Genomic DNA, 52,854 nt, shown 5'->3' on the forward strand with positions numbered 1-52,854 from the left:
ATGATTTGGAAGATGTATTTATCAATAGTGATGCAGCTGGAATAGATGTTAATATGTTTAAAGTATTTTTATTGTTGTATGCAGACGATATATTTATATTTGCAAATTCTGCTGAAGAATTACAAAATAATATTAATCTGCTACATAATTATTGCATGCTTTGGAAACTTAAGGTGAATGTTACAAAAACAAAAGTAATGATTTTTAAAAAAGGAGGTAGTATTCCAAGAAACATAGAATTTCTATATGATGGTTTTAGGATTGAAATTGTCAATAAATTTTGTTACTTAGGTATAGTATTTACTTGTGGAGGGTCACTGAGTTCAGCCCAAAATACTTTAGCAGGCCAAGCACAAAAAGCAATATTCAAATTAAATAAATATTTGTATAAATAAACATAAATTGGAATTATTTGATAAGCTTGTGTCACCTATTTTAAACTATTGCAGCGAAGTTTGGGGTTTTGTAAATGATTTATCCGTCGAGAGGGTGCACATGCAATTTTGCAAGAAACTTTTAGGAGTTAAAAAGGTAACTCAGAATGACTTCATATATGGCGAATTGGGTCGAGTATCTTACAGAACAATTCACATGTATAATATAGTAAAATATTGGTTAAAAATATTACAACTTGGTCATAATAAATATGTTTTTATTACATACACATTGTTGAAAAACGACTTTGAAAATCATGGTAGACGTAACTGGTGCTCTTTTCTTAAAGATTTACTTTGTTCGCTGGGTTTTGTAGATGCTTGGATATATCAAGGTGTAGGTAATGTCGATATGTTTTTATATATGGTTAAACAAAGATTAAATGATCAATTTATACAAAATTGGAATTCAAGAATAAATAATTCTTCTAGAGCTTTATTGTATAAGAGAATTTCAATTTTTAGATTTCAGCCGTATCTTGAATATTTTAATGTAAATAAATTTTGTATATCTATTACACGTTTAAGGGTATCTTCTCATAAATTACAAGTAGAAGCTGGAAGGTGGGTAAGACCAGTTAGCACTCCATTAGATGAAAGGAAATGTATTATTTGTCAAAAATTAGACGATGAATACCATTTTATAATAGAATGTGATTTGTACAATGATTTAAGAAAACAATATATACCAAGAAAATACTGGATTAGACCAAATATGTTTAAATTTATAGAACTTTTGAACTCCGAAAATAAGAAAATAATACAAAATTTAGGAATATTTATATTTAATGCATTTAAACTTAGACAGTCTACTCTGTAATACTCTATATTATTATGTTTTATATTATGCTTGAGTTAAATGTGTGTGTTTTTTCAGGTCTTGTATTTCGTTTCGACAAGGCTGTGATTGAACTGATTGTTCTATATATGTTGTATTTAAATGTATTGTTAAACGGCCCATATATATAGTGTCTATTTGGTTAATTGCTTCTGTTTTGAAACTACTTATCTAAGCATTAATTATGCTTCTGTTTGTTGATTTAAATAGATCTATGTCAAGTTGTACAACTCTTGTAAACTTGTCAAAGATGGCCTTCTCCGCTTTTGTTTTGTTTGTGTGTTTTATGGTTGTGACTTTTTCTTTTCTGTCGTTCGTGTACATGTCATATAACTCTTTATAATAACTTTTATATCGTGATGTACACCACTGTTTGCTGTATGTCTTGTATTATGTAACATTTATGTCATGATGGGCTTTTAAGCCTAAATGAGTTGCAATAAAATTGTCTTGTCTTGTCTTGTCTATGCTTGACTTTCACTATATTTAAAAAAAACTTAAGAAGTATCAGTGAGGGAATTTGTTCGTTTAAACAACGCGTAGCCAGAAATCTCCAAATTATACATATTTCTAAGTCATAAATCTATATAATTGCAAGCAGAAATCCGTGACCTGAAACATTACATGAATTCCATGACACTAAAGAGGCAAAGTAGTATTAGGTTTATTATGCTATTTACACAATCAGTTCAATGATCACTTTTTAGGCAAACTAACACTTCATCATCAAAATAAGTTAAAATATTTAAATTTTGAAAAGACACACCAATTCTGTGAACTGTCACCTTACTTTTGTTTCCGATGGCAATTCGTCCTGAAGTCCGTTACCAGGATTCGTCCAAAACTACTTCTTCGTTCGTCCGACTCCCTAGATGTGCTTATAGGCAAGAACAGTTTCTTGGTAGTTGCTACTGCTTGTTGTAGCTGTTTTTGAACATTAAATACAAATATATATTTAACATTTATATCGAACTGACTACGTAATTTTTGCACCCTACATATAAGTTTTGCATTTTTTTTTTCAAATAATCGAAAACAGACCTGAGTGACAACCTTATATGCAATCTAATTTGGCCAAAGCCAATCCAGCCGAATACAACACCAGAGGAAGTCACTTTCCATTCCTTGGCAACTCCATCCGAGCCGGATACAACACTATGGAAGATCAAAACGAAAACAAAATACGTTGCGGCTATTTGCTTTAATGTAGTAATATTCATTTCAAGAGGTTACGATAATTTAACAAACATTTTTTCTTACCTTACTTTAAACTGACAACAGAAATATATTGCATCTACTACCATAGAATAATTCAATAGATGACACTATGTCTTTTTTTTTCGGAAGTATACACTTTATAGACAGTATTTTCAAAGTTCACAGAGATTATTTCAGTGCTAAACTGGGAGCTTAAATTTTCTTTATCCTTGTATTTACAATTTCATAGCATTACAGAAATCGCATTACAAGCATGTTTTAATATCGGGCTGCTGTGACTTTAATGTTTGCCCCTCTCTACCATTGAAGATATATCTTTGAAATATATGGTGTGATCTACAATTTGAGGGGTTACACTGCCAATTCGGTTCACTGGTTAGGTTAGGGTGACGGTATCAATTTGGAGTAAATTCAAAGATTTACAGAGCTAATGTCACCATACGCTGCATATGAAAAAATATATATGATACTGGGTGTTTTATTTCTTTCAGCTTTCACAGATGAGGGCATGACTTTGGAGTAACAAATTACTATTTACAGAGCAAATGTTACTATAGTTTGCGTATGAAAGCTACAATACACTTGTTAACCTTTTGTCAGCTTTTCACAAAATGCGTCCGTATACGACTCAACGCAGCTAATACAGAAATCGCATTACAAGGATGTTTTAATATCGGACTGCTGTGACTTTAATGTTTGCCCCTCTCTACCATTGAAGATATATCTCTGAAATATATGGTGTGATCTACAATTTGAGGGGTTACACTGCCAATTCGGTTCACTGGTTAGGTCAGGGTGACGGTATCAATTTGGAGTAAAATCAAAGATTTACAGAGCTAATGTTACCATACACTGCATATGAAAAAAAATATATGATACTGGGTGTTTTATTTTTTTCAGCTTTCACAGATGAGGGCATGACTTTGGAGTAACAAATTACTATTTACAGAGTAAATGTTACTATAGTTTGCGTATGAAAGCTACAATACACTTGTTAACCTTTTGTCAGCTTTTCACAAAACGCGTTTGTATACGACTCAACGCAGCTAATACAGAAATCGCATTACAAGCATGTTTTAATATCGGACTGCTGTGACTTTAATGTTTGCCCCTCTCTACCATTGAAGATATATCTTTGAAATATATGGTGTGATCAACAATTTGAGGGGTTACACTGCCGATTCGGTTCACTGGTTAGGTCAGAGTGACTGTATCAATTTGGAGTAAAATCAAAGATTTACAGAGCTAATGTCACCATACGCTGCACACTGGCACCAGATCAGAAAGAAAATGCCACCGTACATGTTATACCCCACCCCTAGGTATTCTATTAGTACCATGGTCATGAACGGGAAAATATACTAACCCGTTTCAATCGTACATTTCTCAACTTAAACGCTCAGTTCGGTGAATGGGTACCTAGCATATTGAACAAGCGATAATTTATCTTCCATCGTGCACCAGTCACATTGTCTCAATATTCCATATTGCTGAGATTATCAACATATTTTATGCTTTCGTCAACGTTACAGAAAAAACTTGCTTGACCTTCCCTAATGAACATCCGATCTAGATGTCACGGCAGTGTGCACATGTTTGGCGAAACGTAAACAAACAAAAACAGAATTTAAAAAAATCACAATTTTACACTTAAACTCAAAATGATGAATGAAACTCATCTTGTATATGATCTTTAATTGGAAATCGTACATTGGTCTGCATCTGTTCTGTTTATTTTATTCATTTTGCACATTAATGCTGCATTTTTACATTATACCCGTGCAGAAATATTTTCCTGTTCTCAGGAAATCCCAGGATTATCCTGGGATATCCAGGGATTCTTTTAGCAAGGCTGCAAGAAAGTCCTGAAGACAGGTCTTTAATACTAAAAGACAGAACTTTTGATAGAAAAATTGTCCTGTTCACAGGAAAAAGACAGGACTTTTTCTAAAAGATACAGATTGAAAGATGGTAATTAATTTGAAACATGATCTTGTAAGTGTGTAATAATTAATTACATCCTGGTGTTGAAGACCCATGTTTTGGGAGAAACTGTATCATTAAGTATATACTTCTGATTGTGGTGTTGTCAGTGTAACAGGAATATATTCTATAAATTTGTGGTAAGTTAGCAAATTATTTCTCTATAAACTTTCAGAAATAATACTAAATGTACTCCTTCATTTAATGATTTTACAAAACAATAAGTTATATAGAAAAATAGTTTTCTTTAAAATCAGTCAGAGCATTAAAAAGTGAAATGCGTTACTACAGTTTTGGATATCTGTACATGTTTGATCAAAGACAGTTTCACTCTAGTGAACAGATCATAGAATGATAAGAGCTTTTTGCTCAGTATGAAGCTCATAATTTAATGATTCTAGACTAATAGTAGTACTTTCACCTAGTGTTTTTTTTGCCATGAGTGCACATATTTGAGCTGATTTAAGATGCGCCAAGAAATTAATATTTCTGCTATTACAGGTTGTATTGTTTCAATGTACATGATGTATGCCTTTTAACTACAAAATATATTTTAATATTAGGAAATAATAATCCTTATATTCTTACTGTAAATACTATTGAACTTTAACAGTCAATTTGTTAACTGTATTTATTTCAAATGATGTTTACAAGGTATTCAATTACATGTTCTGGGGTTTCCTAAAGACAGGACAATTGTCCTGAGATTTCCTGTCATCAGGAATTCCTGGGGTTTCCTGAAGACAGGACAATTGTCCTGTAAATTCCTGACATCAGGAATTCCTGGGATTTCCTGATGACAGGACAATTGTCCTGGGATATCCTGACTTCAAGAATCCCTGGGATTTCCTGAGAACAGGACAATATTATACTTTTATGTCCTGTCTTCAGGAAATCTCAGGACATTCCTGGGATTTTCAGGATAGCAGGATTGGAATTCTCAGACGTCCTGTTTTATTCCTTTTATAGGAAAATCCTGGGATTGTCCCATTCCCATTTAACGGCGTGAAAAGTCCCAGAACTATCCCAGGAATTCCTGAGATATTTTCAGGACATTATCCCAGGATAGTCCTGGGACTTCCTGGGATAATCCCAGGATTTCCTGTTCCATTTTCGCACGGGTCTAAGCGAACACGTGTAGTAAAATGACGATTGACATACATTTTCACAACAGCCAATCAGAATGGTTTTGCAAACTAGAACGGAACTTCACCAGGGAAGTTCAAGCAAGTTTTTTGTGTAACGTTGAAATTACTATAAACTACGCGTTCTTTTTCTAAGATAAGATGTACTGAAAAAACTGTGACCAGTACACAATGGAAGATAAATTACCACTTGTTTGATATCCATAGTACACTTTTACCCGCTGCGTGTTTTAGGCGCGATTGAAAGGGGTAAGTATATTTTCCCGTTCATGACCATGGTTCTTATAGAATACCTAGTGGTAGGGTATAACACGTACGGAGGCATTTTCTTTCTGATTTGGTGGCAGTGACGCTGCATATGAAAAAATATATATGATACTGGGTTTTTTATTTCTTTCAGCTTTCACAGATGAGGGCATGACTTTGGAGTAATAAATTACTATTTACAGAGCAAATGTTACTATAGGTTGCGTATGAAAGCTACAATACACTTGTTAACCTTTTGTCAGCTTTTCACAAAACGCGTCCGTATACGACTCAATGCAGCTAATACAGAAATCGCATTACAAGCATGTTTTAATATCGGGCTGCTGTGACTTTAATGTTTGCCCCTTTCTACCATTGAAGATATATCTTTGAAATATATGGTGTGATCTACAATTTGAGGGGTTACACTGCAGATTCAGTGCAATGGTTAGGTCAAAGTGACGGTATCAATTTGGAGTAAAATCAAAGATTTACAGAGCTAATGTTACCATACGCTGCATATGAAAAATTATATATGATACTGGGTGTTTTATTTCTTTCAGCTTTCACAGATGAGGGCATGACTTTGGAGTAACAAATTACTATTTACAGAGCAAATGTTACCATAAGTTGCGTACGAAAACTACAATACACTTGATAACCTTTTGTCAGCTTCTCACAAAACGCGTCCGTATATGACTCAACGCAGCTAATACAGAAATCGCATTACAAGCATGTTTTAATATCGGGCTGATGTGACTTTAATGTTTGCCCCTTTCTACCATTGAAGATATATCTTTGAAATATATGGTGTGATCTACAATTAGAGGGGTTACACTGCCGATTCGGTTCACTGGTTAGGTCAGGATGACGGTATCAATTTGGAGTAAAATCAAAGATTTACAGAGCTAATGTTACCAAACGCTGCATATGAAAAAATATATATGATACTGGGTGTTTTATTTCTTTCAGCTTTCACAGATGAGGGCATGACTTTGGAGTAACAAATTACTATTTACAGAGCAAATGTTACTATAGGTTGCGTATGAAAGCTACAATACACTTGTTAACCTTTTGTCAGCTTTTCACAAAACGCGTCCGTAAACGACTCAACGCAGCTAATACAGAAATCGCATTACAAGCATGTTTTAATATCGGGTTGCTGTGACTTTAATGTTTGCCCCTCTCTACCATTGAAGATATATCGTTGAAATATATAGTGTGATCTACAATTTGAGGGGTTACACTGCCGATTCGGTTCACTGGTTAGGTCAGGGTGACGGTATCAATTTGGAGAAAAATCAAAGATTTACAGAGCTAATGTTACCAGATGAGGGCATGACTTTGGAGTAACAAATTACTATTTACAGAGTAAATGTTACAATAGGTTGCGTATGAAAGCTACAATACACTTGTTAACCTTCTTTGCTTTGTAAATAGTAATTTGTTACAAATCCGGTTGACACACATGCATTTAGGTTTGAGAATTGCGTTATAACACAGATAAAGGTAAGCTTTTTTGTCAAACTTGTCAGCTGGCCGTTTATAATGCAACTGTTCAACATAATTGAGACTGAAAGATCTATCAAGTACACATGCTAGAACACTATCGGACATGTCCGCAAAGAAAACAAGGTATCGTCGCTGTTTTCAAACAAAAAAGCGTTTTAATACCTACCCGTGCGCTAACGAGTATTGCATAAACGGTCCTTGTAACATGAACTGATTACCTAAAATATCCATAAATATAAATGTACATGAAAATGCATTTGGAAGGATCTACGGACGGACATACGGACTGCGGTAAGTGAACCCAATTTAATGACTGCAAAGTGGTGTTATACTGGTAATGGGTCATAAAATTACTAAAATGTTATGACTTAATATAGGTAAGAAATTTATTGTTTCATATCATTTTTGTCTACAAATACAATATACAGATAAACTTGCAATTTTTGGAAATGGGATTAGTCCCTCAACAACTGATTTTTTTAAATAAAGCTTCAATATATGAGCCGTGCCATGAGAAAACCAACACAGTGGGTTTGCGATCAGCATGGATCCAGACCAGCCTGCGCATCCGCGCAGTCTGGTCAGGCTCCATGCTGTTCGCTTTTAAAGCCTATTGGAATTGGCGAAACTGATAGCGGACAGCATGGATCCTAACCAGACTGCGCGGATGCGCAGGCTGGTCTGGATCCATGCTGGCCGCAAAGCCACTATGTTGGTTTTTTCATGACACGGCTCATATAGAAGTATGACAGCTATAGAAATCATAAACTAGGCAAGAAATAATCAAGAATATCATACGCATATTTTCCTTAACAAACAAGTTTTGAGTATTTTAACAGACTAAAAATGTATGCCAAGTATGAAAATTATTAAATGAACATGATATGTAACAAGAAGTTAGTAAATTACCTTAGCATATATATCAACATATCAAATCTATATGTATACGTCATTACAACTGAAGTCAGTGCTGTATTCGAAAATGAAAGTCCATCTGAACAAGGAAATTCGTCACAAAATCTTTTCTTCAGTAAAATAATGTATGATTTATTTCCCTTGAACTATACTTATTCTATAAGCCATTGGTAGCAGCTTCTGTTTTATGAAAAAATAAACACGAAATAATTAAATTATACAGCCATGCTCTTCATATCGTTGCTTCGCAAACTGTAGATGTCTTCTTTGAAGTTGTAGATCAGCTAATGAGCTAGTAGTATCTAGCTGTATGTTTTTATAAGTTTATAACTATATATAAGGGTGCAAAGTCAGTCTTTGGTGAGTGTTTTAAATGCCGATAATATATTTAAATAACATTGAAATGATGAAAGCATCGAGCTTTTTGTCTACCAACACTACCTTGCATTTTTTAGTCAGTTAGCTCCATATTGTCCGAAATGTGTTCATTTTCCTAGATTGTTAAGCTTGAAACGTTTTTATGTTAAAGAGCAATGGACTTGGGTTTTTATAACACTTGAATATATTTAGGAGAGAAAATACATTTTATTTTGGTAAATATGATATTTTGCCACCATGATTGTTTTGTTTATGGCAGTTTGACTAATTTTGTTTCCCAAAAGAATATTTGTTTTAGACCATTCTGTTTCTATGACTTTATATTTATTTCTTATCCAATTAATTCTTGACACTTTGCAAAAATATTTGTTTTAAATCACAGTCCCAGAAAGGATTAACTAGAGTTTCAGGAAGTACATAAATCATTTTGATTGCCAATAAATAGTTTGTCCCAAGAATTCTATGGTTAATTCTTAATTGAAACTACTGGATTTATATAAGTAATTTATTATGCTGTATACAGTATTTAAATCATGAGATATGTGCTTATTCGTATAAAACAATATCATTTTTGCATGAGACTGAACAATGAGTATATTATTTAGTAAAAACATTCAAAAACATGTATAAAAGTAACTATAAGAAATAAAAGATAGAGGTTGAAAACACATTTTGTACATTTGCAAATTATGCCCATGAGTTAATAAAGTATAAAGGTAAAAGCCAAGGTCATCAGAAGTGTCACGACTGTAACTGCAGTATTCGCGGCTCCACATGTTTCCCTTTTGTTGTCACTCACATCAAGGATTGTATCTGACATAACGTTTAGCCAATATTTCGCTTGATTTCTAGCAACTGTTGCCCTAAAGAAAGAACAAAAGTGCTTATATAATTATATAAAAATTCATTTAAGATTATGTTCTGGTCCTGTGTTCACAAAATATTTTCAGTCTTAGCTGAGTTTGATAACGAAACTTTATTTGTCATTTATATATAAATGGCATGATTAAAACTAAATTTCAAGTTCATAACCATTTTCAAGCAACTATTTAGTAAGGATGGTCAGTCTCAGTTGGAATCAAACCTTGAAGTTTTAGTAAAATTGATATTAAAATTTCAAACTCAAACTCAGCTGAGACCGAAAAATGTTTTGGGAACACGGGGCCTGAAATTGTATGTAAAATAATGTTAATGAAACGTTTATATAGCGTGATGCCATTTTAAGTGCATGTATCTACATTTATACACATACACTGTTAAATACATGTTGGAGGATCTAGTTTATCCTCTTTCCAAGAAATGTGTAAGGATCTACTTTTGCCCTTTATCCATTACATGTATCTACGTTTACACTCTATTAAGGACTAGTGGAATGATCTCCTTTTTATACTCGATCCAAGACTTGAGCAAGGATCAACCAAGATCTTTGTATTTGCCCTCTATCTATTACTTCTTAAAGGACCTTGTTTTACCCTCAATTCAATACTGATGGTCTACATTTACCCTCTGTTTTATAATTGTTGAAGCATCTACACACAAATACTTGTGAAATGATCTTCTTTTACTCTCTTTCTTATACTTGATGAAGCATCTACATAACACTCAGGCGTAAAAAAAATGTTTCGGGTAACATGCTAAAAATATAGGGTAGGTAGGTCGGTAAATTTTTTTGTAGGGGAGGATTTACTTTTTACTAAGTGGGACTTTTCGGAAATTATTTTTGTGTCAAAAAATGAATACAAATAAGGTAGTTATGCCTTTAGAGCATCAGTCAGTTGATTTCTAACATCACTGACCATGTTTAAAGCATAAAAAGTGGAGTTTTGCAACTTTCTGTTAAAAAGTTTTTTAAAAAATCCTCCAAGACCATAAAAACATTTAGGGTCGGGCCAAAAATTTAGGGTAGGTCGGGATACCGGAAACAAACAACTTTTTTTACTCTAACCCTCTACCCAATTTTTGTTGTTGTTTTTTTTTGTGAAGTTTGTGAAAGGGATCAGCTTTTACCCTGTATTTATAACTTGTGAAAGAATATACTTTTATCCTCTTTCAAATACTTGTGACAGGCACTACTTTCAATCTCTACCCAAATCTTGCGAATGGATGGAATGATTTGCTTTACGCATTATTCATAAATAGTGAAGGATCTACATTTACTCTTTATCTAAGACTTGTGGAATGATCAGTTTTACGCATTATTCATGAATAGTGAATGATCTACTTTTACCCTCTATCTAAGACTTGTGGAATGATCAGTTTTACGCATTATTCATGAATAGTGAAGGATCTACTTTTACCCTCTATCTAAGACTTGTGGAATGATCAGTTTTAAGCATTATTCATGAATAGTGAAGGATCTACTTTTACCCTCTATCTAAGACTTGTGGAATGATCAGTTTTACGCATTATTCATGAATAGTGAATGATCTACTTTTACCCTCTATCTAAGACTTGTGGAATGATCAGTTTTACGCATTATTCATGAATAGTGAATGGTCTACATTTACCCTCTATCTAAGACTTGTGGAATGATCAGTTTTACGCATTATTCATGAATAGTGAAGGATCTACTTTTACCCTCTATCTAAGACTTGAGGAAAGATCAGTTTTACGCATTATTCATGAATAGTGAAGGATCTACATTTACCCTCTATCTAAGACTTGTGGAATGATCAGTTTTACGCATTATTCATGAATAGTGAAGGATCTACATTTACCCTCTATCTAAGACTTGTGGAATGATCAGTTTTACGCATTATTCATCAATAGTGCATGATTTACTTTTACCCTCTATCTAAGACTTGTGGAATGATCAGTTTTACGCATTATTCATCAAAAGTGAATGATCTACTTTTACCCTCTATCTAAGACTTGTGGAATGATCAGTTTTACGCATTATTCATCAATAGTGAATGATCTACTTTTACCCTGTATCTAAGACTTGTGGAATGATCAGTTTTACGCATTATTCATCAATAGTGAATGATCTCCTTTTACCCTGTATCTAAGACTTGTGGAATGATCAGTTTTACGCATTATTCATGAATAGTGAATGCTCTGCTTTTACCCTCTATCTAAGACTTGTGGAATGATCAGTTTTACGCATTATTCATGAATAGTGAATGCTCTGCTTTTACCCTGTATCTAAGACTTGTGGAATGATCCGTTTTACGCATTATTCATGAATAGTGAAGGATTTACTTTTACCCTGTATCCAGAATTAATGAAGGATCTACTTTTACACTCTATACAAGAATTGTGGAAGGACTTATCGGTGACTTGTGGAAGTATATTCAATTATATTCCTGATGATCTGAATTAGACTTTGTCCTAGAATGGTATAAGGACGTACTTTTACACCCTTGTCCTAGACTTGTGAAAGGGTCTACTTTTTGCATTATTGTCTTGGACTTGTGGACGGATCTACTTTTACACTTTGTCCTAGAATAGTATAAGGAGTTAGTTTTACACCCTTATTCTAGCCTACTTTAACACTGTCATAGACTTCTTATAAAATCTTCTTTTACACGCTATAAAATACTTGTGGATAGACAAACAAATTACTATTTGTATTTCCAGCAAACAAAAGGCTCGGCAAATGATGCAAATAAATTGCAAATTGAGTGATATGAGCCGTGTCATGAGAAAACCAACATAGTGGGTTTGCGACCAGCATGGATCCAGACCAGCCTGCGCATCCGCGCAGTCTGGTCAGGATCCATGCTGTTCGCTTTTAAAGCCTACTGCAATTAGAGAAACCGTTAGCCAACTGCATGGATCCTGACCAGACTGCGCGGATGCGCAGGCTGGTCTGGATCCATGCTGGTCGCAAAGTCACTATGTTGGTTTTCCCATGGCACGGCTCATATGTTGCATTTGCCGGGAAACAGGTAGTATTTTATGTGGTGCCTAATGAATACACGATAAGACAAATGAAACATCGGGATTCTCCGACAAACAACATACAATAAAAGCAAAATAAACATAATAAGACGGTTTGACTTTATTTTACAGATCATGCATTAGTGAAGTTATAAACATTGTTATTTCCTATAATGCATTAAGATACCAAATGAAGATACCAAATGAATGCTAATATAGTTTGGTGTAAATATGAGACCTAATGTATTTAGCTGTGAGGTGTGGATATCTGTTGATGTTGCATTCTCATTTAACTTTATTATTTTTTGATAAGACACAACTTTTTTAAAACTTAAAATGGAAGGAGTGCCTAACCAACATTGTAGACGTCATTTAGCCTAGAGTGTACTGACAGTAGGGAATCGGCTGATAGGTAGTGGTACCTTTTACAAACATATTATTTGAAATAAAAAAAAATATAATGTATTGGTGCATCTGCCGTACTAAGATTTAACACTAAGCGTATTACTTCTGCGATGTGACTAAAAATAAGATGACATTCATCTCACTTCTTCAATTTCGAACAATTACTAGTAATATTTATTCTTGCTTACTTCAGGTATACATCACCGACTGATTGGGATGGAGCGGTCCAGTAGAATGTCCTGTTGTAGATACGGTAATGAGAGTAGTGGCGGATAGCACTCTGTAATGAAAGATGTAGATGGCATTTACATACTGTCAGTTAAAACGCATGTACAATATGGATGAAAAATAGTATATATAGCTTCATATACGTGTACTGTGAATCAAAACTAGTATTCCTGAACTGGTATATTGCCTAAAATATTTTGTTCCCTGATCGGCCAAATGTTCTTATATGGAAATTATAAATCATAGTAGATTGGGTCAGATCCTATTGGCAAATGAGGACAGGTTGTTTCTACGGAACGTTATTGTGCCACCTTTTTAGCCAGTGCTATAGCAACTGGCTATAGCTCTAAATTAACTGCCAAGTTTCCTTCTATTTCTATGTGACCGCATCACACAAGTATTCTGGACGTGTAAAAAATAGTCCCATATTTATTTTTATAATCTTGGTACTGTGCGAGTGTGTGAGCAACTGAGGACTACTGTTTTAAACAACAAAAACAAGCAGCGACGGATTCTAGAATAATTATGAACTTTATATTCACATTCGAAATATTCGGAATCACTCCGCTCTAGAGTTAGGGTTAGGGTTTATGGTTAGGGTTTAAGGATTAGGGTTAGGGTTAGGGTTGAAATGGGCCCCACCCTGGGGCAAACTTAGTTTTACATAGAGTTGTATACTTTAAACATCTTCTTGTCTTAAACCACAACGCACAGAGCTTAGATATTTGGCATGTAGCAGTGTCTAGTGGACCTCTACCAATACTGTTCAAATCATGACCAGTCTATGCACAATGAAATGTTGATTCTTCAGGTGTATCGGTTGAAATATCACTCAATAAGCACTGGCTATCAGTGTTTTCAGGGCTTTGATTTAAATCCGGTATTACTGTACAAAGGACATACATGGGCACAGGTAGTATCCGCTTTAGTAGTCATAATTTGACATAGCGGCGTAAAAATGGGTTAGTTTAGGAGAGTAATTCGGGATAAGTTACCTCACAAAAAAGAATTTTTGAAAATACGATAAATTAATCAATAAAATGTGCCGCATCATGAGAAAATCAACATAGTGCATTTGCGACCAGCATGGATCCTGACCAGACTGCGCGGTCAGGATCCATGCTGTTCGCTAACGGTTTCTCTAATTGTAATAGGCTCTGAAAGCGAACAGCATGGATCCTGGTCTTGATAAATGCTGTCGCAAAACCACTACGTTGGTTTTCTCATGGTGCGGCTCATTTAATGTACACCATTCAGCAGTTTCAAAGCATACCTTGACTATGTATTCGTACTAAATTGTACATTTAAAGTTAGATTCGTCAGCTGCAAACGATTTTTTTTTTAAACTTCGGGATATTGGGTCTTATGAAGAACATTTTAGGAATAAGTTTAATTCGCTCTTCCTTTTTACTGAAGAAGGTGTACACGAGTAAGTAATGAAATTCATCCCCAACGACACCTAAAGGGCTAAGTACACATTTCTTTGTGTGGTATAAACTAGACTATCAGGACATCATGCAAGTTCTTCTTCACAAAAATGGATGCGTGTATATCAACCTTCACGACAGTAACCTCGACACATCTTCACCTGACGGAAACTAGAAAGTTCTCCATTCTTATAACAACGAAACTGAAGTTAAAACTTCATTTTAGGGCATACAACGATTCCACAATACACGACTCTTAAACTCTTTTAAATCCTCAGCGAATTAATAGGGACAAAATGATTATTTGTAAATGACTTACGGCTGATCTCCCAAAGCAATTAAACGGTTCCAAAAATATGTCGTCGGTTTGAACAGAAAATGTACCAACAGCAGGTACTTGGAGAGCACAGTCCGAGGCTCGAGCTTGTATCAACACTCCCTCCATAAACCACTCTCCAGACGAATTTAGAAACACTGAAACATTGCCATTTTTAATATAAACAAAGATCTATAATAATGTGTTTGTTAATTCCTTGGCTATATAGAAATACCTTATCTATCAATATTCGAAATATCTGATTATGAAAATTGAGCCGCACCATGAGAAAACCAACATAATGCGTTTACGACCAGCATGGATCCAGACCAGCCTGCGCATCCGCGCAGTCTGGTCAGGATCCATGCTGTTCGCTAACGGTTTCTATAATTGCAATAGGCTTTGAAAACGAACAGCATGGATCCTGACCAGACTGCGTGAATGCGCAGGCTGCTCTGGAGCCATGCTGGTCGCAAACGCACTATGTTGGTTTTTCCATGGTGTGGCTCAAATGTCCTTCAACGCATAATTATCCAACCTCATAATATACTTGCATACAAATGTATCCGAAAACCTTCAGAGTTCTAGATGATAAAATCGCTCCGTAGAACGAAGCTTTGGCGCAGAATGAATATTGTTCTTGGACTTTTATTGTGACTACCCTGTGTCTGTCGTCCGTCGTCGTTCGCAATTTCACTTCGCCAATTTTGGTCCAGTCTTATCAAACTTGGTCTCGAACGAGTTAGATACTGCACTTTTTGGGATTATAATTATGCAAGTTCAAATCGTAGGAGACATTTTCAACACTCCTGAGATTGTACTTCCTAACAGATCTGCATACAAACGGATCAGACTGGTAGTCATTATAGATTTAAAATTATCGGGGTCTTCCGAGGTCACAGAAACACCTTTTTATGATTTTCGTATGATCTAGATCTACATTGATCTAAAGTTTCGTCTTTATTTGATTTAGCAACTGATAGAATAAATTTAAATGAAATCAAAGCGTCTTACCTTCAATGACGTCACCCGGCTGGTATGAAGTTGCATTTAACGTAAATGTGAACGGTGATGTTATGTTCTGTGGGTCATATGGATGACCAGTGGGTCTCATATCACTGCAGGCGGAGAGTGGTGGCCCTAATCTGTACCCTTCGCAGCATGTCAGTAAGACAAGTAGAAGAAACACATATGGTGCATACATGATTGGATATGGTGACGTAACCTGAAAAATAAGACGTATTAAAATATGAGATGACGTGTCTTCTAAGACTTAATATGATAAACTGTTGTTGCTTAAGCGAGGGGTGGGTGCAAAGCTCATTATTAGAAAAGCTTTTGTAACAACACTTAAAAATTAAAATATAAAATAATCCATCCCATATAAACCTTATATAATATGTCAATTGAAATTCATCCGGTTCAGTGTTCGATGAAAGAATATTTATATTTGCCTGTCGTTTGAGCTTACGGGTGAAATGTTGTTTGATGGTAATTAGAAACGTTAGGAAAGTTTTTTCACTCAAAATTTGACTGAACCTCATTTAGGGTCCCTGAAGAGTTTCAGTTAATGCAAAGTCATTGAATTCTCATAATTAAACTGCTTTTCCACTAGAACTAAAAATCAGTTATAATTCTTTAAATTAAACGTAAGTAGAGCGTTGACGATGTAACTGAACTCAGTGTTTTTATATTTTCTGGTCCTTTGGAATCCTAGAGTCCATTTAATCTATAAATTTAATAGAAATCTGGTTAAACCAAAGAGCGTTGCAAATTTCATTACCTCTCGTGAACAGACACAGTCAAATTGACAAAGATCGTTGCAAATTTCATTATCTCTCATTAACAGACACAGTCAAATTGCCAAAGGGCGTTGCAAAAATTACCTCTCATGAACAGACACAGTCAAAGTGGCAAAGGGCGCTGCAAATTTCATTATCTCTCATGAACAGACACAGTCAAATTGCAAAAGGGCGCTGCAAATTTCATTATCTCTCATGAACAGACACAGTCAAAGTGGCAAAGGGCGCTGCAAATTTCATTATCTCTCATGAACAGACACAGTCAAATTGCCAAAAGGGCGCTGCAAATTCTATTATCTCTCATGAACAGACACAGTCAAAGTGGCAAAGGGCACTGCAAATTTCATTATCTCTCATGTACAGACACAGTCAAATTGCTAAAGGGCGCTGCAAATTTCATTATCTCTCATGAACATACACAGTCAAAGTGGCAAAGGGCGTTGCAAATTTCATTATCTCCCATGAAACACAGTCAAAGTGGCAAAGGGCGTTTCAAATTTCATTATCTCCCATAAACAGACACGGTCAAAGCGGAAAAGGGCGTTGCAAATTTCATTATCTCTCATGAACAGGCACAGTCAAATTTCTTGATTGTGTTATATACTTCCAAATAAGCTTCTTATAATTTCACCGTCTTTAAAATTTTGAACAGGTTTTATCCCATGTCATTCAGTTTATCGTGTGAAAAGCGTGCATAATTAAACGAGGGTTACTTGAGCAGGCTGTATAGATATACCCACTGATCATACAGATATAATACAGCTGTACTACAAAATGACAGTGGCATTATTTAAAGACACGCTCCAGTCCTACCTTTTGACTTTAAATTGTCACTGAAAAAGCATGAACATCCTGACTATAAACAGTGACGCCTGTCAAAATAGAGCCTATTTTATATAAAATTCTGTATAAAATACCTGTGGTTTTGCGTGCTAAAGTGTGGCGCGTGGCCGTAAACTGTTACCTATTGTAATCATTGGTTGCATACACACAACAGAATTTGAATAACCGCGGAGCAGGGCTTTGAGCCTTTTCTGAATTAATGTGTTTTCACAACTTTATCTGTAAACGTATTCAGTTAATCTCTTTTCAGTATAATTGATAGCTAGTCCGGTTTTGAGATCAGCAATGTTTTTATACTTTTAATAATGCCCCGGTCTTTTATCTAGGGGCTACTAGGGGTGTTGTTCGTACAATTTAATTTGACAGAGTTTATGTCAGATATAAATATTCAGTTTAGCGATGAAGTAAATATTCACAGTACGCAAGTAGGGTATGTGATAATTGCATTTTGTCGGCATGGGTTCGAAACCTGAAAGCGTCGCTATTCTTTTATAGCATGTTGTTTTTTAATCATCATCTTTGACATTCATATCTATGGGGGAAATAGATAAATTAAAATAACATAGAAGTCTATAGTGCACTGTAATATCTTTTTTCAAATAAAGTATGTATTACATATGATAATGGAATTGTATGCATGTTCAATTTAAATATGTTATAAATATAATGTGTAACGCTTGGCTCGGAAAACTCGTGCTTCACAGTGTTATAAAAGGAAAATGATCGCATTTTTTCCAGGAATCCACCGACACAGCCGGTGAAACAACAGATACAGCAGATAAAGCGTCATGAATTGTTGAAATAATATTAGTTTGTATTAAATATAATAAAGAGCAAATGAAAAAAGAGAAAAATGATATCAATGTTATGAAATGAAATTAATTACACGCAATACAAAGTATTTAAAAAAATGTTAACTAAAAACAGGCCCTGACAGTTCGAGTAACAGGCAATAGATTTACCACTACAGCATTCCTAGCTCGGTTATAATTTCAATAAAGTAAATAAAATCATGCTGATGCCCCAAATTGGCAGACGAGTCTATAAATTGAACTCTAATGTGTCAAAATCAAACTATATCTTACGCTGTAGAAAAGAAGTGTTGTCTAGACATATCTAAGTACATCAAGAAGTGCGCATATTGCTACATTACTTCAATATCATGTATAGTTACACTAAAGAAGACAGTTATTTTGTGTTGGGTCTTTAACCTGTCTGCAATTGCTTGGCTCTAAATTTTACCGTTTAGAAGAAGTAGTGGCTCAAAGAAAAATACCAAGTGTGATCCCTGGCCATATTCAAGCTGCTTCACATATGTACTAATTGAAACCTTTAACGCCCGCCTCGATATTTTTGCAGTATCTTATATACCACAAGTAATACATTTATGAAATTTCTCACATGTTTTAAGATAATCAGCATATATAGTTAATAACATATCAAATTTAAACAACACTAAATTATAAAAATGACAAAATTTGATTCATTTTACGACTTCTACAAATTCTTGAAAAAAATCACAAACTAGAAGATGCTTTTGTAGAAAAGCGCATGTCTCCCCCAATGCATAGTAGTAATAGGCAAGAAGTCAATAGGGGACAGGAGCAAAAGTCCGAGAGACACCGATGCTTGGCTGCAATAGGGATCATTTACTTGGCATGTCCAATCATCACAAGAAGTTTCAACATTCTGGGCCTAGTGGTTCTCAAGTTATGGATTGGAAACGGTTTTACATGTTCTGGCCCCTGTGACCTTGACCTTTAATCGGATGACCCAAAAGTCAGTAGAGGACATCTACTCTGCATTTCCAATCATCCTATGAAGTTTCAACATTCTGGGCCATGTGGTTCTCAAGTTATTGATCGGAAAGAGTCTTCCATGTTCAGGACCCTGTGACACTTGACCTTTGCTCAAGAGACCCCAAAATCAATAGGGGTCATCCACCCTGTAAGTCCTATCACTTTATGAAGTTTGAAGGTTCTGGGTCAAATGGTTCTCAGGTTATTGATCAGAAATGGTTTTCCAATTTCTGGCCCCTGTGACCTTGAACTTTGATCAAAATGACCCAAAAATCAATAGGAGTCATCTACTCTATATTTCCAATCATCCTATTAAGTTTCAACATTCTGGGTCATGTGTTTTCCATGTTCAGTAACCCCAAAAATAATAGGGGTCATTAACATTGTAAGCCCTATCACTCAATGAAGTTTGAAGATTATAGGTCAAATAGTTCTCCAGTTATTGATTGAAAATAAAGTGTGACAGGCAGATGGCCCCTGTGACCTTGACCTTTGATGAAGTGACCCCCAAAACAATAGGAGTCATATAGTCTGTAAGTCCTATAATCCTATTAAGTTTGAAGGTTCTGGGTCAAATGGTTCTTAAGTTATTGATCGGAAATGGATGTCCATGTTCTAATCACTGTGACCTTGACCTTTAATAAAGTGACCCCAAAATCAATAGGGGCCATTCACTCTGCAAGTAAAAATCATCCTATGAAGTTTCAATATTCTGGGTCAAGTGGTTCTCAAGTTATTGATCGGAAATGGTTTTCCATGTTCTGGCCTCTGTGACCTTGACCTTTAACAGAGTGACCCCAAAATCAATCGGAGCTATCTACTCTGCATGTCCAATCATCCTATGAAGTGTCAACACTCTGGGTCAAGCGGTTCTCAAGTTATTGATTGGAAATGGTTTTCCAATTTCAGGCCCTGTGACCTTGACCTTTGATGGAGTGATCCCAAAAACAACAGGGATTGTCTACTCTATGAGCCCTACCACCCTAAGAAGTTTGAAGGTTCTAGGTCAAATGGTTCTCCAGTTATTGATCGGAAATTAAGTGTGACGGACGGACGGACTGCCTGACGGACGGACAGGGCAAAAATGACGGACGGACAGGGCAAAAACAATATGTCTCCCCAAATATACCCGAATGTTTTACTTGTAATAAATATGTAAATATCATTTAAAAGGATGCAGAGAGATAGATATTGAACTATTTTATTTATATATTTATTTTTTTATTTTTTTTTTTTTTGGGGGGGGGGGGGGGTAACCCCGTTTTTCAACAGTATTTCAGCTATGTAACGGCGGACAGTTTAACTAACCAGTGTTCCTGGATTCTGTACCAGTACAAACCTGCGCAAGTAACTGCCAACTTCCCCACATGAATAAGAGGTGGAGGACGAATGATTTCAGACACAATGTCTTTAATCAAATCGCCAATTACCCCGCCCGAGGATCGAACTGATGACATCGCGATGAGTAGATCTGCGCTCTCCCTATTGAGCTAAGCGGGTGGGCTTGAACTATTTCTGAAAATATTATCAAATATCAAGCATGATTTATTTTTTACAAGATATTGCAAGATAAATACTATTTTTTTTTGCTTTTGTCCTGATTTTGCTGCGTTATAACGAAATTTTTTCGTTTGTAAATTTGATATATACGTTTATGTGTATACTTCTGTGATTTTCAAAACTGGGTTAAGGTTGTGAAAGGAATTGAAAGACATCATAGCCTTATTATGTAAACACACTATTTGTAATGTGAAACACATCATTAGAAGTTAACAGCAAATTGGTTTATTCAATCCAAATAAACGTTTGCACTGTCACGGCCTGTAAACACTGGCTCGTCCTCTTTGAGGAGATGAGTTGAAAAAAGAGCCAACGATACTTCCGAGGCGGCGCTAATGACCGGAACTTTAAGCAGAATGTAAACAAAGAAGAAGGGTGAGTTGATTGTTTCCTTTCTCAGTTAAATGTAAGGCCCTATTTCAAAAAACAGCCAATGTAGTTCCACTCAGAAATGATTATACTTTTTATATATGCAGGCCATTTTGCAAGGTAAATGCATTCCTTGACGTAAGAGCTTTTGAAAATTGGACAATGGGGCAAGTTCGAACCAAAAGTGGAGATTTACCAATATATTTCGCCCTAATTTACACAAATAAGAGTAGACATACATTGTACCAATTTTTCTCATAATGGTATGTTAAATCTGAATTATTTATGTGTTTTAACGGCAGTTTTTACCCCTCTATGCTCAGTTTTGGCTAAGAGGAGGAGCCAAAGCCTTGGAGGAGGCGCAAAAGGCCAGAGTGGGGGCCACTGACCAGTTCTTTCTCTGGGCGATTAACACTCGTATAAAGCGTTTTCGTTCTCGCATTGTAATATCTATTCCGTTTTAATGTTTGTACTTTGATGCTTGAAATTGTATTATACTACCCAAATGCACATACTCTACCTAAAATAACAAGAGCTGTCCGTAAGACAGCGCATTCGACTTTTCTCAGTGCTTGACTCTGAATTAGAGCTTTGCCAGTAAAACTTTATAAAACTTTAAACCAAAAAATCTGAGTTAGAAAGGGCCTAACTGTCAAATTTCAAATCAGAATTATGGGGTTAATTTCTCCTGGGGCAGACTTTGATAGTAAATAACTATTTTAAGTTTCAAGTCAATAGCTTTGATAGTAACAGAGCTATCTGACTTAATTAAAAACTTTTACCAAAAATTCTAAGTTAAAAAAGGGGCATAACTCTGTCAAAATTCAATCAGAGTTACAGGGATTGTTTCTCCAGGTGTAGACTTCGAAAGTAATAAACTATTTTAAGTTTCAAGTCAATAGCTTTGATAGTAACAAAGATGTTTAAAGCTATCAAAAGGGTTAACCAAAAATTCTAAGCTAAAAAGGGGCATAACTCCATTAAATTCAAATCAGTGTTATAGGGATTCATTCTCCTGGTGTAGACTTTGATAGTAAATAACTATTTTAAGTTTCAAGTCAATAGCTTTGATAGTAACAGAGATAATTGACTTTATAAAAAAAACCAACGCCGACGTCAACGCCGGTGCGAGCACAGGTGGCAGTAACGTACCTAGGATACAGTATGGGTCCATGAACCATATGCCCTTAAATTTACTACAAGTATAATGTTTTCTTAGGAAAAAATTATAAAAAGCCATTTTGAAAAAAAAATTGCTCCTGTGACAATGAGCCATGAGAAAGGTGATCAAGAACAGTTTGACATGTGCATTGCTTCCAGGTCCGTATTTTTTTTTCAAAACAATATTTCCTTATCAATGGTTGGCCGCCTTTTCGGCAAAAGATTAATCTTTCAAAAACAAAGTCTGACAGCAAATATTGCCTCAACAGATGCCACCCTATTTACAAACTCCCAGTACTAAATTATAACTCAATATGACTTTGACTGCAGAACGACTGACAAACGGACAAGGATAAGACAAAACCTATATAAAACGTGCGGTTCGACCAGGGAATAAATATCTAACGTTTTCAGTTTCATTGTTATCGTTAGAATATCTGGGAGAAGTATTTTGAGTGTTAGCATTTTCATAGATATGTAATCGAATTAAGCAATTTACAAGTAAACAAAAATATTTATTTAGCATTTGTAAGTACCCAGTGAAGCACATATTGCAATTGCATTTCAAGACTACTAAAAAGTTAACACTATTAAAAATTTCAAAATGCGTTGGACACGAAAACCGTTGTGCATTAGGAAATGTCCCTTTCATAAAAATATCACAATTACACAACTTAATACGCCATGATAGCCCATTATTAGACAAGTGAAAAAGAAAAAAAAAAGAAGTGCAAATATCTCACAATACATTCTAAGAAAATGAATATGATGTTGTTACAATATCATCCATCAGATGTTTGTCACAATCAAAGGAAACCATGATAAAGCTCTGGTATGTGAGAATTAACGATCTCAATTTCATAGTGCTTTGGCTCCCACTCCGGTTCTTAGCGCCTCCTCTGCGTCGATGGCTCCTCCACATGGTGATAAATGAACATGTACGGGATAAACACGCTAGTAAACCACATAAATCATGCAGTACCAATATATGCTTTTCAGCAAGATTGATGCAGTGACTATAAAACCTTAAATTTGTGTAAATTAGGGCGAAATATATAGGAAAATGTCTACTTTTGGTTTGGACATGCTCTATTTTCTAACTTTCAAAAGTTCTCACGTCAAGGAATGCATTTACCTTGCAAAATGGCCTGCATATATAAAAAGTATAATCATTTCTGAGTGGAACTACATTGGCTGTTTTTTTAAATAGGGCCTTACATTTATCTGAGAAAGGAAATAATCAACTCACCCTTCTTTTTTGTTTACATTCTGCATAAAGTTCCGGTCATTAGCGCCGCCTCGGAAGTATCATTGGCTCTTTTTTCAACTCATCTCCTCAAAGAGGACGAGCCAGTGTTTACAGGCCGTGACTGTATTTCTTGTATTTGAAAGGGCGTTGGCACGTAAGACTTGACTGTGACTACCTGTTCAATTATAACGACATTGTCGCTGAAACGACAAAAAGTAAGTTTGAGAGCTAGTCTATGTTGTATAAAGTAAATCAAATATGTAATGTTTGACTGGAAAAATATGCTAGTCATTGTAACTGCGGAACACGACTCAATGAATCCGCTCACAGCTGAAGAAACTACAAATACTGTTAATGAAGCATAATGAAGTGTATTTTATATTGAAATCAAGTTTTCTTGTATGTGACGATGATAATGAAATAAGATAGGATTACGAAGTAACACTAAACTCATTAAATGAATATAACAGCATCCTAAAAATGCTTTCACGCCCCCCCCCTCCCCACCCCTCATTTCACCAGACGCCCGTGTATCAAGCTACTGTGCAACTACTCTGCCATCCTGAGTACTTGTAACAGATGATGGCTGTATTGTAAATGAGACGTCAAATCTTTAGCAGCCTAAAATGGAACCGTCTGTTATTTAGGTAATATTTACATTCAATATATTTTTGTTTAGAAAGAAAAAAAGCGTTTCTTTTCACTACACTGGTGCAATAATATAAAGTATGGCCCTTTCCGCGAGACTAAAGGTGCAATCTGGTTTCTTTCACAAGAAATATGATAATTTTGAAATAAAATCGATCAAAACTGGGACCAATGTTAATGTTTCGATGCAACTCGTGCATAATTTTCTTAATGGCAGCACAAAAGATTACAGTTATTCTATGGCGGGTCTTTAAGCAGTGCATTATTTGTATTTTGTGGGTGTGAGTTCAATATCCGCCCCTCACTTTTATTTCTTTATTTATCTACCTATCTATTTATGTATTTGTTTATTATCTATTTTTTTTGTATTTTCTTCTATAAACATAGCGTTGTAAACATGTGCTAACAAAATAAATTATAAGTGTTAAATTGTTCACTATTTAATATGAGTGAACAAATTGTTAATCAACAAAATGTAACTATGTTAAGAGGTCATTTCAGATTTCACTTCACACACTAAGTCTAACGAGCAAGTTTGACTGTACTTAAAATTGACACTGAAGGCTGCCTTCTATTCCCCCTCCCTTTCGACAATAAAAGACTGTATGTCTAAGGGGAAATATCAAATTTCTACGTTTCAGTCGTTTAATATCGTGTGATCCGATCTAGCAAAATCCACTCGAGCCGAAAACAGCATCACGTATCAAGCTACTATATATCATCACAAATTAAATCACCATGACAAATGTTTTTTACGATAAATTGTTGCCAGGTTAATATATTCTGAATATCATTTGAGCCGAACCATGAGAAAACCAACATAGTGCATTTGCGACCAGCATCGATCCAGACCAGCCTGCGCATCCGCGCAGTCTGGTCAGGATCCTTGCTGTTCGCTTTCAAACCCTATTGCAATTAGAGAAACAGTTAGCGAACAGTATGGATCCTGACCGGACTGCGCGGATGCGCAGGCTGGTCTGGATCCATGCTGGTCGCAAATGCCCTATGTTGGTTTTCTCATGGTGTGGCTCATTTCAAGATATAGACACGTCCGTAAAGAAATTTAAATAATCTTCAAAACATATTTTTAGATATAATACTGATTCGCTTCGTGGTAAAAAATTTTTACTGAAATAACTAACACCTGTATCGTAAATTTAAACACTAAGGAAAAATGATGCGATGAAACTACGTTTAAAAATGTATATTTAACAAATATCAATTATATTACTTGATTTCTTTCTTTGTTTAACTAGAAGTCAAATCGAGTTATGTTAGAATTAACAAATAATCAAGGCCTTCGAGTTGTTTATCGTCTGATTTACCACGGGTCAGAGTTCAGATGCGTAGGAATTGAACCACGAGGGCGTTAGCCCGAGTGGTTAAATACTGAAGCATCTGAACGATGAACCGTGGTAAATTAGACGATAAATAACAAGAAGGCCTTGATTGTTTTCATTCTGACATGCTCATTGATATATTTTAATAGATATTATACTGGACTTCGTTTACCTGAGGAGTAATGTATCGAACGTCATGCGGCAATTTGACGTCATAATTGACGTCATAATGCTCTCTTACCGGTCCGCGCGTCAACCGTGTTTATCGCAGAATATACAGAGCTTGATTTCCTTCTTTGTTTAACTGGAAATCAAATCGAGCCATGTTAGAATGCGTAATAACGTCGCCAAAAATAAGTCTTTGTGCCTTTTTAGTTGGGATCTTATTACTTTGGGATGCTGTGTGCATCCGGGGAATCTACCCTAACCTTTAATTTTATCTTTTTTTGTAATATGTGCACAAGTTGCAGTGTCATTGAATTTGTAAAACAAAATGGGAATAAAAAGCACATGTTAACTGCGTTCAAAAAGTATAAACAGACAGTACCCTAGTAAATGCAATGAATAAATGCAAGTTAAGCTTTTTAGATAATTGCGAAATTCGAAAGATTGCAGAAAAACAACGTCTAATACAAATTTCGCTACTTTTATTCCGCGTAAAGTAACTAATTAAGTTTGCTGTCAAGATGCTTTTATGGTTATTATAGATTTAAACTACTCAAATCTAAACAAACAATGGCAAAACTCCTTCGGTCAGAGGTGTTCAACCCGATGGTGATTTTTGTTACACGTTTACGCTTACCATTGCTACCAGTGTGGGGAATCACGTGACCCAAAATGGTACGGAACACGGAAATCAATATGGCGGATTTTTGACTTTTTACTTTTTACCAATTTTCAAAGGTTAGTAAAAGCTACAGCATCTATTTCGCTCGTTTTATAGCGCAGTCTATGCGCATTTTAATGCTCTTTCCAGCGATGTATGTGTCTTGTCTACGTCCTCTCCAGTTTCTGAGTTACCTTCGAGGTTTTGATCGAAGCGAGGATAATTTCTTTTAAAAACACAATGGTACGATACACGTAATTACTCTTTGCACACAAAAAACCTATGCAATTTGCAGCTTTTCGAACTTGTTTAAATCTGTAACTGTTAGATCTTTATCATAGAGTAACTATGCATAGTGCTTGTTAATGAATTTTCGCAAATTCTTGCGAAAAATCGACAAACTATCGAAATGGTACGCGACACCTGCTATGATACGCAACACGTACTAACTGTTGGCAGTCTGATACGCAACACGGGCATGTGTCACCAACGGCGATTCAACTTCAAATTTGTGTCATAATTAATTTACTAACTATTTCAAACGTGATATCGTTCGGAAGCACTGCAATCTTTATTTATGTTTAAAGAGGTCAGCACGCTACGACTTTCATGTTTCAAAATTACATAAAATGTTTATTTTATTTCAGAATGGCGCAGTTTTTTAATCTTGTATGCATTTCTTTTACAGACATGGCCAAACCTAAGAAGAAATCGGGTCTGACACTTGAGAAAAAGAAGTGGATAAAGAAGCAAAACAAGAATGTCAATATTAAAGTAACTTTCCAATTGCAGCAATCCGTCAAGAAATCACCAGCGAGAAAACAAACAAAAAGATCACTTACGCCATCTAAATCCCCTCTGTACAACTCATCTCCAGCAAATAAAAAAAGTAAAGTGAATTTAGTCACCTGTCGTTTCCAAAAAACAGTTTTCAGCAACTCCCGATAAAGGTCTTCAAGATCACTTTTAGGAAAACAGTGATACCAAAGGCGATGTAGAACACTTCTTAAACACTGAATTACTATGTGAAGAAATCGAAGAAATGTGAAGAAATCACATGTTCGATACTGCGAGCAGAAAAAGACTTCCTGTGAAAAGAAAACAGGGAACTTTTAGTACATCAAGGAATCCATTTCAGAAAGGAGCTCTGTGTATAAGGTGGGAGAAGGCTAGGACGAATGAAATGAAATGCTACCGAAGAAGAGGATGGGACTGGACTGAGAAGTGCTTATTAACGAGAAAAGAAATAGTTACGATACCAGTACCAAAAATAAAAGGAAGATGATATAAATACAGTTGGAGAAAAGAAAAATTATTTGAGGACTTAATGTGAAAGGGAATATGATATAAATATACACTAAATGAGAACAAATACGGGAAGTGAAATAGATACTGAGTGAAGAAAGAACTGATGTTTTTAAGAGTAAATGGTAGGGAAAATTTGATATATTCAGTAAACAGTGTGATTAAAATCATGAGGGCTAAATTTTATGCAAAAGAACATTATGTCATATAAACTGACATACTAAATGGGAATAGAAAGACTCAATGACATTGAGAAAAATATATTTTAAGAAGTTTTGATTTATTGTTGGAAGCTTGCTGTATAGATTCTGTATAGATAATGAAAATGAGCTTTGATAGCTTTTTGTCAATTGAAAAAATGACATGTTCTTTTTTTTTGCACATGTTTTTGTGACAAAAGTTTGTTTAATTATGTTTTTAATTGCAATAAAGTAGTAACCGAACTGTTATTCAAGTTTCTAATCACTGTGAAATTGAAAAGATAGAGGGTTCATCAGGGCTGTTATATTTCGATCTCCTCAGATCGTTCAGCACGACTTTTATGTCGTGTTATTGGTACTGTTTAGTTTCTGAACATGAGCATTTCGGCCTGGGTGGTTCCAATACTCCCGCTTTTATAGCTTTGGGTATTGTATAATCACCCCTTGGATATGGCGCCTGCTTTTAAATTTTGTCTTTTGGCAGTTCCTGTGATATGCAGGCTCCATAATCTCAGATCCTCTTTCTAAATTCCAGTTTGTTTAGTTCTGCTCATTATTTTCTCGTTTAGGGCAAACCCTTTATTTTAACTTGGGACCATACGCCGCTTTTCATGGAATTACACACTAGTGTAGCATTGAAGGTTCCATGTGCACCGTCGTATGAACACGTCTGCGGATATCTCTAAATTGTTTTTTGTACTTTTTAACATGTGTAAATGTTGAGTTCTGTTCAACCCGGGGCTAGAGGGCGTGGGCGGTAGCATGCATTTCCACTACCGTCCATGAACAGGCTCAATCAAACCGAGCCTGCAACATTTTCGTTTTTGTTGTGTTGAACGACCTTTGGAGTTTCCACTTTTTCTATTTATGTTATAGCCCCACTATTATATACCAGCCTTTTTATATGAGAAAACTAGGTAGGATCTTGTGTTGGTTTTTCCGAAGCCTCTTTCCGCTGGTAAGTATCTGGAATACTGTTTCAATGGACGATATAGCCACCAAAAACAACGTCAGTTTAAATTATTATAATTATTTATTAATTGTTCATCTTTTGTACGTAAATATAAAATATTTATTTAACTTGAACTCCTAGTTAAATCACACTTTACTCACACATAAATAATACTTTAGCAAATTCAAGTATATATACAAAACTGAAACTAGAAACAGTGCCGAAATGGTGATACTGTCACATAAAAAACATAAAAATGCCAACTATAAACATAGTAACACAAAATCCTTAAAATCGCGAGAAGAGTATTATAAAACAATTGCAGATATACAAAGACGATTTATTCGCTCCAAAATATCACACAGAGACACGGGGTCTGAAAAACATACTCCCTTGGCCAGACTCCCATAGTAGCTACGCCCATATACAGAATTGTACATTCCGAGACATAAACAATCGTACGTAATATAAAAGCTTACCCAGTTCGTAATCATGGTGTGGCGAGTGAACTTTTTAAAACATGATCCGATGAAGACCATTTATTTTGTATGATTGTTTTATGTCTCCGGATGTACCATAACGTTAAAATATACTGTACAGTGGGTAGCAGATAATGTTGGCCTGGCCAAGGGGGATAGGTTTACCAGACCCCATATACAAATTGTAGTGTATTTTTTTCAATGATACTGCAAAAAAAAATAAATTGAAGAAACTATCGGAACTATCGGCTAAAAATGCGTCAGAAAGTTATATATATATAACATTTATTTAGAGTTTAATGATTAGTTCAAATTTTAGATGATGTTATTTGTTATTAAATATTATGAACACTAGCAAATCTGGTACGGCAAAGCTTAACAAAGATGTTTAGGGTGTTGCCAGCCCTGGATCAGATATTCCCAATACGTTCTCTACCCTATTTTGTATCCGATCATAAAACGAACAAACAGTCCTCCAAATATTCTCCAGCCAAGTATCCAAACATCTTAGTTTTGTTCGAGTATCTCATGTGTGTTGTATTAGTGCACCCAAACCAACAAACAACCTCCATCCACGAAAAAAATGCTATACTGTTCACTGGAATTTTTTATTTTTACCCAATTTTAGAAATTTTATTATTACATCATCAAGTCCATCTTCCTCTTATAAGACCGAGAAAACTTCTGACAATAAATTTTCAATGGGGACTACATTGTCTGCATTACGCAGCTCTTCACACTTGCAATCCAGTGTTTAAGAAGTGCTCTACATTGTCTTTACATATCACTGTTTTCCTCTACAGGTCCAAAAAGTGATCTTGAAGACTTTAACTTTAATCGAGAGTTATTGTATGTTTTTTTTTTTGGAAGCGACAGGTGACCTAAATGCTTTTTTTTCTTCAGTTTGCTGGATATAAGTTGAAGAGGGGAATCAAATGGCGTAAGCAGTCTTTTTGTTTGTTTCTCGCTGATGATTTCCTGGCGCATTGCAGCAATTGGAAAGTTATTTTGATATTGATATTCCTGTTTTGCTTCTTTATCCACTTCTTTTTCCCAAGTGCCAGACTCCGTTTCTTCTTAGGTTTGGCCATGTCTGAAAAAGAAAAGTATACAAGATTAGAAAACTGAACAACTGCGCATTTTTTAAAATAAGATTAATAGATTTTATTTAATTTTGAAACATGAAAGTCGTAGCGTGCTGACCTCTTTAAACATAAATAAAGATTGCAGTACTTCTGAACGATCTTAAAAACTAAAAACCACGTTTGAAATAGTTCAATAGATTAATTGTGACGCAAATTTGAAGCTAGATCGCCGTTGGTGACACATGCCCGTGTTGCGTATCAGACTGCCAACAGTTAGTACGTGTTGCATATCATAGCACGTGTCGCGTACCATTTCAATAGTTTGTCTATTTTTTGCAAGAATTCACGAAAAATCATAAAGAAACACTGTGCATGGTTACTATATGATAAAGAACTAACAGTTACAAATTGAAACAAGTGCGAAAAGCTGCAAATTAAATAGATTTGTGTGTGCAAAGAGTAATTACGTGTATCGTACTATTGCGTTTTTACAGAAAATTATCATCACTTCGGTCAAAACCTCGAAGGTAACTCAGAAACTAGAAGAAACGTAGACAAGACACATACATTGCTGGAAAGGGCATTAAAATGCGCATAGACTGCGCTATGATAAGAGTAAAATAGATGCTGTAGTTTTTACTTACCTTTGAAAATTGGTAAAAAAATTAAAAAATCCGCCATGTTGATTTCCGTGTTCCGTACCATTTTGGGTCACGTGATTCCCCACACTGTGCTACATTGCATACAATGTTTTGTTCAAAATTTTACGAGTATTTCTTACGAACACAAATTTGTAAATAAAGTGTATACGTGTAGTGCACTACAAGATGTTAAAGCTTTAAATATATCAATAATGTTTGTGTCAAACAAATTATGTCATTCTTAGCAGATACCAACATTGATAACAACACTATTTTTGATAACAACAATAACTTTGATCTTCCCTTTTCAGTTTCAAATAAGCTCCCGATTTGTAGTATCAGAGCCAAGGATGAGGACCAAAAGTGTTATCCATATATTATTACAATATCTTGTCTTAGAACTTTTGATTCGGAAGAATAGAGTTTCTGCAGGATTTTTATCCTTAAGGAAACTAAATCGAATGAGATATACAGCCAAATCTGTCTTAAGTGTAAAACAACATGGCTACTTAAGACAGGTGGCTGCTTAAAACATGTTAAAATTATAAAATAAACGTCAGTTTGGGAGGTTTGTCATGTTGAAATTAGAAAAAAAACGTCTGTTGGAATTAGAAAAAAAGTCAGTTTGGGAGGTTTGTCATGTTGAAATTGAAAAAAAAAACGTCGTTGAAATTAGAAAAAAAATGTTAGTTTGGGAGGTTTGTCATGTCAAGATGTATCTTTAAAAAAGATACATGGCCGCATTTTATTTATAAAGCAAAACAAAATGTAGTTTTTAAAGTAAAATTTTCATGTTTTTTATGTATATTTTACAGAACATATGTTTTACATCATAATTATATTAATCTAATATAAAGACTAAAAAGAGGGGCCGAAAAGTGGGAGACGAAATGACCAATTTGAAATCGTCAAGGGATACGAAATGACCAAAATGGGGACGAGTTAACTGGGGGACGAGTTGACTGTAAATCGTTTACGGGAGATCACTCCGTATCAGAGTGGCAGAATTGTTTCACTACCGGTGGGATTCAGGTTTATGACGCAATCTAGTTGTATTTCCACAGGAGTCTTGCAACGGATTATACTGTCTAACAATACAGCTCAGAGCACCTGCACACCTCTCTATTCCATTCGAAAACCTAGGGAATTCATCCACCAATCAAAATGTACAGTTTTAGTCAGCTGTTAAATGACCTTCACCTAACATATTTATAGGAAGTAAATGTGGAATCAATACCGGCCTGCGACCGGAAAAATCACCTGTTTCGTGGTATCGGAACAGTTGCCCGGAAAAGGTAAAATACAACAAAGCAAGGTATAAAACTCCACTGAAAATCACTGAAAGGGAACATGTCGACAATATGCACAATGAGGCTTGGCACTGATCACTCCTTTAAAGTTTGGTGGAAATCATATCTATAATATAAGAGAAGTAGCTAAACATCATACAATTTGATGAATTAAGGGCCATATCTCTGCCGACATTATGCACAATGAGGCTTGACACTGATCGGTCTTGTGAGGTTTGGTGGAACTTTGCCCAATAATATAAGTGAAGTGGCCAAACATCATAAAATTTTATGAATCAATAGCCATTTCTCCGCTTAAAATCATCAAACCGGAAAATGCCAATGATATGCACAACAAGGTTTGGCAATGATCAATCTTGTGAAGTCTGTTGTAAATCCTCCTAGTGACAGACAGACAACAATATAGCAATTTGTCTCCATCCACTATATGTCTGTTCATGAGATGTAATGGAATGTGCAACACCCTCACGCCCGCTTAAATTGAACTCTATTGACATAGACATGAATCGACTCCATTCAGATAAAGACTGCTGTTGTGACAGTTTATAAGATTTGTAACAAGAAACCTCACTTTTCAGTCTTCAAGTCCGACTTATTTTGTGATGTTTATATGTCAAGCTATGTGTTTATCATGTACATTGTAGATCTACGCAGAACACACTGGCCATTCACTTTGACCAGGCGCCACTATTGATACTTCTGTTCTAACACTTTCCTCTAGTGAGGTCCTACTGATCCACACAAGTGGAAAAGGATTTCCCTTTTCTTACCCTCCTACTGAGTAAATTCAGAGCTGGTTGTGCTACGCCCCTGACTCCCCATTATATGTGATAAAATAGAATAGGCCTGTCAAAACCCACAAAAAAAGGCTATTTCCAAACATTCACAAAGATTGCATATTTTATTTGTGCAACAATTTGATTTTCACCCCCGTACTCAGCAAGTTGACGGAGGCTTGGGATCGGATGGTAAGGGATGGTTGCATGTTTCCCCAGAAACGTTTTTGACCTACGTTCATACACGTATGTTTTCTTTGTAATTTCCTACAGCACAAAAATATTCAAAATGTCCGTCCTGCATATTTCAAAATTTAACCTACTTTTTAAGTATGGTTAAGATTCAAAATGCTAAAAATTGCTTTTAAAACTTTTGATGCCAAAAGCAAAATTATTTTAAAGTTGAAAAATTGGTACCAAAGAAGCTTTATTTGGAATTTACATTGCTTGTCCGCTAGGCATTACGAGCAGACAATCGATTTCGGTCAGATTTTCTAAATAGAAATATAGTGGACATGTAAAGATTTTGCTTAATATAGAAAATACTAAAACTCAAAATCTTTAGTTGCAAAAGGCTTATCCATGTTCAATTTTCATCCATTCCATGTTTTCTTTTAAATAAATGTTTTCTTTACTTTTTACTGTTCCAGGCCATAATTTATCATGCCATCATTCCGTCTTTTTTTTCCCCCTTCGGTTTTTATGTAGAATGTTTTGTTTTCTATATAGTAAAACTATCAAAGAGCCATAACTGCGGTACAGATAGTCACAGCAAAAGTTCATTCCTTTATGGTCATCTGCACCTTAAGTTGTTCATCTGTAAAAGTTTGAAGTAAATCTGGCAAATGGGATGAGTTAGACACACAAGATTTCGGGACATACATCCGTACGTACGGACAACACCAACATTATATGGCCCCACCTAAATATGGGGGGCATAAAAATGGAGCATTTTGGCACATTTTGGTAGTTTTGCATTTCTATAACACTCGAATATGCGATATATTCAAACAAACATTATAGCTCTATATGTTTCTGTTCATTTCATTGATTAAATTAAAAGTGTATCAATACCCTACATAAGCTTTACACTTACTTTTAAAGTACACAAAATAGGCCGGTTATATTACATGTACTCGAAATAATGTCAGAAACCTTAAACTTAATTCCTACATAAAGTTTTATTGATGATTTTTAATCTTTAGTTACTTATGCAACACAGGAAAAATGTCCTAAAAAGAAATCCATGCCAAACTCTGAAAATTACGTGATATTTAAGGACACATTCCTTCAGATTTTAATTAAAACAGAGTTTAGAGTTTAGAGTTTATTTAAATATATTCCACTGGGCTATAATCCCACGGTGGCACACATATACATAATATAAACTAACAGTGGTAATATATGGGGAAAGTAAGTCAGACATATTTCAAATAAATAGATAAATACAGTACACTGAAATAACAGAGTGTTGTACATGAAAAACTATGGCATCATATAGAGGAATGCATAAAACACTGGCCGTATTATATTTGAGTTTGAAATCTAGATTTATCCTAAATTGATCAGTTATCACTTAATGGATCGCAAATACATTTTTCCAACTCAGTGATTATAGTTTGACACGTACGTGTATTTCATTGGTATTCTAACGAAGAATATTTTCGAACCACATTTCATGAATATATCTAAATGATATTACTACCATAATCTTACCGAAATGAAACGTAAGATTGATGGAGCAAAATGGAATACCAAACATAGTTCAGTCAATGTAGATAAAATCACAGATGATGTAAACGATCTTCAACCGTTGGATATCAACCTTACCGAAACGAATTTTTAAGATTGATCACGGTATCTAGTGTTAAATATATTTTTAAGAGGTAGGTTACCTTGTTACCAGGGTAAATTCAAAATAGTTGAACCACAGCATTTTTTTGTATTTCGTGTAATTTAATGTTTTAACTGCTACAATCTCAATTTCGTTTATCTCTGTCCCTCCAAGTAATGTTTTATCCAGGTTTGAAGTACATGACCCTCAAAAGGTATTTTATATTAAAAGAAGAAGGAAAATATGGATATTTAACACTTTTCATTGTATTGTGGTTTCATTGTTATCCGTTGAAGTCTTCACAATTGATAATTTTACAAGTATGCGCCTTAGCTTTCTAAATTAAGCTTAAAATGTATGTGTCGCGGGGCATGGTTTCCATGGTAACGCATTTTCTCTGATTTTTAAACAATTATATATGAAAACGGGTTTTTCGACGGCTTCAGTGTTATTCTGTTAATGACCAACATGGAATATTTGGGTAATAATATAAGCAAAATACCAAGCACTTTACATGGTACCCTATTTTTCTTAAAGTTTAAAGTAACCATAGCAACAGAGATGTTTGAAATCGCTTATATATTGCTTTTTATCGCAATTTCTTATAAAAGATATAAAATAAAATTATCTTTCTTGTTAATGTAGCTTTAAAACATCTTATTTCTAACGTGTTATTTGCATTTTTACAGCTTAAAATACTTACAGCAGTATCCCTCGTCTGACATTTCTTTATGGAAAAATCGTTCAGCATGCTGCTATTATTCTAATGGATATTGTTGAAATGCAAATAGAAAGCTGAAGCTGTGTTCCTTAAATAGACCAGTGTCAACGCTTTTGAATTTTAAATTTAGATATATAGGTCACGGGCTTCGTTTCCATGGTAACTTCATTTTAATTCAAGAAACCACAATTTTATACTGAAATTTGAACAATTTTTGAACTTCGTTTTAGTATAAAAGTAACAAATTATCAACTGAAACTGAAAAATAGGTATAACAAATCAAACTGCCCCATTTTTATTTGAAAATGGCCGTAATAAGTAACCTTTCATCCAACTATATTCTCAATAACATCAGTTACCATCATCCATTTTCTTACATTCCGCCTAACATTTGAATATAACTACATACAAAAAGCAAAATATTGATAATTATTCAGAGCGAAAGACTCATAAAAAATATTTCAGCAAATAATGGCTGCTTAAAAATAGTTCAAATAAAGAAAATGCACAGAATTACGTACTTTCAAAATAAAAGTTAATCGACACGTAACGTCATCTTCCTAAATCTCCATATATAAAATCATTTTGCGTTGTTTTCTTTACTCCTAATAACTTTTTGCAGAACTGTAAATGTATTCTTTCAATACTTTGACAATCACTAAAACCAATAAATTCACTACAATAATTTGAAATTGGTGACACTAATTTGTCAAATAGATCTAATTTGTACTTAGCAGTTATATAAGTAAGCTTATACAGGTATTTGTTCAACTGAAAAATTGCTTTCTGTGCCTGACCCGCCAAAGTGATTTTAGCTGCATTAAATGCCCCTCCAGTAGAAAATACAATTCCAAGATATGTAAATTTATTAACAATTTTTATTTCATTATTACTATAATAAAACGCAATATTCGCGGGTACCCTACCGCCTCTCTTAAAAATCATCATCTTTGTTTTGAATGTATTTACTTTAAGTTTCCATGTATTACAATAATCTTTAAAAAAACAGACACACACAAAAAAACGTACTATGTATGACGTTATTTCCGTTGTTTATTATTATTCCCTGAAGAAGGCATGTAGCTGAAACGTTGGAACTATAGTAAATTTTGAAACTGACAGCGTGTTATCTACTTCATTAATAATCTTTTAATGAATTCAAACTGTCTTGTGTTTCAATATCTAAAAAATGTGCCATGATATGTTCCTTACATACTACTTATTCCACACTAAAAAGTTGATGTTGGAATTAGTTCAACACCAAAAGTTAAAATGTCCAGCCTAAGCAGGGCAGATAAGTAAAACTGCACACATATTAATTGTATACATTACAAAATTAAATTAATTATTGTCGCGTGAGCAATTAAATATATCTTAAAACAAAATGCAGGCAAATTAAAGATGATAAAATGACATACCTTCTAACAGATGTTAATCTACCTAAGACTTCATCTACGACACACGAAAACTTTAATATGCAAACTGGTATTAATATACTTCAGATACCTCGTTATAAAGCTTCTATAACATACATCGGGATGCTGGTCATGCGAATAGATGATTTGTAACGATCTAGGGTAACGGCTTTGTATACAAAAAGACACAGATTTTACGACGAATTCAGTGTATGATAGAAAGTTGGCATTTCACAGAATTGACATATCTAAATATTTAACCTTTTTGATACTAATATAGTGTTATTTTGCCCTATATAAATGGCAATATCGAACAGTTTAGCTTATTTGGTTATGTAATGTTCTTTTCCTTTAAATTAGTCACTTTCACCGGACAAGTTACTTTTTATTATATAGGGTTACTTTTGCCTTAAATAAGTCACTATTATTGAACAGATAACGAAAATAACAAAATAAACCTTTTCCCTCAAATGTCACAGGTTTCATGACGAACATTTTTCTGTCACGGATCTCTGTTTATAGTCAAGGTGACAGATTCATAACGAGTCAGCGATGTAGAAATTCGGTCAGTATTACTTGAAACACACATTTCATCTATCGGTCACTTACCAAGAGGTCGTTCACGCTTTTTTCCATTAACGTTGATGACAGTTTATATCCGAACAAGTTCTATTAACGACATTTTTTTTGTTATCCTCTTACCGGCATATACACAAAACTTCTAAGATTTTGGGAACTGTCAGTGGTGCATTTTCCACCACTTAAATGTTTTACAGAGTAATTAAATGTTTGACAGAGTCAAGAGTTTGACAGGGTATTATGTAGACTGGTGCCCGTGTTTACTCTCTACGTTCCATAAATTTTTGTTTGGAGAGAATGATTCTCGATATACAGTCGGGTACCAGGCTAGGTATTATGGCGCATTTCCTCTTCGCGCAAACGTTTCACATCTGGATAGGAATTCAAATTCAGTTAATCCGATTTGGGTACAGCTTACCAGTTAAATTTCTTATTCACTGTAGTTAGATATGTTGCATTTCTTTACGCTCTACGCGCTTGGAAGTTGTTTTGGTGTAAAATTATTTCCAAGGTGTGACAGTAACGCGTCAAATAGTTGCTTATCAAACCATTTGATTGATGTATCAATTATTCTCAAATTTATTGTCTAAACCTCGAACGTTTCAATTTCTTTAATAAAATTTATAAGATGATCCATTAGAACCACAAAACGCAAGCAAACAAAATTTTGCTTGCAGGAATCAAAATAATTCTTCACAAATCCGTTACATTTTGTCCCAAATCCGTGACTCTTTTACCACGGAACGTGAGAAGTCATCTCTTCGTGTGCCCGACTTCCCGAGGTGTGACACGATTTACACCCACTGGAACAGTTAAGGTTTTGAGGTGTTTCGCTCTAGTTGCTTCTTTCAAAAACTTTTTAAAGATTCAAGTGCTTTATAATTGGCGCGATCTTACTTTCCAGTACGTGCGGTTTCGCAGTGTATTTAATGACATTGAAATATGAAGAAATTATTACATGATGACCATATTTTTGCAAATAAATGGTATCTTTATGCAATCAAAGCATTGTAAATACTGGAGGAGGGATTGTCTTGAAATGTATTGAAATGTCAGGTCCGAGATCAGCAATGTCACTTTTCTGTTGGGACTGTTAAACTAGTAATATTAATGTCTTTTTCGGTTGTTTTTTTTTACAACAGTGTAACCATTTCCTTGCCAAATTTCTATGGTCATTGTGAATTTAATGACTAAATATGAACAATGCAGACTATCATGATCAGACTGCACAGATGTGCATGTAGACACATACACACAATTACAAAACAATCATACATTAATAACTATTGGGTCAATATACATCAAAATATAAAAACATAGGGAACAGAACTGAAACACATTTTTAAGGTCACCTATTATAGCAGGGACGATCAGACTTTTAAGGAATACACACATAACTGGTTACCGTGTTTCAAATTATAAGATGACATTGGTAAATAAATATTGCAATTTGTATGAAGATTGATAGAAAAGATTTATGATAGTAAAATGGTCCAAAACAACACGGGTCAAAAACGCAAGCCTAGACAATTTTAGGGTAAAATGCTTAATAATTTATGTCGTCGAAAAACAGCATGATTTGGAACCCAACAATTCTGACGCAGTGCTTTGTCTTATGTACTGAAAATGCCATAAAACCTTAGAAACTGTTGATATCAAGCTAAAACCTTGTATTTTTTCATGCATTTAGGTTTCTTGTACATTTCAAATGAAACTGGCACAGTGTCAGAGAAAAAAGTTTTTCTTATAGGCATACAGACACTAAATAGAAAAATAGCGCGAAAAAAATGGCAGTCGCATAATGGCGGATACAAAAAGTCCTCAGTTTTTTTGTTCTGTAGAGCTTTTTTCCTTATTTTCTTTGCAATTTTTTTGCTAAAATCACATGACAGATCTATGCTTGACATGTAGGTAGCATTTTCATAATGAAATAACAACATGACAGCATTTTTCATTGAAACTTAGATCATACACCACCACTATAATTTGGGTCCTAAGTTTTTAGCTGATTTTGCAGTTTGTGTGTTTGACTGCAATTATTTTTCAAACATGACCCCCACTTTTCTTTTGATTTCTATTTAGCACTGACAATATTCTTCAAGAAAATGTAAGTTACAGATATTCAAAATGGGTCCTGATGTGTGTTGCGGCTATTGGAAATAGGTCCATTTTATATAGAATAAAGAACAACAACTATTTAGTGTGTTATAACCTATAAAATAGACTGTAATAGCCATATCATTTGAGCATTAAATATTTTGTTTTTGCTCTAAAAATAGTCATAACCTTTACAGATTTACCGAGAACTAAGTAATATTCTATTCGGCAATATATTAAATTCCTTTCTCAATAAATTTCCAAGTATCATAAATCATTGGAAAAGTATTTTACTTCTTATGATTATCAAAAGCATCTATCAAAGTTCTATTATTCTATTTCACTTCTTTGTGGTGATTGAAAATAACAAATAGCCGAGCTTTTACTTCCCCTAAATTCTGAATTTTTAGTACAGCTAATTCATTTATGAATTCCATAGATGTAAAATTTTCAATGAAAAATCCGTCATCCAGCGATAATCATAAGAACACTGTTTCGTATATAAAGCGTGCGTAGTTTATTGGTCAGCGGGCACATCGTCTGCTCGCGTGTATACTACACTAACCGATTGCATTCAATTAAAGCGCGCATTGAAGCGTGGTAATTTCAGTTGTTCTATGTGCTGCCATTTGAGAACTATTTTCTTTCGGCGGTGTGTGAAATATATGGTGGTTATCAAAAAATCGATTAAGCCGAAATTCGCATATGTACTATTGTGATTCCACTGGACGGAATTGTCTTCGACAATCCGTCCAATAAAATAAAATACACCAGCCTTTGCAACCTCCCCGCAGCGATTACTTCCCCTTACGGTACAGGGAAGGTAACCGCTCTGTTTTGGTAAATTACCGGAAGGCGGTTTAGATACGTCACCGGTCGTACAGAAACTTCCGAACCTATAAGAGCGGCATTTCCAGTTTTAAAGAAAGCATGGGGTTACGTCTATCAAACTCGACCGCAAAAAGTGATTTTTGTGGTCGAGTTTGATAGACGTAGTTTTGGTTTTGTTTAGCTGACGTACAACAGTTGCTGAGAGAGGTCCATACAATGATGCTAGGAACCATTACTAGTGAAACTCAGCCAAGTGCTTCATGAGTAGAAGTTGTTTAAAACGTTTGTTCTTCTATTTTTCGGTCTAGCTTCCCCTAAAAGGGTTCATGTGGCACAATTAGAACAAACTTGAGACAGGTACAGACCAAATTTAGTGCAATTTTGGCCAGCTTTTTCAGAGGGGAATGGGTGGGGGGGGGGGGGGGTTCAAGTAAAACTATTGATGCAGGCCGATGGACAACCAGACCATCCATTACTCCTGAACAATGGCTAAAATTGTCATTTAGCTGCCTTCGTCAGTACTTACTAAAATAACTAATCATCAAGTACAAGGGTGAAAGTGCCAGAAAATAAGCTATTAAAAAGTTCAACTTGGGGTCAGTGGCAACAACGGTCCCTGGTGGCTGCCCCACAGCTAAAATCATCTGAATGTGTGCGATTTCTACCACTGTATGTTGTATTTCCCAAGAGGTAACTGAAGTATTATTTTATGTGAATGTGGTTTGTTAAGAAGGAAATCTGGAGTTGGTAATGGGTGTAGCCTACACCTCTTGTCTGTCAAGGACAGGGCCCTTGTCACGCCCCTTCTCCCCCCTCCCCCACTCCCCGCCACGGCTAGAAGAAATGTTGGATTACACACTCCTATTACTGCATTTCCCCCCAGCTTAAGTCCCTTTTCATTTTTCCAACAATCCGAACCAATTTTGTGACATTTTCTGAAAACATTCGAAGGCTTCCCAAGTTAAGGCTTTATCTATTTGGATGTTTCTCATTTTGCATCCAAATCCCAATCTGACGATGCTGATATTTTCAAAAAATGTTTCTCTCGTTATTAAGCGTTAGTGGGTACTAAGTCAAAATTAAACGACTGTGTGTTGTGCTGTGACGTTGAGAAAGAATGGTGACGTCCAAATCACGTTGTCATTCCGGTAGGAGATTAAATTCAACGAAGAAATGTCTCATGATTTTATGACAAATACCGCGCCAATCCATACGTCCTTTTTGCATGTCTTGTGAGTTTTATAAAAAGAGAATTATAACCCGTTTGGAGGTGAACATGTTATATCAAATCATATGAAGTATGCCTGCTATATAATTCTCAGCTGTGTATTAGAAAAAGATACGAAATGAAAAAAAAAACAATCGAAACTTGGTTAGTAATTAATGAGTAACTTTCTTTAAAGACAAAATAAACAGAAAAAGCCGATTAAACAACCATTAAATTATTCGTACCATCTTCATTCTGGCATTAATCAACATCTTAAGACGTTCACATATTTATTTAATCTGATTAAATGAATTGGTTGCCGCCGCCTGCTGTATTTTCGTTTTCCACATGAATAACAAAACTAATCTTACCTAGGATGAAAAATATGAATATGAATAATTATTGTCGCAATAAAAATGCAATTACGCATTTACGCCATTACTACTTAATACAAAAATGACTGGCTCAGTTATTAAACATATGTGAGAACATTAAATATGATTAAGAGAAATACCTTTTACTGAATTCAAATTGTACAGGTGTCAATAAACCCTAAGGCCAGATGACGACTGAATTTGCATCAGCGTACCAGTTTGCTCTTTGTACAATGCAAAGTGTAGACATAGTACTAGAGATAGTCAATGACACAAATATTAATCCTATCCTGCATTTACCTGTTCAAATGCATGAATCAAGTTAATAGGAATAATGAAGTCATTTCATTGTAATGTCAATTTTCATGGTAAATACTGAACAGTATTTTTTTCTTGTTTTTATATATGACGTTTGATATGTACTTGTTTTTAAACAAATATTAGGTTAGTGGAATGTAATGTTTACAAATTCTCTTATAACATTTACAAAGGTACATACACTACATGATTTAAAATATTTAATAATGAAACTCACTTTTAAATCACACCGATACAGTTCATGGCCAAATAGCCTCTCTTCAGGTTTAAAGGTGGAATAATACCAGCGATGCCCATTCAGACATTATGTAACTCAATCACTCGGTCGTCGAGTCGGTCGGCGTTAAGTCTCCCGTATTGAATGTGCACTATTAAATCTATGTTAAACCTATCCTTAACCTCTAGACAGTATCTTGTACACTCAATACGTGCGTACATACACTAGGGACGATTTAATGTTGGCGTCGTCGAGTCCCATTTGAAAGTTAATGAATAAAGAGTGTGGGTAGGGTATTGTAATGCTGTGGCCAGCTGGTACATTTTAAAGTCAGTCACTGTCAGGTGATAATATAAGCAGATTTAATGGTTCCGTGTAGATGTTATAAGAAGTTACCTGTTAAACAAATCTTTGTTTCCGTTATATAACGGAATTTTCAAAAAGAAAAACTTAGTATAAAATGTACTCTTAACTAAAGCTGGCAAGATCAGTATGATGTATGTAGTTTCTCTTTGAAGGGAAGTGAGATGCAAAAGAATTCCGTTGGGACCGAAATGGCATCTTTTGAAACAAGTAAAACTGATCTTTTGTCAATTCATTAGTAGGATACCGATAGCATGGTTCTGTAGGTCTAGAATTAAATACATTGCTACTGACATTTGGAAATTATGTGTCTGGCCATTAGGTAAACACCTTTGACTTGAACCATGTTCGCCATGAAATTACTGGCCATATAAGACGTACCGGTAATATGGCATAATGTTATATGAATCAAGGAACAAACAAGAGCAATATATCGGTTTTACGCATGATAAATATTTCATAAAAAAACATGCAGTCAGTAACTTTAATAACATAGAAACATCGTCTATGTTTATTGAATGTTTTATTGCTTTGTTTCCTTGTTACTGTTTATCTTAGACTGTTATATTAAAATGCTACATATATAAATATTAATACAAATACCTTAAAGCAGTGTTTTCGTGTGACATGATCAAATGCTTTATGGTAAAAACATATGTTAGCATAAGATGAATAATGAAAGCAAACTCTTGTCATTAAGTTAGAAAACAGTGTCAACACCTACAAAATCGACAACTTGAAGTTAAAAATATAAGATTTAGAAGTACCAACCTTTCGCCTTATCCAAACAAAAACTTCTAAATGAAAATTTTACAGATATCTATGTACATTGTAGCTTGTAGGTAAATTATAAAATAACAAAGGGGAAAACCACAGGTCGCCCAAGTTTTCATTGTAATCCATCATATAAACAATAGTTGTATCAACTGATCTATAACTACGACACCAACGCAAGATTTCTAGCAAATAAATCCTATCTGTGTGAATGCCTTATGCGGAGACTACAATATGTATGAGCCGCACCCAGAGAAAACCAACATAGTGCATTTGCGACCAGCATGGACCCAGACCAGATCCATGCTGTTCGCTTTCGAAGCCTACTGCAATTAGAGAAACTGTTAGCGAAGAGCATGGATCCTGACCAGACTGCGTGGATGCGCAGGCTGGTCTGGATCCATGCTGGTCGCAAATGCACTATGCTGGTTTTCTCATGGCGCGGCTCATACATATTGTATCAGTATCTTCTATATTGAACGTCTTGTTTAGTACCCTGCTACATTCAGCCAGCTTCAAAGAAACCTTAGCAATAACTTTTTTCTGTGTTCCGTAGTGGAAGCAATTTAATTGAGCCAGCCATTAAAGAGGCAAGAATCTAGATTATTTTGTCATTTCTTCGGAAATTTAGACATTGAATTTATTATTTAGTAAATAAAATATTAAAGTATTTCAATTACATATAGGTTGTTTTATAGATAAATCACCCGGGTAGGTTATAAAATAGGTAGAAAAATCCCTACAGCGTTACTAATGCACTAGAATTCAGCTGTACAGCATTGCTGTTTATTATACACATATAGTTACTCTATGCGCATGCGTGATAATGGTGGGAGGATCCTTGAACCTCGAGAAAATTTTACAAGAAATTTGGATGATATAATGGACAATCGGATTATTTTGGAACTGAATGGTGATAAATGAATTAATATTGGAGATGTTCGAGTAATGTACGTTTAACATGTAAAAGAGCACACAATATCAGCCGTCAAGAAAAACGCACGGCAATGACATACAGTTTTACGATACAAAATGGGACATAGCCAGTGCTTGGTGAGTAACAGTATGAATCATGCAAGTCCAAGTTTTACTCAGCCAATATATATGGAAAGTAGGAAAGTCAAATTATCACTCAGCAAATACATATGAAAATCAGGCAAGTCCATGTTTCACTCAGCCAATACATACGAAAAGTATGAAAGCAAAATTATCGCTCAGCTAATACATATGACAAGAAACGTGAAAATTCCACGAAAACCAGGTTTTCAAGCTTTGCATCACGCCAACAGGTTCTTTTAAAAAAAATGGTCATATTCTATTATACATATCTGACTGCATCTAATCATGCCATTCAAAAGTACAGGTATAAGAAAAGTACATATGTCATTTCCATATGTAATTTATGATTCTTTGATAAAAGCTACCTTAACACAAAGTTTGCTGACAATAGGTGCACCTAAACTAAAGAGTGACCCAAAATACAATCCAAAGCCAGTTCTTATATTTAAAGTTATAAACTCGAAACCAGCTTTTTGATGATCAAACTGAAAAAAAAATCTATTTTTTATTATAACTATGGCCATATTTTTCTATTTTTAGTTACCCAATGGCATTTAACTGACCTTTTTGTCACAAAAAAAAAGAAACGAAAAAAGAAAAAAAAATGGATCTCAGTGAGATTTGAACAGACACCCTTCCATTCCACAGCACAAAAATCTATTCTTTCTTTCAAATATGACCCCATTTTTCTATTTTTAGTTACACTGACATTAACCCTGATCCGAGTGACCTCAAATACATTCCCAACATTTTGTGTTTGATAAAAGCTATCTACACACAAAGTATACTGACAATAAATGTACTCAAACTAAAGATATTGAGTGAAAGTCATTTTTCTATTTTTAGTAACAGTGACCCCAAATATCATTCAAAACTAATTTTTCAAATAAGCTTGCTGTACACAAATTTTAGTGCCAGTAAGAAAGTCCAAACTAAAATTATCAAGCGAAAACCACCTTTTTGATGATCATGTTGAGAAAAAATCTATTTTTAGAAAAAAATTCTATTTTTAGCAACTGTGACCTTGTCCAAATGGCATGAAAATGACCTCTTTTATCACAAAAAAAAAAAAGAAAAAAATGAAAACAATTTTTTTTCTATCTCAATAGGATTTAAACCGACGCCCTTCCGTCCCACTGACTAAAAAGTTAGCTTTTGGCCCAACGCTCTAGTCCACTGCACACCGTCGAATTTTCTAAGTGTGACGATTAAATAAGTTATCCTGACTTTGAACTTGACCTCAATGACCCCATACACAATCCCAACCTTGTTTTTTCTATAAGCTGCTTATAGGCCAAGTTTAATTTCAATACATCAATGCAAACTAGTTATTGAGTGGAAACCATTTTTTCTATTTTTAGCAACAGCGACCTTGGCCTTGACTCAAATTACCCCAAATGCAAATCCCAACCTTCGTCTTTTTACCATCTATCTACAGGCCAAGTTTGGTGCCTATAGCTTGTTCCAAACTAAAGTTATTGTGCGGAAACCAAGTTTGACGCCCGCCCAATCGCCCGCCCATCCTACCCCAATCTAATAACCGGTTTTCTACGAAAACCTGGTTAAAAATCAGGCAAGTCCAAGTTTCACTCAGCCAATATATATGAAAAGTAGGATAGCCAAATTATCACTCAGCCAATACATATGAAAATCAGGCAAGTCTAAGTTTCACTCAGCCAATACATATGAAACGTAGGAAAGCCAAATTATCACTCAGCCAATACATATGAAAATCAGGCAAGTCCAAGTTTCACTCAGCCAATATATATGAAAATTAGGAAAGTCAAATTATCACTCAGCCAATACATATGAAAATCAGGCACGTCCAAATTTCACTCAGCCAATATATATGAAAAGTAGGAAAGCCAAATTATCACTCAGCCAATACATATGAAAATCAGGCAAGTCTAAGTTTCTCTCAGCCAATACATATGAAAGGTAGGAAAGCCAAATTATCACTCAGCAAATACATATGAAAATATGGAAATCAGTGACCTACGTGCATTTCTGCATCGGCAATGGCGCATTGATATGTGAAACAATATCTTAATGCATGATTTAGTTAACTGTTTGTTTTTAAATTGTAAAGGTAAATCCTTTTACTTATTAAATAATTATGAAATGGTGAAATGATCAAAGCAGTTACTACAATTTTGATAAACATAACGTGATTAATCATTTTTCAAGGCTGCGCTGCGTTGAAATAATGAACATTTACATATCTTTAATTTTGTTGCAAATTTAAGTTTGTCTATATATACATATACGCGACATATTTTATTTACGTTATGTAAATGTTTGCCATTTCACTGCATCATAGGTGAGACTTTCTGTACCGTATCCACAAATGAAACATTTATTTGAATACCATGCAATACCATACAATGTAAATACCCGTCATTCAGAAAATAAAGGAGTTATGACAATTTTGGTTTGGATTCGCTTACGATTTTGCTGAAGAAATGCACCACCCAGCTAGGCTCTGAGGCAAATTATACTCATTTATCCATAGCCATACCGAACACTGGTGCGTCCTTCAACTATATTTGCTCTTGCGTGTTCAGTTGTTTATTAAACTCGCACACTGTGACGTCCGATCACTGCTTCATTTCCGAATACTGGTTAGATTATTATTACTATATTGTACCTCTATACCAAGGTAATTAGCGTCGGCTAGATTTCACGTATCTCGTCGGGATCTCAGACGCTATATTAGTGTTGTTTCCGCCATTTTCTATTTGTCCTTTTGCGGAATTTAGAAAGTAATAATATAGATTCTTTTAATTTCTCAATCTTATTTGTAAACAAGAAGGCCAAGATGGCCCTAGGTCGCTCACCTGAGAAACACACCATAACAGTGTAAACATGTTTGACCTAATGATTTCATGGAAAAAAATATTCTGACCAATTATTAAAATTGGAGCAAAAAATCTTGAGTATAAATAAGTATTTTCTTTGATTTGACCTAGTGACCTAGTTTTTGACCCCAGACTACCTATATTTGAACTTGACCTAGATTTCATCAAGCTAATCATTCTGACCAAATTTTATGAAATCCAGTGTAAAATGCAGTCCCTACTGCATACACACGGTTTTTCCTTGATTTGACTTAGTGACCTAGTTTGTAAAACCAGATGACCCATATTCGAACTTGACTTAGATTTCATCAAGGCTATCATTCTGAAAAAATTTCATGAAGATCAGTTAAAAATACAGGCTCTATCGCATACACAAGATTTTCCTTTGATTTAACCTAGTGACCTACTTTTTGACCCAGATGATCCATAATTGAACTTGATCTAGATTACATCAAGGCAATCATTCTGACCAAATTTCATGAAGATTTATTGAAAACTACAGCCTCTATCGCATACAGAATGGTTTTCTTTGATTTGACCTAGTGACCTACTTTTTGAGTCCAATGACCCATAATCAAACTCAACGTAGATTTTATCAAGGTTATCATTCTGAGGAAATTTCATGAATATCAATTGAAAAATACAGCCTCTATCGCATACATAAGATTTTTCTTTAATTTGACCTAGTGACCTAGTTTTTGACCTCAGATGACCCATATTCAAATTCGACCTAGATTTCATCAAGGCAATCATTCTGATTTAATTTCAGGAAGATCAATTGAAAAATATAGCCTCTATCGCATACACAAGGTTTTCCTTAGATTGGAACTAGTGACCTACTTTTTGACCCTAGATAACCCATATTCAAACTTAACCTATATTTCATCAATGCAATCGTTCTGACCAAATGTCATGAAGATCAATTGAAAAATACAGCCTCTATCGCATACACAAGGTTTTCCTTAGATTGGAACTAGTGACCTACTTTTTGACCCTAGATAACCCATATTCAAACTTGACCTATATTTCATCAATGCACTCATTCTGACCAAATGTCATGAAGATCAATTGAAAAATACAGCCTCTAACGCATACACAAGGTTTTTCTTTGATTTGACCTAGTGACCTAGTTTTTAACCCGAGATGACCCATTTTCAAACTCGGCCTAGACTTCATCAAGGCAATCATTCTGACCAATATTCATGAAGATTAATTGAAAAATACAGCCTTTATCGCATACACAATGTTTTTCTTTGATTTGACCTAGTGAGCTAGTTTTTGACCCCAGATAACCCATTTCAAACTCGGCCTAGATTTCATCAAGGTAATCATTCTGACCAAATTTCATGAAGACAAGTTGAAAAATACAGCCTCTATCGCATACACAAGCTAAATGTTGACAGACAGACAGACAGACAGACGACAGACGACGGACACCGGACATTGAGTGATCAGAAAAACTCACCTGAGCATTGCTCAGGTGAGCTAAAAAGAGCGACTGTACAGTAAAATTCAAATAGTTTCTATCTAATTCTCTGCGCGAAATCTGGCACAAACCGGGATTCTAACCCAGCCAGACAACAAGATGTCTCCATAAATACCAAGCCCGTTACATTCCACGCGTAGACTATGATTTTCAAGTTTAAAAAGTTTAGGCAAAACATACTTTTAATATTGTATAGCACAAATGCGAGTTAGTAAATATTCAAAGGAGGTAGAAGAAACTGAATTGAATAGTTTTGTTTCTACAGATAATAAGTTTAAAAAGTTTAGGCAATACATACTTTGAATATTGTATAGCACAAATGCGAGTTAGTAAATATTCAAAGGAGGCAGAAAAAACTGAATTGAATAGTTTTGTTTCTACAGATAATGCTCGCCAGAAAAGTAAACTGATGAATTAATTTGTTTTACAGTAAAAACACATGTACGCAATCATTGAATAATTAAAATTAGCAAACTTCTATCGTTCAGTTAGAATACAATCTTAAAACCTACGAAGTGACAAGCTTAAACAATTTTAGAAATAGAAATACATGTACCAACCTTTAGTCTAATCCAAGCAAATAAATGAAACTTTTGCAAACATTAATATAGCCTTCGGTCGCATCTTAATAGCTTAAATTTTACAAGTTGTGCAATAAATGTGGTAATTTTTCATTTTAATCCAAAACGAAATTTATTTTATTTTGTAAATAACATTTGTATGAAAGTTAAACATTAAGACCATCAGTGATACATTGCAACATTTCTACCGGTATGAGAATTAGACAAAAACGGGGCGTTATTGATAAGGCATGCATTGCTTCGCTGCTACGCTCAGTGCCGGAGAAACTTTTAATGCCAGTATTTTCTGTTCCACAATGGTAGTAATTTAGATGAGCCAGTCGCCAAATGAGCAAGGTTTTAGATTTATATAATTTTTTCTGATATTATGACATTCTTTTCATTATTTAGCAATGTTTTTGAGATATTCTGGTTTCACATTTACGAAATTAAAAGCATAATGAAATAAACAAATATCAACCTCCCGTCGTTAAGTTAGACCTACAAATAGACAAGTTAATGAAGCATTAAGGTTTACAAATATCAACATTCTGTTGGTATTACACGAAATGTTGGTATTTTTAAACCTTAATGCTCCATTAACTTCATGTTAACATATATCAATGTAGCCTTTGGCTGCACATTCATAAAAATGGTATTGTTATTGTAATTTGTCATGTAAACAACACTTATATCAACTGATCTGTAATGAGTTATAGGTTGTTTTTATTTATACAAACTCTCAAGTTGTATGTAAAATAAGTTGAAAAGATATGTAAAGTGTTAGTCAAGCAATACAAATCAGATGTATGTATGTTCGTAGACTTAACGTTCAGGTCCACATTTTGAAAAGCAATCTAACAAAACCAACTCATAAATAGAATGAGATGTTTTTCATGAAAATTTAACAGCAAATAAAACACGCAAATTACTTTATAAAACGATTGTCAATTTACTGATATATGCATTGAACTTTCGGAAGTATCAGCGCCTTTAAAACCACCATTTACAAAGTATTGTTACAAATCTCTATTTTGATGCATTTATGATAATCTCACATAACTAGGTTATCTAATGTCTTTACAAGTGGCATTTGTCTTTCAAAGGGGGGCAACATTTTATGTATCGTACAAGACGTTGTTCGTTTACCAAATAGTTGTGCGGTTTAATAATACATGATTACTACTAAACCTTAAACGTGAGAGAGTAACGTACGCACAAATTGGTACAAAATGTAAGCCTTTAAAATCAAATCCAACCAAAGGAACAAAAGAACTGAGACAAAGCAACAATCAATGACACAAAGTTTAACAGTACGAAATAGGACGAAGCTAAGTACTACGTAGATAACGGTATGGACAATATCTGGGGAAGTTTAGCGTAGCCAGTACATGTGAATTGTAATACAACCGTTAAATTTGTCCAACCAAATTAGAAGTATAATATTTGCACGAAATAGCTTTAATCGAGTACTTCTTATAGTTCCTATGACCTCTTTTGCAGACAAATACGATTAAAATATCTGTCGTCTTCGTATTCATGACCAAATTTGGACAAGAAATGTTACGTGAATGATTGTGCCAAAAATCGTCAATCAGGTTACTACAACCGCATATGCGAGCATGATATACTGAAAATTTTCTGTCACTTAGTAAACAGCCGTGATTCCCATCTCGTTGCTGCTAATAAGGAATATTAAAAATGCAAAATGAGAAATTTTACTTTGATATCTAATTTTTTAGTTTATTTGTAGTAATACAATATCGTATTAATCAGGGCAAATATCTATTCATGCCCCTGTTTTAATGTTATTTGAATAACATACAATGTAATTAACAATCAATCAGAAAATAAAGGACTTCTGACAATTTAGATATGGATTTGCTTACGATTTTGCCGAAGGAATGCATTACCTTGCTATCCATCTACTCGTTTACATTTTTCTCCAAATTGATACTGAACATTAATGCGTCTTAAAAAGGCAGGTTCCCGTCGTACTATGCATCTTAGTTTACAAACGAAAGTGATTAAAGGACATGTAAATAAAGCCAGTTGTCAAGCTTCATACGCGTTCAGTTGTTTTGCTGCACATGATTTCATTGGATTGAGCACTGGTAAAGTCCAATCATAGTTTCATTTGTTACAAAAATATTCAATGGTCTTTTCATTTATTGACATTTCCGAACACTTATTGTGTTCAGATGCTATGTGATTGGACCAATGATATTACTTTTCCCGCTAAATTACCGTAAAAGAAGTATAAAAGTTCTTATATAGGCTCAATGCCAAGTACCTCGTCGTGATCTCGGGGCGCTTCGTAAGTGTTGTTTCCCTATTTTCTATTTCAAATTGTCTCCTTGGGCTTTTTAGAAATTAAAAATCAAAACTGGTTTCGTACCTTAACATTATTTGCAAACAGGAGAGACGAAATAACATTAAATAATGCTGTTAAGTTTTTTTTTTGTTTGATTTTATGTACTCAATTTATCTAAGCAGACATCCGGCATGTGCCTTGATTCGAACAGACGACTCAATAAATTCCACATACGTAAATTATGATTTTCAAATTTAAAAAAAATACGACTGAAAGTTGAGTTGAACAATGCATTTTATTTCAAATTCATCTGGCAAAAATTTTGATAAGTAAATATTTTATAACTACAAAATGTACTTCAAAAAAGAAACAACACCTTGAAAAAAATAAGTTTCTATATTTTTAAGGGAAAAGTAAATGTTTCACAGTTAAATCACGTGTAGGCAATTATTAAACAATTTTTAAAAATGTAGATACCTGTCGTTCAATTAGAACATACAAATCGACAAGTAAAAACTAAAAGGTAAAGAAAATACCAACCTTACAGCTAATCCAAACAAAACCGTCTAAATGAA

The 52,854-nt window shown here is 34.6% G+C and overlaps 1 protein-coding gene across 1 annotated transcript; it reads right to left on the reverse strand.

Annotated features, from left to right (window-relative positions):
• Positions 1-9,094: 9,094 nt before the first annotated feature.
• Positions 9,095-42,889, reverse strand: LOC128555656 (putative defense protein Hdd11-like). Its single transcript, XM_053538693.1, has 5 exons — positions 42,866-42,889; positions 15,942-16,152; positions 14,931-15,085; positions 13,145-13,236; positions 9,095-9,532 (listed from the first exon to the last, which is right to left on the reverse strand). The coding sequence occupies exons 2-5, from the start codon at positions 16,129-16,131 to the stop codon at positions 9,370-9,372; spliced, it is 600 nt and encodes a 199-aa protein (XP_053394668.1). The 5' UTR covers positions 16,132-16,152; positions 42,866-42,889; the 3' UTR covers positions 9,095-9,369.
• Positions 42,890-52,854: the final 9,965 nt, after the last annotated feature.

Source organism: Mercenaria mercenaria, chromosome 3 (genome assembly GCF_021730395.1).
Source record: "Mercenaria mercenaria strain notata chromosome 3, MADL_Memer_1, whole genome shotgun sequence".
NCBI lineage: Eukaryota > Metazoa > Mollusca > Bivalvia > Venerida > Veneridae > Mercenaria > Mercenaria mercenaria.

Coding starts and splice junctions, on each gene's coding strand:
- LOC128555656 (XM_053538693.1), bottom strand. CDS start 16,131: ATGTATGCACCATATGTGTTTCTTCTACTTGTCTTACTGACATGCTGC. Junction 13,237..14,930: donor ATTGCTTTGGGAGATCAGCC/GTAAGTCATTTA, acceptor CTTTCATTACAG/AGTGCTATCCGCCACTACTC. Junction 9,533..13,144: donor GTCGGTGATGTATACCTGAA/GTAAGCAAGAAT, acceptor TTCTTTCTTTAG/GGCAACAGTTGCTAGAAATC.